Source organism: Nerophis ophidion, unplaced genomic scaffold (assembly GCF_033978795.1).
Source record: "Nerophis ophidion isolate RoL-2023_Sa unplaced genomic scaffold, RoL_Noph_v1.0 HiC_scaffold_30, whole genome shotgun sequence".
NCBI lineage: Eukaryota > Metazoa > Chordata > Actinopteri > Syngnathiformes > Syngnathidae > Nerophis > Nerophis ophidion.
This window is the reverse complement of record NW_026906952.1, coordinates 3,409,250-3,481,338: the sequence shown is the minus strand read 5'-3', so window position 1 is coordinate 3,481,338 and position 72,089 is coordinate 3,409,250. Positions and strand designations below refer to the sequence as shown.

Sequence of the window (72,089 nt, the reverse complement as noted above, 5' to 3'; positions counted from 1 at the left end):
TGTATTAGTGATTGTTGTAGGGTGAAAGTGTGGTAGTCATCATGTGTGATGGTATGGGGGTGTATTAGTGATTGTTGTAGGGTGAAAGTGTTGTAGTCAGCATGTGTGATGGTATGGGAATGTATTAGTGATTGTTGTAGGGTGAAAGTCTTCTAGGCAGCATGTGTGATGGTATGGGGGTGTATTAGTGATTGTTGTAGGGAGAAAGTGTTCTAGGCAGCATGTGTGATGGTATGGGGGTGTATTAGTGATTGTTGTAGGGTGAAAGTGTGGTAGTCAGCATGTGTGATGGTATGGGGGTGTATTAGTGATTGTTGTAGGGTGAATGTGTTGTAGTCAGCATGTGTGATGGTAGGGGGGTGTATTAGTGATTGTTGTAGGGTGAAAGTGTGGTAGTCAGCATGTGTGATGGTATGGGGGTGTATTAGGGATTGTTGTAGGGTGAAAGTGTGGTAGTCAGCATGTGTGATGGTATGGGGGTGTATTAGGGATTGTTGTAGGGTGAATGTGTTGTAGTCAGCATGTGTGATGGTAGGGGGGTGTATTAGTGATTGTTGTTGGGTGAATGTGTTGTAGTCAGCATGTGTGATGGTATGGGGGTGTATTAGTGATTGTTGTAGGGTGAAAGTGTTCTAGTCAGCATGTGTGATGGTATGGGGGTGTATTAGTGATTGTTGTAGGGTGAAAGTGTGGTAGTCAGCATGTGTGATGGTATGGGGGTGTATTAGTGATTGTTGTAGGGTGAAAGTGTTGTAGTCAGCATGTGTGATGGTATGGGGGTGTATTAGTGATTGTTGTAGGGTGAAAGTCTTCTAGGCAGCATGTGTGATGGTATGGGGGTGTATTAGTGATTGTTGTAGGGTGAAAGTGTTCTAGGCAGCATGTGTGATGGTATGGGGGTGTATTAGTGATTGTTGTAGGGTGAAAGTGTGGTAGTCAGCATGTGTGATGGTATGGGGGTGTATTAGTGATTGTTGTAGGGTGAAAGTGTGGTAGTCAGCATGTGTGATGGTATGGGGGTGTATTAGTGATTGTTGTAGGGTGAATGTGTGGTAGTCAGCATGTGTGATGGTATGGGGGTGTATTAGTGATTGTTGTAGGGTGAAAGTGTGGTAGTCAGCATGTGTGATGGTATGGGGGTGTATTAGTGATTGCTGTAGGGGGAAAGTGTGGTAGTCAGCATGTGTGATGGTATGGGGGTGTATTACGGATTGTTGTAGGGTGAATGTGTTGTAGTCAGCATGTGTGATGGTATGGGAATGTATTAGTGATTGTTGTAGGGTGAAAGTCTTCTAGGCAGCATGTGTGATGGTATGGGGGTGTATTCGTGATTGTTGTAGGGTGAAAGTGTTCTAGGCAGCATGTGTGATGGTATGGGGGTGTATTAGTGATTGTTGTAGGGTGAAAGTGTGGTAGTCAGCATGTGTGATGGTATGGGGGTGTATTAGTGATTGTTGTAGGGTGAATGTGTTGTAGTCAGCATGTGTGATGGTAGGGGGGTGTATTAGTGATTGTTGTAGGGTGAAAGTGTGGTAGTCAGCATGTGTGATGGTATGGGGGTGTATTAGGGATTGTTGTAGGGTGAAAGTGTGGTAGTCAGCATGTGTGATGGTATGGGGGTGTATTAGGGATTGTTGTAGGGTGAATGTGTTGTAGTCAGCATTTGTGATGGTAGGGGGGTGTATTAGTGATTGTTGTTGGGTGAATGTGTTGTAGTCATTATGTGTGATGGTATGGGGGTGTATTAGTGATTGTTGTAGGGTGAAAGTGTTCTAGTCAGCATGTGTGATGGTATGGGGGTGTATTAGTGATTGTTGTAGGGTGAAAGTGTGGTAGTCAGCATGTGTGATGGTATGGGGGTGTATTAGTGATTGTTGTAGGGTGAAAGTGTTGTAGTCAGCATGTGTGATGGTATGGGGGTGTATTAGTGATTGTTGTAGGGTGAAAGTCTTCTAGGCAGCATGTGTGATGGTATGGGGGTGTATTAGTGATTGTTGTAGGGTGAAAGTGTTCTAGGCAGCATGTGTGATGGTATGGGGGTGTATTAGTGATTGTTGTAGGGTGAAAGTGTGGTAGTCAGCATGTGTGATGGTATGGGGGTGTATTAGTGATTGTTGTAGGGTGAAAGTGTGGTAGTCAGCATGTGTGATGGTATGGGGGTGTATTAGTGATTGTTGTAGGGTGAATGTGTGGTAGTCAGCATGTGTGATGGTATGGGGGTGTATTAGTGATTGTTGTAGGGTGAAAGTGTGGTAGTCAGCATGTGTGATGGTATGGGGGTGTATTAGTGATTGCTGTTGGGGGAAAGTGTGGTAGTCAGCATGTGTGATGGTATGGGGGTGTATTAGGGATTGTTGTAGGGTGAATGTGTTGTAGTCAGCATGTGTGATGGTAGGGGGGTGTATTAGTGATTGTTGTAGGGTGAAAGTGTGGTAGTCAGCATGTGTGATGGTATGGGGGTGTATTAGGGATTGTTGTAGGGTGAAAGTGTGGTAGTCAGCATGTGTGATGGTATGGGGGTGTATTAGGGATTGTTGTAGGGTGAATGTGTTGTAGTCAGCATGTGTGATGGTAGGGGGGTGTATTAGTGATTGTTGTTGGGTGAATGTGTTGTAGTCAGCATATGTGATGGTAGGGGGGTGTATTAGTGATTGTTGTAGGGTGAAAGTGTGGTAGTCAGCATGTGTGATGGTATGGGGGTGTATTAGTGATTGTTGTAGGGTGAATGTGTTGTAGTCAGCATGTGTGATGGTAGGGGGGTGTATTAGTGATTGTTGTAGGGTGAAAGTGTGGTAGTCAGCATGTGTGATGGTATGGGGGTGTATTAGTGATTGTTGTAGGGTGAAAGTGTTATAGTCAGCATGTGTGATGGTATGGGGGTGTATTAGTGATTGTTGTAGGGTGAAAGTGTGGTAGTCAGCATGTGTGATGGTATGGGGGTGTATTAGTGATTGTTGTAGGGTAAAAGTGTGGTAGTCAGCATGTGTGATGGTATGGGGGTGTATTAGTGATTGTTGTAGGGTGAAAGTGTGGTAGGCAGCATGTGTGATGGTATGGGGGTGTATTAGTGATTGTTGTAGGGTGAAAGTGTGGTAGTCAGCATGTGTGATGGTATGGGGGTGTATTAGTGATTGTTGTAGGGTGAAAGTGTGGTAGTCAGCATGTGTGATGGTATGGGGTTGTATTAGTGATTGTTGTAGGGTGAATGTGTTGTAGTCAGCATGTGTGATGGTAGGGGGGTGTATTAGTGATTGTTGTTGGGTGAATGTGTTGTAGTCAGCATGTGTGATGGTAGAGGGGTGTATTAGTGATTGTTGTAGGGTGAAAGTGTGGTAGTCAGCATGTGTGATGGTATGGGGGTGTATTAGTGATTGTTGTAGGCTGAAAGTGTGGTAGTCAGCATGTGTGATGGTATGGGGGTGTATTAGTGATTGTTGTAGGGTGAAAGTGTGGTAGTCAGCATGTGTGATGGTCTGGGGGTGTATTAATGATTGTTGTAGGGTGAAAGTGTGGTAGTCAGCATGTGTGATGGTATGGGGGTGTATTAGTGATTGTTGTAGGGTGAAAGTGTGGTAGTCAGCATGTGTGATGGTATGGGGGTGTATTAGTGATTGTTGTAGGGTGAAAGTGTGGTAGTCAGCATGTGTGATGGTATGGGGGTGTATTAGTGATTGTTGTAGGCTGAAAGTGTGGTAGTCAGCATGTGTGATGGTATGGGGGTGTATTAGTGATTGTTGTAGGGTGAAAGTGTGGTAGTCAGCATGTGTGATGGTCTGGGGGTGTATTAATGATTGTTGTAGGGTGAAAGTGTGGTAGTCAGCATGTGTGATGGTATGGGGGTGTATTAGTGATTGTTGTAGGGTGAAAGTGTGGTAGTCAGCATGTGTGATGGTATGGGGGTGTATTAGTGATTGTTGTAGGGTGAAAGTGTGGTAGTCAGCATGTGTGATGGTATGGGGGTGTATTAGTGATTGTTGTAGGGTGAAAGTGTGGTAGGCAGCATGTGTGATGGTATGGGGGTGTATTAGTGATTGTTGTAGGGTGAAAGTGTGGTAGTCAGCATGTGTGATGGTATGGGGGTGTATTAGTGATTGTTGTAGGGTGAAAGTGTGGTAGTCAGCATGTGTGATGGTATGGGGGTGTATTAGTGATTGTTGTAGGGTGAAAGTGTGGTAGTCAGCATGTGTGATGGTATGGGGGTGTATTAGTGATTGTTGTAGGGTGAAAGTGTGGTAGTCAGCATGTGTGATGGTATGGGGGTGTATTAGTGATTGTTGTAGGGTGAAAGTGTGGTAGTCAGCATGTGTGATGGTATGGGGGTGTATTAGTGATTGTTGTAGGGTGAAAGTGTGGTAGTCAGCATGTGTGATGGTATGGGGGTGTATTAGTGATTGTTGTAGGCTGAAAGTGTGGTAGTCAGCATGTGTGATGGTATGGGGGTGTATTAGTGATTGTTTTAGGGTGAAAGTGTGGTAGTCAGCATGTGTGATGGTCTGGGGGTGTATTAATGATTGTTGTAGGGTGAAAGTGTGGTAGTCAGCATGTGTGATGGTATGGGGGTGTATTAGTGATTGTTGTAGGGTGAAAGTGTTCTAGGCAGCATGTGTGATGGTATGGGGGTGTATTAGTGATTGTTGTAGGGTGAAAGTGTGGTAGGCAGCATGTGTGATGGTATGGGGGTGTATTAGTGATTGTTGTAGGGTGAAAGTGTGGTAGTCAGCATGTGTGATGGTATGGGGGTGTATTAGTGATTGTTGTAGGGTGAAAGTGTGGTAGTCAGCATGTGTGATGGTATGGGGGTGTATTAGTGATTGTTGTAGGGTGAAAGTGTGGTAGTCAGCATGTGTGATGGTATGGGGGTGTATTAGTGATTGTTGTAGGGTGAAAGTGTGGTAGTCAGCATGTGTGATGGTATGGGGGTGTATTAGTGATTGTTGTAGGGTGAAAGTGTGGTAGTCAGCATGTGTGATGGTATGGGGGTGTATTAGTGATTGTTTTAGGGTGAATGTGTGGTAGTCAGCATGTGTGATGGTATGGGGGTGTATTAGTGATTGTTGTAGGGTGAAAGTGTGGTAGTCAGCATGTGTGATGGTATGGGGGTGTATTAGTGATTGTTGTAGGGTGAAAGTGTGGTAGTCAGCATGTGTGATGGTATGGGGGTGTATTAGTGATTGTTGTAGGGTGAATGTGTTGTAGTCAGCATGTGTGATGGTATGGGGGTGTATTAGGGATTGTTGTAGGGTGAATGTGTGGTAGTCAGCATGTGTGATGGTATGGGGGTGTATTAGTGATTGTTGTAGGGTGAAAGTGTGGTAGTCAGCATGTGTGATGGTATGGGGGTGTATTAGTGATTGTTGTAGGGTGAAAGTGTGGTAGTCAGCATGTGTGATGGTATGGGGGTGTATTAGGGATTGTTGTAGGGTGAATGTGTTGTAGTCAGCATGTGTGATGGTAGGGGGGTGTATTAGTGATTGTTGTAGGGTGAAAGTGTGGTAGTCAGCATGTGTGATGGTATGGGGGTGTATTAGTGATTGTTGTAGGGTGAATGTGTTGTAGTCAGCATGTGTGATGGTAGGGGGGTGTATTAGTGATTGTTGTAGGGTGAAAGTGTTCTAGTCAGCATGTGTGATGGTATGGGGGTGTATTAGTGATTGTTGTAGGGTGAAAGTTTGGTAGTCAGCATGTGTGATGGTATGGGGTGTATTAGTGATTGTTGTAGGGTGAAAGTGTGGTAGTCAGCATGTGTGATGGTATGGGGGTGTATTAGTGATTGTTGTAGGGTGAATGTGTTGTAGTCAGCATGTATGATGGTATGGGGGTGTATTAGGGATTGTTGTAGGGTGAATGTGTTGTAGTCAGCATGTGTGATGGTAGGGGGGTGTATTAGTGATTGTTGTAGGGTGAAAGTGTGGTAGTCAGCATGTGTGATGGTATGGGGGTGTATTAGTGATTGTTGTAGGGTGAAAGTGTGGTAGTCAGCATGTGTGATGGTATGGGGGTGTATTAGTGATTGTTGTAGGGTGAATGTGTGGTAGTCAGCATGTGTGATGGTATGGGGGTGTATTAGTGATTGTTGTAGGGTGAAAGTGTGGTAGTCAGCATGTGTGATGGTATGGGGGTGTATTAGTGATTGTTGTAGGGTGAAAGTGTGGTAGTCAGCATGTGTGATGGTATGGGGGGTGTATTAGGGATTGTTGTAGGGTGAATGTGTTGTAGTCAGCATGTGTGATGGTAGGGGGGTGTATTAGTGATTGTTGTTGGGTGAATGTGTTGTAGTCAGCATGTGTGATGGTAGGGGGTTGTATTAGTGATTGTTGTAGGGTGAAAGTGTGGTAGTCAGCATGTGTGATGGTATGGGGGTGTATTAGTGATTGTTGTAGGGTGAATGTGTTGTAGTCAGCATGTGTGATGGTAGGGGGGTGTATTAGTGATTGTTGTAGGGTGAAAGTGTTCTAGTCAGCATGTGTGATGGTATGGGGGTGTATTAGTGATTGTTGTAGGGTGAAAGTGTGGTAGTCAGCATGTGTGATGGTATGGGGGTGTATTAGTGATTGTTGTAGGGTGAAAGTGTGGTAGTCAGCATGTGTGATGGTATGGGGGTGTATTAGTGATTGTTGTAGGGTGAATGTGTTGTAGTCAGCATGTGTGATGGTATGGGGGTGTATTAGGGATTGTTGTAGGGTGAATGTGTTGTAGTCGGCATGTGTGATGGTAGGGGGGTGTATTAGTGATTGTTGTTGGGTGAATGTGTTGTAGTCAGCATGTGTGATGGTAGGGGGGTGTATTAGTGATTGTTGTAGGGTGAAAGTGTGGTAGTCAGCATGTGTGATGGTATGGGGGTGTATTAGTGATTGTTGTAGGGTGAATGTGTGGTAGTCAGCATGTGTGATGGTATGGGGGTGTATTAGTGATTGTTGTAGGGTGAAAGTGTGGTAGTCAGCATGTGTGATGGTATGGGGGTGTATTAGTGATTGTTGTAGGGTGAAAGTGTGGTAGTCAGCATGTGTGATGGTATGGGGGTGTATTAGTGATTGTTGTAGGCTGAAAGTGTGGTAGTCAGCATGTGTGATGGTATGGGGGTGTATTAGTGATTGTTGTAGGGTGAAAGTGTGGTAGTCAGCATGTGTGATGGTCTGGGGGTGTATTAATGATTGTTGTAGGGTGAAAGTGTGGTAGTCAGCATGTGTGATGGTATGGGGGTGTATTAGTGATTGTTGTAGGGTGAAAGTGTGGTAGTCAGCATGTGTGATGGTATGGGGGTGTATTAGTGATTGTTGTAGGGTGAAAGTGTGGTAGTCAGCATGTGTGATGGTATGGGGGTGTACTAGTGATTGTTGTAGGGTGAAAGTGTGGTAGGCAGCATGTGTGATGGTATGGGGGTGTATTAGTGATTGTTTTAGGGTGAAAGTGTGGTAGTCAGCATGTGTGATGGTATGGGGGTGTATTAGTGATTGTTGTAGGGTGAAAGTGTGGTAGTCAGCATGTGTGATGGTATGGGGGTGTATTAGTGATTGTTGTAGGGTGAAAGTGTGGTAGTCAGCATGTGTGATGGTATGGGGGTGTATTAGTGATTGTTGTAGGGTGAAAGTGTGGTAGTCAGCATGTGTGATGGTATGGGGGTGTATTAGTGATTGTTGTAGGCTGAAAGTGTGGTAGTCAGCATGTGTGATGGTATGGGGGTGTATTAGTGATTGTTGTAGGGTGAAAGTGTGGTAGTCAGCATATGTGATGGTCTGGGGGTGTATTAATGATTGTTGTAGGGTGAAAGTGTGGTAGTCAGCATGTGTGATGGTATGGGGGTGTATTAGTGATTGTTGTAGGGTGAAAGCGTGGTAGTCAGCATGTGTGATGGTATGGGGGTGTATTAGTGATTGTTGTAGGGTGAAAGTGTGGTAGGCAGCATGTGTGATGGTATGGGGGTGTATTAGTGATTGTTGTAGGGTGAAAGTGTGGTAGTCAGCATGTGTGATGGTATGGGGGTGTATTAGTGATTGTTGTAGGGTGAAAGTGTGGTAGTCAGCATGTGTGATGGTATGGGGGTGTATTAGTGATTGTTGTAGGGTGAAAGTGTGGTAGTCAGCATGTGTGATGGTATGGGGGTGTATTAGTGATTGTTGTAGGGTGAAAGTGTGGTAGTCAGCATGTGTGATGGTATGGGGGTGTATTAGTGATTGTTGTAGGGTGAATGTGTGGTAGTCAGCATGTGTGATGGTATGGGGGTGTATTAGTGATTGTTGTAGGGTGAAAGTGTGGTAGTCAGCATGTGTGATGGTATGGGGGTGTATTAGTGATTGTTGTAGGGTGAAAGTGTGGTAGTCAGCATGTGTGATGGTATGGGGGTGTATTAGTGATTGTTGTAGGGTGAATGTGTTGTAGTCAGCATGTGTGATGGTAGGGGGGTGTATTAGTGATTTTTGTAGGGTGAATGTGTTGTAGCCAGCATGTGTGATGGTAGGGGGGTGTATTAGTGATTGTTGTAGGGTGAAAGTGTGGTAGTCAGCATGTGTGATGGTATGGGGGTGTATTAGTGATTGTTGTAGGGTGAATGTGTTGTAGTCAGCATGTGTGATGGTATGGGGGTGTATTAGGGATTGTTGTAGGGTGAATGTGTTGTAGTCAGCATGTGTGATGGTAGGGGGGTGTATTAGTGATTGTTGTTGGGTGAATGTGTTGTAGTCAGCATGTGTGATGGTAGGGGGGTGTATTAGTGATTGTTGTAGGGTGAAAGTGTGGTAGTCAGCATGTGTGATGGTATGGGGGTGTATTAGTGATTGTTGTAGGGTGAATGTGTTGTAGTCATCATGTGTGATGGTAGGGGGGTGTATTAGTGATTGTTGTAGGGTGAAAGTGTTCTAGTCAGCATGTGTGATGGTATGGGGGTGTATTAGTGATTGTTGTAGGGTGAAAGTGTGGTAGTCAGCATGTGTGATGGTATGGGGGTGTATTAGTGATTGTTGTAGGGTGAAAGTGTGGTAGTCAGCATGTGTGATGGTATGGGGGTGTATTAGTGATTGTTGTAGGGTGAATGTGTTGTAGTCAGCATGTGTGATGGTATGGGGGTGTATTAGGGATTGTTGTAGGGTGAATGTGTTGTAGTCAGCATGTGTGATGGTAGGGGGGTGTATTAGTGATTGTTGTTGGGTGAATGTGTTGTAGTCAGCATGTGTGATGGTAGGGGGGTGTATTAGTGATTGTTGTAGGGTGAAAGTGTGGTAGTCAGCATGTGTGATGGTATGGGGGTGTATTAGTGATTGTTGTAGGGTGAATGTGTTGTAGTCAGCATGTGTGATGGTAGGGGGGTGTATTAGTGATTGTTGTAGGGTGAAAGTGTTCTAGTCAGCATGTGTGATGGTATGGGGGTGTATTAGTGATTGTTGTAGGGTGAAAGTGTGGTAGTCAGCATGTGTGATGGTATGGGGGTGTATTAGTGATTGTTGTAGGGTGAAAGTGTGGTAGTCAGCATGTGTGATGGTATGGGGGTGTATTAGGGATTGTTGTTGGGTGAATGTGTTGTAGTCAGCATGTGTGATGGTAGGGGGGTGTATTAGTGATTGTTGTAGGGTGAAAGTGTGGTAGTCAGCATGTGTGATGGTAGGGGGGTATATTAGTGATTGTTTTTGGGTGAATGTGTTGTAGTCAGCATGTGTGATGGTAGGGGGGTGTATTAGTGATTGTTGTAGGGTGAAAGTGTGGTAGTCAGCATGTGTGATGGTATGGGGGTGTATTAGTGATTGTTGTAGGGTGAATGTGTTGTAGTCAGCATGTGTGATGGTAGGGGGGTGTATTAGTGATTGTTGTAGGGTGAAAGTGAGGTAGTCAGCATGTGTGATGGTATGGGGGTGTATTAGTGATTGTTGTAGGGTGAAAGTGTGGTAGTCAGCATGTGTGATGGTATGGGGGTGTATTAGTGATTGTTTTAGGGTGAAAGTGTGGTAGTCAGCATGTGTGATGGCATGGGGGTGTATTAGTGATTGTTGTCGGGTGAAAGTGTGGTAGGCAGCATGTGTGATGGTATGGGGGTGTATTAGTGATTGTTGTAGGGTGAAAGTGTTGTAGTCAGCATGTGTGATGGTATGGGGGTGTATTAGTGATTGTTGTAGGGTGAAAGTCTTCTAGGCAGCATGTGTGATTGTATGGGGGTGTATTAGTGATTGTTGTAGGGTGAAAGTGTTCTAGCCAGCATGTGTGATGGTATGGGGGTGTATTAGTGATTGTTGTAGGGTGAAAGTGTGGTAGTCAGCATGTGTGATGGTATGGGGGTGTATTAGTGATTGTTGTAGGGTGAAAGTGTGGTAGTCAGCATGTGTGATGGTATGGGGGTGTATTAGTGATTGTTGTAGGGTGAAAGTGTGGTAGTCAGCATGTGTGATGGTATGGGGGTGTATTAGTGATTGTTGTAGGGTGAAAGTGTGGTAGTCTGCATGTGTGATGGTATGGGGGTGTATTAGGGATTGTTGTAGGGTGAAAGTGTGGTAGTCAGCATGTGTGATGGTATGGGGGTGTATTAGGGATTGTTGTAGGGTGAATGTGTTGTAGTCAGCATGTGTGATGGTAGGGGGGTGTATTAGTGATTGTTGTTGGGTGAATGTGTTGTAGTCAGCATGTGTGATGGTAGGGGGGTGTATTAGTGATTGTTGTAGGGTGAAAGTGTGGTAGTCAGCATGTGTGATGGTATGGGGGTGTATTAGTGATTGTTGTAGGGTGAATGTGTTGTAGTCAGCATGTGTGATGGTAGGGGGGTGTATTAGTGATTGTTGTAGGGTGAAAGTGTTCTAGTCAGCATGTCTGATGGTATGGGGGTGTATTAGTGATTGTTGTAGGGTGAAAGTGTGGTAGTCTGCATGTGTGATGGTATGGGGGTGTATTAGGGATTGTTGTAGGGTGAAAGTGTGGTAGTCAGCATGTGTGATGGTATGGGGGTGTATTAGTGATTGTTGTAGGGTGAAAGTGTGGTAGTCAGCATGTGTGATGGTATGGGGGTGTATTAGGGATTGTTGTAGGGTGAATGTGTTGTAGTCAGCATGTGTGATGGTAGGGGGGTGTATTAGTGATTGTTGTTGGGTGAATGTGTTGTAGTCAGCATGTGTGATGGTAGGGGGGTGTATTAGTGATTGTTGTAGGGTCAAAGTGTGGTAGTCAGCATGTGTGATGGTATGGGGGTGTATTAGTGATTGTTGTAGGGTGAATGTGTTGTAGTCAGCATGTGTGATGGTAGGGGGGTGTATTAGTGATTGTTGTAGGGTGAAAGTGTTCTAGTCAGCATGTCTGATGGTATGGGGGTGTATTAGTGGCCAAGGCATGGCTAACTTACACATCTGTGAAGGCACCATTAATGCTGAAAGGTACATACAACATATGTTAACATCCAAACAACGTTGTCATGGACGCCCCTGCTTATTTCAGCAAGACAATGCCAAGCCAGGTGTTACAACAGCGTGGCTCCATAGTAAAAGAGTGTGGGTTACTAGACTGGCCTGTCTGTAGTCCAGACATTGAAGGCTAAAATATGAGGCAGGAGACTGTTGAACAACTTAAGCTGTACATCAAGCAAGAATGGGAAAGAATTCCACTTCAAAAATGTGTCTCCTCAGTTACTGAGTGTTGTTCAAAGGAAAGGCCATGTAACACACTGGTAAAAATGCCTTGTTTGCAATGTGTTGCTGCCATTACATTCTAACTTCATGATTATTTGCAAAAAAGGAGAAAGTTTGTCAGTGTGAAGATGAAATATCTTGTCTTTGCAGTCTATTCAATTGAATATAAGTTGAAAAGGATTTGTTGTATTCTCTTTTTATTTACTATTTATAAGTTGAAAAGGATTTGTTGTATTCTCTTTTTATTTACTATTTATAAGTTGAAAATGATTTGTTGTATTCTCTTTTTATTTACTATTTATAAGTTGAAAAGGATTTGTTGTATTCTCTTTTTATTTACTATTTACACCAGCTGACTACTTCACTGCTTGTGTACTTTGTATAAAAAGGCTGTGCTGTCTACACCTCAAAGTGCAATTCGTGGTCATGAACCCTAATTACTGGCAATGCTGTCAGATTTTTAAAATGGAGGGATTCCTTAATAAACTTGTGATGTCTTGTCGGTCAAACTGAAAACACCTGCTGGCCGCACTTGGTCCGAGGGCCGGAGTTTGGACACCCCTGGCCTAACTGGACCTGCAAGTGTGGACAACGGCAAACAAGAAAGAAAGTGGAAGTGTTGTGTCGACTAAACCAAGACGGGACATGAGACAGGTCATGACAGTCAGTTTGGAAAGACGGGATCATTTGCTGAAAAACAAGGCCATTGACTCTGGTGGGGGGGGGGGGGGGGGCGGTCCACAATGGGTTAGGGTTAGGGTCCGAGGCACGATTGGGTTTCATGGAACATTGTGTTATATGTGAACATTGTGTTGTATATGAACATTGTGTTATATATGAACTTTTAATGGAACATTGTGTTGTATATGGACTTTTAATGGAACATTGTGTTATATATGAACTTTTAATGGAACATTGTGTTATATATGGACTTTTAATAGAAACATTGTGTTATATATGAACTTTTAATGGAACATTGTGTTATATATGGACTTTTAATGGAACATTGTGTTATATATGAACTTTTAATGGAACATTGTGTTATATATGGACTTTTAATGGAACATTGTGTTATATATGGACTTTTAATAGAAACATTGCGTTATATATGAATATTGTGTTATATATGGACTTTTAATGGAACATTGTGTTATATATGGACTTTTAATGGAACATTGTGTTATATATGGACTTTTAATGGAACATTGTGTTATATATGGACTTTTAATAGAAACATTGTGTTATATATGAACTTTTAATGGAACATTGTGTTATATATGAACATTGTGTTATATATGGACTTTTAATGGAACATTGTGTTATATATGGACTTTTAATAGAAACATTGTGTTATATATGAACTTTTAATGGAACATTGTGTTATATATGAACATTGTGTTATATATGGACTTTTAATGGAACATTGTGTTATATATGGACTTTTAATGGAACATTGTGTTATATATGGACTTTTAATAGAAACATTGTGTTATATATGAACATTGTGTTATATATGGACTTTTAATGGAACATTGTGTTAAAAATTGACTTTTAATGGAACATTGTGTTATACATGGACTTTTAATGGAACATTGTGTTATATATGGACTTTTAATGGAACATTGTGTTATATATGAAGATTGTGTTATATATGGACTTTTAATGGAACATTGTGTTATATATGGACTTTTAATGGAACATTGTGTAAAAAATGGACTTTTAATGGAACATTGTTTTATATATGAAGATTGTGTTATATATGGACTTTTAATGGAACATTGTGTTATATATGGACTTTTAATGGAACATTGTGTTATATATGAACTTTTAATGGAACATTGTGTTATATATGGACTTTTAATAGAAACATTGTGTTATATATGAAGATTGTGTTATATATGGACTTTTAATGGAACATTGTGTTATATATGGACTTTTAATGGAACATTGTGTTATATATGAAGATTGTGTTATATATGGACTTTTAATGGAACATTGTGTTATATATGGACTTTGAATGGAACATTGTGTTAAAAATTGACTTTTAATGGAACATTGTGTTATATATTGTGACCACTCGCACATGACTTTAAATTTGACTTTGCCATACTAGTGGGGGCCCTTAGGGAGATTTTACGGTGTTTTTGTTCACTTCTGTCTGGGAGTGCCAATTTTGGCACAGGTGTCGCTCAGGGCATGCTCGGGTGGTCTGGCTGGGGCGCCCGCGCCGGTGGCCTTTGCGGTCGCCACAGCGGCTGATCCAATATGGCCACTACCTGAACACGCCTTTGGCCTCTACATTTGAACCAGATGAGCTACAAATCCAAACATGGTGTCTATTTCGTGTTTTTTGACAATTAGAAATATGATGGAAAAATCATCTTTATGATTGGGTGTGTCTGGACACCTAATTAGCATATTTCCAAGATGGCGGCTGTGAACGACTCCTGCCGTCATCGTGTGGGTTGCGTGGACCACCCAGGAAATACATTGTGTTTTATTTAGGTTTGGCTCTTTTATTTTTTCAAATAAGAAAGCTTCTGTGCCGTTTAGGTTGCTTTTCAGCTCCTTCTCCGCTGCTCGTTCCGGTCGGCTTTTCAGCTGCCGTTGTCGTCGTCCTCGTCTGGGGCTCATTCTCGGATCGTTCTTGTTTCTTCTGGCACTGCTGTATCTGCTGCGGACACTCCACCTCTTCCTCCTTGATCTTTCCTCCTTCTCCCCTTTTATACACTGCGAGGAGATAGGCAGATTGTGAGCCACGCACCTGATCTTGATTGCTGCTGCGTCGCTCCCGGCACGCCCCGCCTCTTCGTTCCGCCTCATTCTCCGCCTCCTGGCCGCCATCTTGAGCAGGGCCACAGCATGTCCTGCCCCGCCGTCGGCCCGTCGGTTCTGCCTCTCCACAGTGGCTATGTAAAAATAATAATAATAATAATGGATTAGATTTATATCGCGCTTTTCTATTGTTAGATACTCAAAGCGCTCACAGTGAAGTGGGAACCCATCATTCATTCACACCTGGTGGTGGTAAGCTACATTTGTAACCACAGCTGCCTTGGAGTAGACTCTGCCAGTTTGCGCCTACGGCCCCTCCGACCACCACCAATCATTCATTCATCATTCATTCACCAGTGTGAGCGGCACCAGGGGCAAGGGTGAAGTGTCCTGCCCAAGGACACAACGGCAGCGATTTGGATGTCAATAGGTGGGAAGCGAACCTGCAATCCTCAGGTTTCTGGCACAGCCGCTCTACCCACTACGCCATGCCGCCCCCAAAAAATTAAGTGTTCCTTAATTTTTGATACTTTTGGCCAACTATTTTAGGTTTTTGGAGCATCAAAAACATACTGGAACGATCAGATTTACGATCATTTATTTATTAGAGCACTTTATTTCCATATTAACAACATAGCCACTGTCTACCCTAATGTATTGCACATAGATTTTAACACAGATAGAATGTAAAGCTACATATATATATTTAATTGTAACATTAGTAAAAGTAGAGAAAGTCAGTGTTACACCCCCCAACTTTATTTTCATGTAATGCATACTTCAGGGAAGCTATTATCAAACAATATGGCTTCCACATCATCTGATAGTAATAGTAGCAGCAGCAGCAGCATCAATTGGGACGTATGTTGTCTCTGCCAATTACAGTCTGATGACCCTTTACATACACCCAAAATTAAAAAGATCTCAAAGATTTCATTGAAATTGCGAATGCTATACCTTCATGTATAAATGTCGCAATTGATCCATTGAATGATGGTTCAGGTATGGCATCAACACTTGTATCAAATAAGGCCAAATACCACAAACGCTTCAGAAGCTACTGTTGTAGTTCTCGTGTTTAAAAGGGGCAGAAAGCACTAGGATCATGCTGTCTCCTTCTTATTATGTCTTAGAAAGCTTCGATCCAGTCATCCCCATACCAGTGGTATTCATTGTGTGATATGTGAACATTTCATATAAACATTAGAAATGAATCATGCATGTTGCACCAGAGTTGACTCATAACACTGCCCAAGTTTCTGTACGTCCAAATGTCTCCAGAGTAGCAAAACGCCCCTTGGAAATATGCAAAGTAGGGGTCTAGACACACCCATAAATAAAAATCAGCATTCTAACTAGGGCTGCGAATCTTCCGGTGTCCCACGATTCGATTTAATATCGATTCTTGGGGTCACGATTCGATTCAAAATCGATTTTTTTTTTTTTTATCAATTCAACAGTATTCTCAATTCAAAAACTATTTTTTTCACGATTTAAAAGGATTCTATATTCATTCAATACATAGATTTCAGCAGGATCTACCCCAGTCTGCTGACATGCAAGCAGAGTAGTAGATTTTTGTAAAAAGCTTTCATAATTGTAAAGGACAATGTTTTATCAACTGATTGCAATAATGTACATTTGTTTTAACTATTAAACAAACCAAAAATATGACTTATTTTATCTTTGTGAAAATATTGGACACAGTGTTGTTTTTATATTTATTTTTATAAATGTCTAACGATAATGTCAATTAGGATGCTGAAATTATAACTATTATTGATACTGTTGTTGATAATATTCACTTTTGTTTCACTACTTTTGGTTTGTTCTGTGTGGTGTTTGTGTCTCCTCTCAATTGCTCTGTTTATTGCAGTTCTGAGTGTTGCTGGCTCAGCTTTGCTTTTGGAATTGGATTGCGTTGTTATGGTATTGCTGAGTATTGTTTTGTTGGATTGATTTAAAAATATATTTTTGAAATTTTTTTAAAATGAGATTCGATTCTGAATCGCACAACGTGAGAATCGCGATTCAAATTCGGATCGATTTTTTTTCCCACACCCCTAATTCTAACATTTGTAATTGTCATAACACATGAAATACACCAAGTTTACATTTGTAGCTCATCTCTTTCAAATGTTAGAAACAAAGGCTATTACAGGTGGCGGCCATATTTGATTGGCCGCTGTGGCGACGCTTGGGGTCGCCGGCGCAACCGCCCTAGCTAGGTCATGTGAGTTTGCCCTGAGCTTCACCTGTGCCAAGTTTGGCGCTATTAGACAAGGGGTTATTGGTTCAATCCCCACCTTCTACCATCCTAGTCACGTCCGTTGTGTCCTTGGGCAAGACACTTCACCCTTGCTCCTGATGGGTCCTGGTGAGCACCTTGCATGGCAGCTCTCGCCATCAGTCTGTGAATGTGTGTGTGAATGGGCGAATGTGGAAATGCTGTCAAAGCGCTTTGGGTTCCTTTTAAAAAGGGGTAGAAAAGCGCTATACAAGTACTTACTTACTTACTTACTTACCATATGAACATTGTGTTATATATGGACTTTTAATGGAACATTGTGTTATATATGGACTTTTAATGGAACATTGTGTTATATATGAACATTGTGTTATATATGGACTTTTAATGGAACATTGTGTTATATATGAACATTGTGTTATATATGGACTTTTAATGGAACATTGTGTTATATATGAACTTTTAATGGAACATTGTGTTATATATGGACTTTTAATGGAACATTGTGTTATATATGAACATTGTGTTATATATGGATTTTTAATAGAAACATTGTGTTATATATGGACTTTTAATGGAACATTGTGTTGTATATGAACATTGTATTATATATGGACTTTTAATGGAACATTGTGTTATATATGAACATTGTGTTATATATGGATTTTTAATAGAAACATTGTGTTATATATGGACTTTTAATGGAACATTGTGTTATATATGAACATTGTATTATATATGGACTTTTAATGGAACATTGTGTTATATATGAACATTGTGTTTTATATGGACTTTTAATGGAACATTGTGTCATATATGGACTTTTAATGGAACATTGTGTTATATATGAACATTGTGTTATATATGGATTTTTAATAGAAACATTGTGTTATATATGGACTTTTAATGGAACATTGTGTTATATATGAAAATTGTGTTTTATATGGACTTTTAATGGAACATTGTGTTGTATGTATATGGACTTTTAATGCAACATTGTGTTGTATATGAACATTGTGTTATATATGGACTTTTAATGGAACATTGTGTTATACATGAACATTGTATTATATATGGACTTTTAATGGAACATTGTGTTATATATGGACTTTTAATAGAAACATTGTGTTGTATGTATATGGACTTTTAATGGAACATTGTGTTATATATGGACTTTTAGTGGAACATTGTGTTATTTATTAACTTTTAATGGAACATTGTGTTATAAATGGACTTTTAATGTAGCATTGTGTTATTTATGGAGTTTTAATGTAACATTGTGTTATTTATGGAGTTTTAATGTAACATTGTGTTATTTATGGAGTTTTGAGTGTTGAAGTTGATTTTGTTGGTCTCATGGCTGCAACGTTGTGTGCACCTCCAGCAATGACTGCAAGAACACACTGGAGCTGTCTGCACTTTGCCAGGTCAGAATCAGATGATCTTCTTTCACAAGTGGACATGAAAGATGACGTGTGTGTTTGGGTTTGATCCCAGGTCACCAGCGGCGGGGCCAATGGAACGACTCCCAACGCCACCCAGGAGCTCATCAGGCACACCAACGGACATTTGCCGCAGGTTCAACACTACAGGGGGTCTTCTTCTTTTCCACTGCAGAGGGACTTGGGCCCCGCTCAAATATTAACATTGATTTAGTTGTCGTACACTTGATTGAAATCATTCTATCTTACCACCTTGTCAAATGTGTTCATCACAAATTCTTTGAACACATAAACCTTAGGCTTAGGTCACTCAAATACTAATCAAGGAGACTGCATAAGAAGTCAAATAAATGTACAACATCTATAATTATGTAGTGCTGTAGTGCTTTTTTGATCAACAAAAGTGTCAGTAAGATTTAAATGCAAATTAATAGTCCTAATTAATAGTCCTAATTAATTTAGTCATAATTTGTGCACTGAAAAGACTTCATGATGACTTTTTCTCCAGACTTCTTCTGTTTGTTTGATCTTGTCATTACTGCCACAAGTGGTGGAAAAGTGTATTACAGTCGCAAAAGAGATATTTCTTGGCGGGAGATGTAATCCAAACACTCTTATTCCCACTGTCAGGTTGCCGTGGAGATGCCAAACGTAAAGCGAGTGAAGGCCAGGCGGGACTCCCAGTACCCCACCAAGAGAGATCACATGATCTGCAAATGTCTGACGCTCAGCATCACCTACGCTGCCACCATCGGCGGCCTCATTACCATCACCGGCACCTCCACCAACCTCATCTTCGCCGAGCAGTTCAACACGTACGTACTTTCATCTTCTTATGACTCGTCTTCGGGGGCTCGCGCGGGATCCGAGATCCTGCTAATCACATTTACTCTCAACGCTAATCCTTCATATTGCAGCCGGCCGGGACAAAGGTCAGCTTTGTATGCTTTGTGCTCAGTAATATGCAATGTCGGCACATTTGACATCTCACACTGCAAAATATTTGCAGACGTTACCCAGACGCCAAAGTCATCAACTTTGGCACCTGGTTCATCTTCAGTTTCCCCATCGCCATCATCATGCTGGTCCTCACCTGGCTGTGGCTTCACTTCCTCTTCCTGGGCTGCAAGTGAGTGTGAGAGTGTAGTGTAGTTGTGTGTCTGTGTGTGTGTGTGTGTCTGTCTGTGTGCGTGTGTGCACTAATGATGTCATCATTGTGTGTCCAGCTTCCAGGAAACATGCTCTCTGAGTAAGAAACGCAAATCTAAGAGAGAGATGATGTCAGAGAAGAGAATACAGGAGGAATATGAAAAGCTGGGACCCATCAGGTAATGTGCTTGCTGTATGTAATACAGGTGCGCATCTAACCTTTCAATCCGATTCCCATTCCTTTCTTTTCAATTTAGAATCAGTTCCTGATTCAAACCGATTCTTGCAATGTATTATTTAGTATAATAATAATCAAACCTTTTCAAAACAGGTTAAAAAAGCTATTTCTGGTTGCATGGAGTTGGCCTAAAAAGCTATTAAAAAAAAAAAATTATATATATATATATATATATATATATATATATATATATATATATATACATACAACCCCACGACCCCAAAAGGGTCAAGCGATAGAAAATGGATGGATTTTCTACCACTTGTCCCTGGATGGATATATATATATATATATATATATATATATATATATATATATATATATATATATATATATATATATATATATATATATATATATATATATATATATATATATATATATATATATATATATATATATATATATGTGTGTGTGTATTTTTTTAAATTGATATTTGAAAACTATAAATTAATTTAAAATTGGAATCAATAAGAAATGCATAATACAGGTGAATTCATTTTTTATGCACCCTTACTTAGTATGCACCTACTTAAAATTATTATTATTTATCTATTAATTTATTTTTTTTATTAGAATCACATTTTAAAAGCTGTTTTAGGCCTTCTCCATGCAACCAGATGGAGCATTTCCAACCTGCAAACTGTTTTGGAAACGTTTAATTTGAATTATTATTCCAAATAGTATATTGCAAGAATTGGTTGGAATTCAGTATTGATTTTGAATTCAAACATTAGAAATCACTATCCGATCGAATCGTCAGGTGCCCAAAGATTAGTTTTCACTGCATGTAATAACTGTCATAGTAGGGATGGTACAATATCAACATTTTTTTTTTTAAGTATTATATATATATATATATATATACATACACATATATATATATATATATATATATATATATATATATATATATGTATATATATATATATATATATATATAAAATTGCCAGAAAAGAAACTACACTCGCAAAGTTTTAGTTAAAGTTAAGTTAAGTTAAATTCAAGTAGGAATTATTGACACACACACACACACACACACACACACACACACACACACAATATGTGGTGAAATTTGTCCTCTGCATTTGACCCATCACTCTTGATCACCCCCTGGGAGGTGAGGGGAGCAGTGAGCAGCAGCGATGGCCGCGCTCGGGAATCATTTTTGGTGATTTAACCCCCAATTCTAAGCCTTGATGCTGAGTGCCAAGCAGGGAGGTATTGACTCTCATTTTTATAGTCTTTGGTATGACTCGGCCGGGGTTTGAACTCACAACCTACCCATCTCAGGGCAGTGAAGTGAATTATATTTATATAGCGCTTTTCTCAAGTGACTCAAAGCACTTTACTTAGTGACACCCAATATCTAAGTTACATTTAAACCAGAGTGGGTGGCACTGGGAGCAGGTGGGTAAAGTCTCTTGCCCAAGAACACAATGGCAGTGACTAAGATGGCACAAGCGGGAATCGAACCTGCAAACCTCAAGTTGCTGGCACGGCCACTCTACCAACCGAGCTATGCCGCCCCATAGCAGGCAGACACACTAACCACTAGACCACTGAGCAGGTAGTTGGATCTTGTCACACCTCTCCACTTTATCGTCAAGATTTACATCCCGAGTGAATAGGAAGGGATAGACTTCTTGTGTTGGAGAAATCGTGTGGAGGTGTTCATTATTTGAGGGTTCACCCTAACCCAATGCCAAGTTCACCCTAACCCAATGCCAAGTTCACCCTAACCCTAATGCCTAATGCTAATGAGTTGTTTTTTTAGTTTTTTTATTTATTTGTTTTTTTTCCCTTGGCCTCAGTCTGCACCTCCTCTCCAGGGCCCAGGCAAAGACCGATTTTTTAAATTTTATTTTAATCTTCTATTTCCCCCCCCCCCCTTTGTTTACCTTTATCTCATCTTTTTTGTAAGGGGCGCTGGAAGCCGGCAGACCCGTCAGCGATCCTGTTCTGTCTCCCTGTAATTTTTGTCTAAACTTGAATGGGATTGTGCTGAAAATTTTAATTTTCCTGAAGGAACTCTCCTGACGGAATAAATAAAGTACTATCTATCTAATCTAAAGTTCACCCTAACCCAATGCCAAGTTCACCCCATCCCTATGCCAAGTTCACCCTAACCCAATGCCAAGTTCACCCTAACCCTAATGCCAAGTTCACCCTAACCCAATGCCAAGTTCACCCTAACCCAATGCCAAGTTCACCCTAACCCTAATGCCCTAATGCCTAATGCTAATGAGTTGTTGTTTTTTTTTTTTTGTTGTTTTTTTTTTTTTTCCCTTGGCCTCAGTCTGCACCTTCTCTCCAGGGCCCAGGCAAAGACCGATTTTTTAAATTTTATTTTAATCTTCTATTTTTTTCTCCCCCCCTTTGTTTACCTTTATCTCATCTTTTTTGTAAGGGGCGCTGGAAGCCGGCAGACCCGTCAGCGATCCTGTTCTGTCTCCCTGTAATTTTTGTATAAACTTGAATGGGATTGTGCTGAAAATTTTAATTTTCCTGAAGGAACTCTCCTGACGGAATAAATAAAGTACTATCTATCTAATCTAAAGTTCACCCTAACCCAATGCCAAGTTCACCCCAACCCTATGCCAAGTTCACCCTAACCCAATGCCAAGTTCACCCCAACCCAATGCCAAGTTTACCCCAACCCAATGCCAAGTTTACTCCAACCCAATGCCAAGTTCACCCCAACCCAATGCCAAGTTCACCCCAACCCTATGCCAAGTTCACCCCAACCCAATGCCAAGTTCACCCCAACCCAATGCCAAGTTCACCCCAACCCAATGCCAAGTTCACCCTAACCCTAATGCCAAGTTCACCCTAACCCTAATGCCAAGTTCACCCTAACCCTAATGCCAAGTTCACCCTAACCCAATGCCAAGTTCACCCTAACCCTATGCCAAGTTCACCCTAACCCTATGCCAAGTTCACCCTAACCCAATGCCAAGTTCACCCTAACCCAATGCCAAGTTCACCCCAACCCAATGCCAAGTTCACCCCAACCCTATGCCAAGTTCACCCCAACCCAATGCCAAGTTCACCCCAACCCAATGCCAAGTTCACCCCAACCCAATGCCAAGTTCACCCTAACCCTAATGCCAAGTTCACCCTAACCCTAATGCCAAGTTCACCCTAACCCTAATGCCAAGTTCACCCTAACCCAATGCCAAGTTCACCCTAACCCTATGCCAAGTTCACCCTAACCCTATGCCAAGTTCACCCTAACCCAATGCCAAGTTCACCCTAACCCAATGCCAAGTTCACCCTAATCCGAAGCCAAGTCCATCAATCTCAGCTGCTTATCCCAAAGAGTAGATAGTAATCAACAATGTTTCTTCTAACTGTGTGTGTTTGGCAGTTACCCAGAGGTGGTCACCGGGGTTTTTTTCATCCTGATGACTCTGCTGTGGTTCACAAGAGAGCCAGGATTTGTTCCCGGCTGGACGTCTCTTTTTGAGAAGCAAGTACACAGCAGTTTCTTAGAGCCACAAAAGCAACGGCTGATTGTCTTCTCTGTGAATTTAGAAAAGGTTACCGGACCGATGCAACGGTGTCTGTCCTCCTGGGCTTCCTGCTCTTCCTCATTCCCGCCAGGCGACCCTTCTCCTCGTCCTCCTCCGGCTCCAGAGACCCCGGTAGAAGCGCATCACCTTCTAGCTCCATGCAGGTGTACTAATCAGGTCCCACAGGTACGCTGTCGGATCCACTGGCTCCCATGATCACCTGGAAGGACTTCCAGAGACTGATGCCGTGGGAGATCGTCATCCTGGTGGGCGGCGGCTACGCCCTGGCTGCCGGCTGCAAGGTGTCACATTCCCAGCAGTCCGCCACAAGGTCTTTTTTCTCCTGACGCTCAATGGATTCTTGCCGCAGGTGTCGGGCTTGTCGGTGTGGATCGGCCGCCAGCTGGAGCCCATGAGCGGACTCCCGCCCTGGGCCGTCACCCTGCTGGCCTGCCTGCTGGTGTCGGCGGTCACCGAGTTTGCGTCCAACCCGGCGACCCTGACCGTCTTCTTGCCCATCCTGTCTGCGCTGGTTTGTCTTGTCTTTCAAAATAACCACAACCCAAGTCATAGGAAACAAGAGCAAACTGCTGAAAAAGTAATAATGAATCAAAATCAATGTTCTTATGAATTATTGATTATATGCCACTATTTTACATTTGGGGGGAAAATATTACATATTTTGGTTTATTTGCCATAAAAAGCAGGGTTTTCTTGAACAAAAAAGGCATAAAACAAAAGCTGATACACACAGACTGGAGAATTATTATTGTTATTATGACTTATTCTTCGCACGTTTTGACCCCCGACAATTGGAGTGGCATTTTTTTGAACCGTCATTGATGATTTAAAATCAACGTTGTTATGAATTATTGACCTGTTGAAGGATCTAATTACTGAATTTCATGTCAAATATTACACTTTGTTCAATTTTGGTGGAACATTTGACATATTTTGTATGTTTGCCATAAAAAACTAAGTTTGTAATGACAAAAAGGGCATAAAAACAACAACAAAGCAACATTTAAAAAATAATAAAAACGTTGTTATGTTTGCTACTGGGGAAGGAGACGGCACAGCGAAGGACTGTCAAGTTCAACAGGTTTATTTGTAGACTTGATGATTACGTGGAGTGTGTATGCTACTATGTGTTTGCACGGAAGACGATGTGTGGAATTTATCATATGTAGATACCGTAAGGTTTGTTGAGGTGCGTGTTGGCTGAAAAGGGTGTCCAAATCACAGAGGGAGCAAGCCAGAGGGAGTCCAAAGTCCAAGCGAGGTCAGAGGCAGGAGAGCGGGTCCAAAGTCCAGAAACAAAGTCGAGAATCCGGGAAGGCAAAATGGGTCCAGAAGAGAAACAGCGGTGGTGACACGACAAAAAGTAGTTAACGTTCCGACATCGAGGAGTCAGCGTCGGCCATCTTTCTACTGCCCTCCTTCATTAGCACCAGGTGTGGCCTGCGGAGAGGGGGCGTGGTCCGCTTGATGAGTGTGTGGGAGTCTCTGGGGTTTGCAGTGGATCTTCTGCATGCACTTGCAGCAGCAGCAAGCCCAGCGTGTGTGCGTGACACAACAAACGTAGCATTGAAGAATACATGTGAAGTTGATGTACAGATTTAGATGTTGAAAATTAAAACAGAAAAATACATCTTTTATTTTTAATTCTTTTATGAGTCCTTTTGGATCCTCAAGAGTTTTAGTTGTTATTTTTTTTTTAACTGTCATTGCTCAAAACATTATGATGAAATAAAATCAATGTTGTTATGAATTATTGATCTATTAAAGGCTACAATTACTTCACATGAAATATTCAACTTTCCTTTTTTGGGGGGGGGGGGGGGGGGGGTGCTACATATTTTGTATTTGCACCCCAAAAAATGTTTGAAAAGACACAAGACATTAAAAAATCAACTTTATGTAGACAGATAGATGAGCGAAACTGTAAAAATGTCCCCCGCATGCTCTGATTATTTTAACGTGGCCCTCAGTGGAAAAGATATGCTCTGTTGCAACAGACTTAAGTGTCCTGGAAGTACTGCCTTCCAGTTCGGCCTTGAATAATGATTGAGAGTGCATGAGAAAGTAGCAGCAAACATTGAGTTCTCACTGCATGTTTTCCACTTTCCACAGTCAGAGACCCTGCACATCAACCCCCTCCACACTTTAATCCCCTCCACTATGTGCGTGTCATTCGGGGTCATGCTTCCAGTGGGGAACCCCCCTAACGCCATCGTCTTCAGCTACGGACACCTGCAGATCAGCGACATGGTAGGACTTGCACTCTCTTGCACCTGCAGCATCTTATGTAAGCCCCGCCCCTCACATCACCCCCCAAGGACAGACTGGCTGTCATCCTGCTTTTTACAGCTGTGCAGCTCCTAGTTACATCTTGAAAGAACATCTGCTACCCACTTGTTTGTGCAAACACATTCAAGGAAAACATTTCAAGAGATTCATAGATGACAACATTGCATTTGTGTCCAAATACTGGACTCTTGTGTTCAGCACATTTGAACCATGCATGCTAGTAAAAACCTGTAAACAATCAGGATTCATCCAAATTCCAAAATGCGAATGATCTGATTTAAAAAAAAAAAAAATCATTTGACAGCCCAAGTGTATTTTTATACGAAAGCCAAAAGCAGTGAAGTAGTCAGCTTGTGTAAATGTTAAATAAAAAGAGAATACAACAAATCCTTTTCAACTTATATTCAATTGAATAGACTGCAAAGACAAGATATTTCATGGTATTTATTATTTTTTTTGTAAATAATCATGAAGTTAGAATGTAATGGCAGCAACACATTGCAAAAAAGGCATTTTTACCAGTGTGTTAGGATTCGGGTTAGGGTTAGGGTTTAACCCTAACCCTAACCCTAAAACCCTGGCCTTTCCTTTGAACAACACTCAGTAACTGAGGAGACACATTTTTGAAGTGGAATTCTTTCCCATTCTTGCTTGATGTACAGCTTAAGTTGTTCAACAGTCTCCTGATTTACTATGAAGCCACGTGGCTTGGCATTGGCTTGCTTAAATAAGCAGGGGCGTCCATGATAACGTGGCTTGAATGGCAACATATGTTGTATGTACCTTTCAACAGGAATGGTGCCTTCACAGATGTGTAAGTTAGCCATGCCTTGGCCACTAATACACCCCCATACCATCACACATGCTGACTACCACACTTTCACCCTACAACAATCACTAATACACCCCCATACCATCACACATGCTGACTACCACACATTCACCCTACAACAATCACTAATACACCCCCATACCATCACACATGCTGACTACCACACTTTCACCCTACAACAATCACTAATACACCCCCATACCATCACACATGCTGACTACCACACATTCACCCTACAACAATCACTAATACACCCCCATACCATCACACATGCTGACTACCACACATTCACCCTACAACAATCACTAATACACCCCCATACCATCACACATGCTGACTACCACACTTTCTCCCTACAACAATCACTAATACACCCCCATACCATCACAGATGCTGACTACCACACATTCACCCTACAACAATCACTAATACACCCCCATACCATCACACATGCTGACTACCACACTTTCACCCTACAACAATCACTAATACACCCCCATACCATCACACATGCTGACTACCACACATTCACCCTACAACAATCACTAATACACCCCCATACCATCACACATGCTGACTACCACACATTCACCCTACAACAATCACTAATACACCCCCATACCATCACACATGCTGACTACAACACTTTCACCCTACAACAATCACTAATACACCCCCATACCATCACACATGCTGACTACCACACTTTCACCCTACAACAATCACTAATACACCCCCATACCATCACACATGCTGACTACCACACTTTCACCCTACAACAATCACTAATACACCCCCATACCATCACACATGCTGACTACCACACTTTCACCCTACAACAATCACTAATACACCCCCATACCATCACACATGCTGACTACCACACTTTCACCCTACAACAATCACTAATACACCCCCATACCATCACACATGCTGACTACCACACTTTCACCCTACAACAATCACTAATACACCCCCATACCATCACACATGCTGCCTAGAACACTTTCACCCTACAAAAATCACTAATACACCCCCATACCATCACACATGCTGACTACCACACATTCACCCTACAACAATCACTAATACACCCCCATACCATCACACATGCTGACTACCACACTTTCACCCTACAACAATCACTAATACACCCCCATACCATCACACATGCTGACTACCACACATTCACCCTACAACAATCACTAATACACCCCCATACCATCACACATGCTGCCTACAACACTTTCACCCTACAACAATCACTAATACACCCCCATACCATCACACATGCTGCCTAGAACACTTTCACCCTACAAAAATCACTAATACACCCCCATACCATCACACATGCTGACTACCACACTTTCACCCTACAACAATCACTAATACACCCCCATACCATCACACATGCTGACTACCACACTTTCACCCTACAACAATCACTAATACACCCCCATACCATCACACATGCTGACTACCACACTTTCACCCTACAACAATCACTAATACACCCCCATACCATCACACATGCTGACTACCACACTTTCACCCTACAACAATCACTAATACACCCCCATACCATCACACATGCTGCCTACAACACTTTCACCCTACAACAATCACTAATACACCCCCATACCATCACACATGCTGCCTAGAACACTTTCACCCTACAAAAATCACTAATACACCCCCATACCATCACACATGCTGACTACCACACATTCACCCTACAACAATCACTAATACACCCCCATACCAGCACACATGCTGACTACCACACTTTCACCCTACAACAATCACTAATACACCCCCATACCATCACACATGCTGACTACCACACATTCACCCTACAACAATCACTAATACACCCCCATACCATCACACATGCTGACTACCACACTTTCACCCTACAACAATCACTAATACACCCCCATACCATCACACATGCTGACTACAACACTTTCACCCTACAACAATCACTAATACACCCCCATACCATCACACATGCTGACTACCACACTTTCACCCTACAACAATCACTAATACACCCCCATACCATCACACATGCTGCCTAGAACACTTTCACCCTACAACAATCACTAATACACCCCCATACCATCACACATGCTGACTACCACACTTTCACCCTACAACAATCACTAATACACCCCCATACCATCACACATGCTGACTACCACACTTTCACCCTACAACAATCACTAATACACCCCCATACCATCACACATGCTGACTACCACACTTTCACCCTACAACAATCACTAATACACCCCCATACCATCCCACATGCTGACTACCACACTTTCAACCTACAACAATCACTAATACACCCCCATACCATCACACATGCTGACTACAACACTTTCACCCTACAACAATCACTAATACACCCCCATACCATCACACATGCTGACTACCACACTTTCACCCTACAACAATCACTAATACACCCCCATACCATCACACATGCTGCCTACAACACTTTCACCCTACAACAATCACTAATACACCCCCATACCATCACACATGCTGCCTAGAACACTTTCACCCTACAAAAATCACTAATACACCCCCATACCATCACACATGCTGACTACCACACATTCACCCTACAACAATCACTAATACACCCCCATACCATCACACATGCTGACTACCACACTTTCACCCTACAACAATCACTAATACACCCCCATACCATCACACATGCTGACTACCACACATTCACCCTACAACAATCACTAATACACCCCCATACCATCACACATGCTGACTACCACACTTTCACCCTACAACAATCACTAATACACCCCCATACCATCACACATGCTGACTACCACACTTTCACCCTACAACAATCACTAATACACCCCCATACCATCACACATGCTGACTACCACACTTTCACCCTACAACAATCACTAATACACCCCCATACCATCACACATGCTGACTACCACACTTTCACCCTACAACAATCACTAATACACCCCCATACCATCACACATGCTGCCTACAACACTTTCACCCTACAACAATCACTAATACACCCCCATACCATCACACATGCTGACTACCACACTTTCACCCTACAACAATCACTAATACACCCCCATACCATCACACATGCTGCCTAGAACACTTTCACCCTACAACAATCACTAATACACCCCCATACCATCACACATGCTGCCTAGAACACTTTCACCCTACAACAATCACTAATACACCCCCATACCATCACACATGCTGACTACCACACTTTCACCCTACAACAATCACTAATACACCCCCATACCATCACACATGCTGCCTAGAACACTTTCACCCTACAACAATCACTAATACACCCCCATACCATCACACATGCTGACTACCACACTTTCACCCTACAACAATCACTAATACACCCCCATACCATCACACATGCTGACTACCACACTTTCACCCTACAACAATCACTAATACACCCCCATACCATCACACATGCTGACTACCACACATTCACCCTACAACAATCACTAATACACCCCCATACCATCACACATGCTGACTACCACACTTTCACCCTACAACAATCACTAATACACCCCCATACCATCCCACATGCTGACTACCACACTTTCAACCTACAACAATCACTAATACACCCCCATACCATCACACATGCTGACTACAACACTTTCACCCTACAACAATCACTAATACACCCCCATACCATCACACATGCTGACTACCACACATTCACCCTACAACAATCACTAATACACCCCCATACCATCCCACATGCTGACTACCACACATTCACCCTACAACAATCACTAATACACCCCCATACCATCACACATGCTGACTACCACACTTTCACCCTACAACAATCACTAATACACCCCCATACCATCCCACATGCTGACTACCACACTTTCAACCTACAACAATCACTAATACACCCCCATACCATCACACATGCTGACTACAACACTTTCACCCTACAACAATCACTAATACACCCCCATACCATCACACATGCTGACTACCACACATTCACCCTACAACAATCACTAATACACCCCCATACCATCCCACATGCTGACTACCACACTTTCAACCTACAACAATCACTAATACACCCCCATACCATCACACATGCTGACTACAACACTTTCACCCTACAACAATCACTAATACACCCCCATACCATCACACATGCTGACTACCACACTTTCACCCTACAACAATCACTAATACACCCCCATACCATCCCACATGCTGACTACCACACTTTCAACCTACAACAATCACTAATACACCCCCATACCATCACACATGCTGACTACAACACTTTCACCCTACAACAATCACTAATACACCCCCATACCATCACACATGCTGACTACCACACATTCACCCTACAACAATCACTAATACACCCCCATACCATCACACATGCTGACTACCACACTTTCACCCTAGAACAGTCCCCATGGTTCTTTTCCTCTTTGGTCCGGAGTCCACTACATCCACAGTTTCCGAAAACAATTTGAAATGTGGACTCATCAGAACACAAAACATTTTTCCACTTTGCATCAGTCCATCTTAGATGAGCTCGGGCCCAGTGAAGCGGTTCTGGGTGTTGTTGATAAATGGATTTGGCTTTGCATAGTAGAGTTTTAACTTGCACTTACAGATGTAGCGACCAACTGTAGTTACTGACAGTGGTTTACTCAAGTGTTCCTGAGCCCATGTGGTGATATCCTTTACACACTGATGTGGCTTTTTGATGCAGTAGCGCCTGAGGGATGGAAGGTGTGTAATATCATGGCTTACGTGCAGTGATTTCCAGTTGGAACGTTGTGTTTCGTCTTTGCAGTCTATTCAATTGAATACAAGTTGAAAAGGATTTGCAAATCTTTGTTTTTATTTATACAACGTGACAACTTCACTGCTTGTGGGGTTTGTATATATATATATATATATATATATATATATATATATATATATAAAAATGTATGTATAAATGTGTGTATATATACATATAATAATGTGTGTACATGTGTATATATACATATGTATGTACGTATACATGTATGTATATACAAATAAAATATCAATGTGTGTGTATATGTACAAATATATATATATGTATGTATGTATATGCATGTATATATATATATATATATATACATGTGTGTTTGTGTGTTTATATATGTGTATGAATGTGTTTCTATACATATGTATGTTTGTATAGACAAATGTTTATATCTGCATGTATATATAATATATGTATGACTGTAGATGTGTACACAAGTATGTATGTATATACTGTATACGTATACTTATATATATATATGTATATATATATAGTAATATATATATGTATGTATGTATATATATATATATATATACACACATACATATATATATTACTATATATATATATATATATATATATATATATACACACATACATATATATATTACTATATATATATATATATATATATATATATATATATATATATATATATATATATATATATATATATATATATATATATATAGATAGATATATAGTACTTTATTTATTCCATCAGGAGAGTTCCTTCAGGAAAATTACAATTTTCAGCACAATCCCATTCAAGATCAGACAAACATTACAGGGAGACAGAACAGGATCGCTGACAGGTCTGCCGGCTTCCAGCGCCCCTTACAAAAAAGATGACATACAGGTAAACAAGGGGGGGGGGAGAAAAGAATAGAAGATTAAAATAAAATTTAAAAAATCGGTGTTAGCCTGGGCCCTGGAGTGGGGGTGCAGACTGAGGCCAAAGGAAAAAAACAACAACTCATAGCCATAGAACACATCCCTCTTCCATGTGTGTAAGAGGGAAACATCAAACATCAAAGAAGACTGAGGACATTAAAGACATTAAAGCAGCAGATACAAGCAGACACTTCTACATACAGCTATGAATAAAAAGTAAAATAAACATATACACTGTGGTGCTGCGGTGTTCCACGCCATCATCCGCTGGGGAGGAGGGAGCATGGCCAGAGACAGAAGCAGACCCAACAAAGAAACCAAGTCAGCCGACTCCACTCTCGGCCAGTGTCCAGTCCGCATGGATGAGCGAGGATACGTCCAAGGAAACTGAGGTGTCCGACACCTGCTCACCCAGCCAAGACACCGCGAAGCCTCTCCGTCCCAGCGCTCAGTGCTAGCTCCGCTGTCCTGTCCCCTCATCCGCATCTCCTCCAGTCCCTCCAAACAGACTCCGGTGTGGCAGAGACCCTGCAGCTGGTCTCCATGGCCAAAAGGCTCCCGGGAGGCAGATCCTGAAGTCCACAAAAAAAGCACCACAGAGGTCAAGAAAGTGCCACCCCTTGTCACACAGTCCCAAAGGGTCCCGGACCAAAATGCAAAAAAATATAATAAGACATGAAAACGAGGGAAACACAAAAGGATGATACAAGAGCACAGAGCTCCTGCCTACAGCAGCCACTACAGCAGCGCCATCTTGGAAAAAAAATAATAATAATTGTATATATATATATATATATATATATATATATATATACATATATACATATATGTGTGTGTGTGTGTGTGTGTGTGTGTGTGTGTGTGTGTGTGTGTGTGTGTGTGTGTGTGTGTGTGTGTGTGTGTGTGTAAATTGTTAGAATATCATACAGGAACATTGTGTTACTTGAATGAGTTTTAGTGGAATCTCCTCACTGGTCTTTTGCAGTGTTGTAATGGTTAAGCTGATCACAGAGAGCATGACAACAACCGACACGCCGTGATTCATCTGTGTGTACACATCATTCATGCATTCATCTGCGTGTATACATCATTCATGCATTCATCCGCGTGTGTACATCATTCATGCATTCATCTGCGTGTGTACATCATTCATGCATTCATCTGCGTGTGTACATCATCTCATGCATTCATCTGCGTGTATACATCATTCATGCATTCATCTGTGTGTATACATCATTCATGCATTCATCTGTGTGTATTCATCATTCATGCATTCATCTGTGTGTATACATCATTCATGCATTCATCTGCGTGTATACATCATTTATGCATTCATCTGCGTGTATTCATCATTCATGCATTCATCTGCGTGTATACATCATTCATGCATTCATCTGTGTGTATTCATCATTCATGCATTCATCTACGTGTATACATCATTCATGCATTCATCTGTGTGTATACATCATTCATGCGTTCATCTGCGTGTATTCATCATTCATGCGTTCATCCGTGTGTATACATCATTCATGCATTCATCTGTGTGTATTCATCATTCATGCATTCATCTGCGTGTATTCATCATTCATGCATTCATCTGCGTATATACATCATTCATGCATTCATCTGCGTGTATTCATCATTCATGCATTCATCTGCGTGTATACATCATTCATGCATTCATCTGTGTGTATTCATCATTCATGCATTCATCTGCGTGGGTACATCATTCATGCATTCATCTGCGTGTATACATCAGTCATGCAATCTGCTGAATCACATGAGTTAACTTGTTATTTTTGACAGCACAGACAAACCCAAATATATGAAATATGTGTCTGATGACGGTTGTGGTCCTGGACTGGGACACGCTACTCAGTCTTATATTCATTGTTCCTCTGTGAATCTATGCCCCGTCTTCCTATGTTCCGCAGGTGAAAGCAGGATTCGGGGTGAACCTGATTGGTGTGGCGGTGGTGATGTTAGCCATCACCACGTGGGGGGTGCCACTCTTTCATTTGACCCACTTCCCAGCCTGGGCCGTGGCCAGCAACGTGACCAGCGGCTTATAGCAGCCTTTCTACCAAAGGAATGGAAGTAATGTGAACTCTACTAGAATGATACTTTTGTGGGGACAAATTACTATTTTCATCATTCTTACTTGCCCTGTGACGCATCCCATTTCAGTAAAGCCTGCTGTACTTTCAATGCATGCAAGCATCAATGTTTATGCGGATATATACTTTGAATGCATGCAAGCATCAATGTTTATGCAGATATATACTTTGAATGCATGCAAGCATCAATGTTTATGCAGATATATACTTTCAACGCATGCAAGCATCAATGTTTATGCAGATATATACTTTGAATGCATGCAAGCATTAATGTTTATGCAGATATATACTTTGAATGCATGCAAGCATCAATGTTTATGCAGATATATACTTTCAATGCATGCTAGCATCAATGTTTATGCAGATATATACTTTGAATGCATGCAAGCATTAATGTTTATGCAGATATATACTTTGAATGCATGCAAGCATCAATGTTTATGCAGATAAAAACGCTCGACAATATCTCATGCTGCTACAAAGTTCTCACACTGTATACATATCAGCAATTATCTTCAACCGTGCCTTTATATGAATAGAACAGCTCCAGAAAACACTTAATGTAAGCGTGTTCTTCTTTGTGTGCTTTTATGGACATAAGGACTTTTGATGGAATGACGGACATCAATGTGGACTAAAAAGTGTGTCCCAGTTGAATAATAAGACTGGTTGCCTTGGTGATGAGTGATATTGGGAAGCATGTTAGGATCATTCATGTTCAGATCTGCTGCTAAAAGTATGAACACTGTACTGCACAAAAGTCTACAAGCTGTTGAATATTTCCTTACAGTTAGACAATGACCTGTGTGGATTTTATGGCTTTTACCCTAGCATAGTTACAATCAAGAGGATGCCTTCATTTTAGTGTGTGTAATTTATTCATGCCTACTTTTTGTAAATACATACAGGCTTGTGCTGAAGTCTGAAGCTTTTTGGCCAGTTAGGAAGACCAAATGTGTACAAGAATAAACTCCCGGAAGCCAAACTGTTTTTTTTTCTTCTATTTATTGAAAAAAATCCGGCCTGGGTCAGTCCCTGCTTTCTGTTTCATCCTGGACTCGAACCGAGGTCGACCACAAACGCAATAAGGGTGCTAGCTACTGAGCTAAAAGCCAGGGCTACCACCCCAGCAGCCAGCACTGTTCTAAAAGGGGAATAATGTCTACCATTCACAAATATTTTGTACAAGAACTCATATGTTTTTCTTTTTTGATGCATTCTAACTCCTAAATAAACGCTAGCAAGTCAGCAAGAAGAGAGAGCTGGAAGAAAGCCTCCATAAATGTTTTCATGCAGCAATGAAGGATGATCTACAAGTTTTAGAAGATGTGTGCTAAACAGATCCAGCTTCAGTGAAACACTAAGCATAGGGGTGTAACAGTACACAAAAATTTGGGTTCGGTACCTACCTCGGTTTAGAGGTCACGGTTCGGTTCATTTTCGGTACAGTAAGAAAACAACAAAATATAAATTTTTGGGGTTATTTATTTACCAATTTTGTAAACAATGGCTTTATCCTTTTAACATTGGGAACACTATAATAATTCTGCCCACGTTAATCCACATTAAACTGCCTCAAGTTGTTGCTCAGAATAAATACAATGACAAAACTTTTCTTCTACATATAAAAAGTGCAACATTAAACAATTTCAGGTCAACTCATCATGCTTCATTTATTACAGCATTTGGGAAGCCTGTAGTTGACTTTTATTAAGTAAATGTTATATTTTTATCAACCCTGCCATTCAAAACTTTTGTCCGTAAAACACACACACCACAAAATGAGCTAACGTTACGCTAAAAGCTAATTAGCCTTCACCTCAAGCCAGAACTGCGAGCGAGCTGAGCTGCAGTTTAAGTTTCTAGAAGGTCAATGGGCTCATAGTGATGTTAGTAGTAGTTGACTGGGAGGTGTTTATTATCATTTGGGGAGAGTACGCTGACTTATGCTCACCTGCTAAACACCTATCTGCTCGACGCTGAAGCAACGACTATATGCACTCTGAATACGCACTGCTGATTGGCTGTTACCGCTATACATGTAACCAATCAGATGGTTGTGTGGGTGGGACAATGCTGAGTGCTGAGACAGAGGCAGAAACTCGTTCGGTACACCCCCGTACCAAACCGACACCCCCATACCGAAACGGTTCAATACAAATACACGTACCGTTACACCGCTAACTAAGCATCACGTAGCATTTTTATTACTGTATGTAGTATTGTTAAGTGCTAAACAAGAAATACAAACTATCAACATAATCAAACTATCAATCACTGGGATGCAGACTGATGGGATGTTTTTAACATCCCGTTTAGATGAATAATTCATCAAGTTGCAAGTTGGTGTGATATATGTACATGTTTAAAGTGTGCCATGCTAGGTGAGGTTTTTTCCTTGGACTCAGTCTGGACCCCCCCTGAGGGCCTGGCCTTAGAATTTTGGAACATAGTTTATCTTCAATTTCGACTCTTTAAAATTCAAAATTCAACGGAAAAATATGAAGAAAAAAACTAGCTAATTCGAATCTTTTTGAAAAAAAATTAAGAATTTATGGAACATCATTAGTAATTTTTCCTGATTAAGATTAATTTTAAAATTTTGATGACATGTTTTAAATAGGTTAAAATCCAATCTGCACTTTGTTAGAATATATAACAAATTGGACCAAGCTATATTTTTTAACAAAGACAAATCATTATTTCTTCTAGATTTTCCAGAACAAAAATGTTAAAAGAAATTCAAAATACTTTGAAATAAGATTTCAATTTGATTCTACAGATTTTCTAGATTTGCCAGAATAATTTTTTTGAATTTCATTCATAATAAGTTTGAAGAAATATTTCAGAATATTCTTCATCGAATAAACAGAAGCTAAAATGAAGAATTAAATTAAAATGTATTTATTATTCTTCACAATAAAAAAAAATAATTTACTTGAACATTGATTTAAATTGTCAGGAAAGAAGAGGAAGGAATTTAAAAGGTAAAAAGGTATATGTGTTTAAAAATCCAAAAATCATTTTTAAGGTTGCATTTTTCCTCTAAAATTGTCTTTCAGAAAGTTATAAGAAGCAAAGTACAAAAAAATTAATGAATTTCTTTAAACAAGTGAAGACCAAGTCTTTAAAATATTTTCTTGGATTTTCAAATTCTATTTGAGTTTTGTCTCCCTTAGAAATAAAAATGTCGACCAGCTTGCTAGTAAATAAATACAATTTAAAAAATAGAGGCAGCTCACTGGTAAGTGCTGCTATTTGAGCTATTTTTAGAACAGGCCAGCGGGCGACTCATCTGGTCCTCACGGGCTACACCCTTTTCTCACCTTTTTAAGGAGCGCCCTAAGTGGCTAAGCCGTTGTGGGTCTCGTCTTGTTCCCCCTCTAACGTATGTCTGCTCTTAGCGGGACTTGTTCCCCCTCTAACGTATGTCTGCTCTTAGCGGGACTTGTTCCCCCTCTAACGTATGTCTGCTCTTAGCGGGACTTGTTCCCCCTCTAACGTATGTCTGCTCTTAGCGGGACTGGGCCGAAAATGACATTTGCTTTTACTTGTGCAATGACAACAAAGATCTATCCTGTCCTATCCTAACTAATCACAATCCTCCCAAAGTGTTTGAAAAAATGCTGTAAAAGAGCGTCTTTTCGTCTTTCTGGCCATCTATGGGTCTAAGTTGGATGTCACACTTGACCTGATTGTGGGTTCTTGTCTACAACCTGATTGTGGGTTCTTGTCTACAACCTGATTGTGGGTTCTTGTCTACAACCTGATTGTGGGTTCTTGTCTACTACCTGATTGTGGGTTCTTGTCTACAACCTCATTGTGGGTTCTTGTCTACAACCTGATTGTGGGTTCTTGTCTACTACCTGATTGTGGGTTCTTGTCTACAACCTGATTGTGGGTTCTTGTCTACAACCTCATTGTGGGTTCTTGTCTACAACCTGATTGTGGGTTCATGTCTACAACCTGATTGTGGGTTCTTGTCTACTACCTGATTGTGGGTTCTTGTCTACTACCTGATTGTGGGTTCTTGTCTACAACCTGATTGTGGGGTCTTGTCTACTACCTGATTGTGGGTTCTTGTCTACTACCTGATTGTGGGTTCTTGTCTACTACCTGATTGTGGGTTCTTGTCTACAACCTGATTGTGGGATCTTGTCTACTACCTGATTGTGGGTTCTTGTCTACAACCTGATTTTGAGTTTATGTCTACAACCTGATTGTGGGTTCTTGTCTACAACCTGATTGTGGGTTCTTGTCTACAACCTGATTTTGGGTTTATGTCTACAACCTGATTGTGGGTTCTTGTCTACAACCTGATTGTGGGTTCTTGTCTACAACCTGATTGTGGGTTTATGTCTACAGCCTGATTGTGGGTTCTTGTCTACAACCTGATTGTGGGTTCTTGTCTACAACCTGATTGTGGGTTCTTGTCTACTACCTGATTGTGGGTTTATGTGTACAACCTGATTGTGGGTTCTTGTCTACAACCTGATTGTGGGTTCTTGTCTACTACCTGATTGTGGGTTTATGTGTACAACCTGATTGTGGGTTTATGTGTACAACCTGATTGTGGGTTCTTGTCTACAACCTGATTTTGGGTTTATGTCTACAACCTTCTACTATCCAGGTGAGAGGCATGATTCACTTTCACTAACTCAGAGGCCATGCGGCAGCTCATAGCAGCATAAGCTAGTTAGCTCTGTGATCATGGCACAGCTAAAAGTAGTTCCTCGGCATTAGCGCCTATAATAACAGTATCGCCAATACTGGGTTAATAGTCACGTCACAAGATGTAATTGAGTATTTTTGATGTTTTGTAGAGGAATAGTCAACTCCAATTTGCTGCATTGTTAGCCACCTTGTATTTGCCCTATTTTAGCAGTTAGAATGCATAAAAAAGAAAAACATTTCTGTTCTTGTCTTACATGAGAATTGTGAATAATCCCGCATGAAAGACAAAGATGTATTAGAAGCTCTTACACTTACGAAGTCAACATTCACTTCACAGTAGGAAATGAGCATGACTCACTTTTAAGCCATAAAAGGGGATGTGCCAGCAACCTGAGGGTTCCTGGTTCGATCCCCACCTACAACTAACCTCATCACGTCCGTTGTGTCCTGAGCAAGACACTTCACCCTTGCTCCTGATGGGTGCTGGTAAGGGCCTTGCATGGCAGCTCCCGCCATCAGCGTGTGTGTGTGTGTGTGTGTGTGTGTGTGTGTGTGTGTGTGTGTGTGTGTGTGTGTGTGTGTGAATGGGTAAATGTGGAAGTAGTGAGAAAGCACTTTGAGCACTTTGAAGGTAGAAAAGTGCGACAGAAGTATAACCCATTTACCATAAAACGTCCCCAATCACATCCTAGCCCACAAATACAATGTCGCCCCCCGCTGTCTAAAGGCAGAAGTGCACTTCACTGTGTCCAAAGTGAACTTTAACACCAGACATAAGCGGTAAAATATGGATGGATGGACTTTAGACCAGTGTTCTCCAACCACTGTGCCGCGGCACACTAGTGTAATGTGAGATGTTGAAGTGTGCCATGGGAAATTATGTTATTTCACCTAATTGGGTTCAAAATATTCCTTGCAAAGCAGTAATTATCGTCTGTGCTGTCAAGAGCTCGGCAGAGTCCCTGTGCGAAACTCTTCCCTATCAGGAGGTGGCAGCAGGTAGCTAATTGCTTTGTAGACGTCAGTAAAATGATTTGTCGTGATCACAATATGCAGGTCAAAAGGTATTTAATGCTTAAACCAAAAATAAACAAAAGGTATTGAAGCTTAGTGATGTCTATGAAAACCAAACAAAAACTGAACAGGCTGCAAAGTAAACAAAAACAGAATGCTGGATGACAGCAAAGACTTACATCGCGTGGAGCAGACGGCGTCCACAATGTACATTTGTACATGACGTGACAATAAACAACAAAATAGGAGCACCAGACAAGAAGTAAAATACTACACAAAGGAAAACAGCATAATCAATCAATCAATCAATGTTTATTTATATAGCCCCAAATCACAAATGTCTCAAAGGACTGCACAAATCATTACGACTACAACATCCTTGGAAGAACCCACAAAAGGGCAAGGAAAACTCACACCCAGTGGGCAGGGAGAATTCACATCCAGTGGGACGCCAGTGACAATGCTGACTATGAGAAACCTTGGAGAGGACCTCAGATGTGGGCAACCCCCCCCCCCCCCCCCCACCCCTCTAGGGGACCGAAAGCAATGGATGTCGAGCGGGTCTAACATGATACTGTGAAAGTTCTAAAGTGTAAAAAGTGACAATAAGTCAGGGTGTGATGTGACAGGTGGTGACAGTACACTACTTTCAGACAATAAGTCAGTGTGTGATGTGACAGGTGGTGACAGTACACTACTTTCAGACAATAAGTCAGTGTGTGATGTGACAGGTGGTGACAGTACACTACTTTCAGACAATAAGTCATTGTGTGATGTGACAGGTGGTGACAGTACACTACTTTCAGACAATAAGTCAGTGTGTGATGTGACAGGTGGTGACAGTACACTACTTTCAGACAATAAGTCAGGGTGTGATGTGACAGGTGGTGACAGTACACTACTTTCAGACAATAAGTCAGGGTGTGATGTGACAGGTGGTGACAGTACACTACTTTCAGACAATAAGTCAGGGTGTGATGTGACAGGTGGTGACAGTACACTACTTTCAGACAATAAGTCATTGTGTGATGTGACAGGTGGTGACAGTACACTACTTTCAGACAATAAGTCAGGGTGTGATGTGACAGGTGGTGACAGTACACTACTTTCAGACAATAAGTCAGGGTGTGATGTGACAGGTGGTGACAGTACACTACTTTCAGACAATAAGTCAGGGTGTGATGTGACAGGTGGTGACAGTACACTACTTTCAGACAATAAGTCAGTGTGTGATTTGACAGGTGGTGACAGTACACCTACTTTCAGACAAGATCTATAACCATGCATGCTTGGAATTTTTATCCAACAATTGCAACAACAACTTTTTACTGTCAATATGGGCTGCTGAGTTTCATTTGTGTATGTTTTCTGCTGGTGGTCTGTGTGCCTTGGGATTTTTTCAATGAAAAAATGTGCCTCAGCTCAGAAAAGGTTGAAAAACGATATTTTCAACCATTACGGCAGGATGAAGATAAAAAAATAAATACAAAACACCCCATTTCCAATGTGACTATATTGTAACTATTTAGAAATACATCTCATGAATACACCACTCTGATTACAAGTTCTTAAGGCCCCAAATATGTCAAAAAAACTTGCTGCTGTTGTGTTTGACATGATGTTTACTGTATGCTTAGGAGGCCTGGCCCCTGGTGATGTTTACTGTATGCTTAGGAGGCCTGGCCCCTGGTGATGTTTACTGTATGCTTAGGAGGCCTGGCCCCTGGTGATGTTTACTGTATGCTTAGGAGGCCTGGCCCCTGGTGATGTTTACTGTATGCTTAGGAGGCCTGGCCCCTGGTGATGTTTACTGTATGCTTAGGAGGCCTGGCCCCTGGTGATGTTTACTGTATGCTTAGGAGGCCTGGCCCCTGGTGATGTTTACTGTATGCTTAGGAGGCCTGGCCCCTGGTGATGTTTACTGTATGCTTACGAGGCCTGGCCCCTGGTGATGTTTACTGTATGCTTACGAGGCCTGGTCCCTGGTGATGTTTACTGTATGCTTAGGAGGCCTGGCCCCTGGTGATGTTTACTGTATGCTTAGGAGGCCTGGGCCCTGGTGATGTTTACTGTATGCTTAGGAGGCCTGGCCCCTGGTGATGTTTACTGTATGCTTAGGAGGCCTGGCCCCTGGTGATGTTTACTGTATGCTTAGGAGGCCTGGCCCCTGGTGATGTTTACTGTATGCTTAGGAGGCCTGGCCCCTGGTGATGTTTACTGTATGCTTACGAGGCCTGGTCCCTGGTGATGTTTACTGTATGCTTAGGAGGCCTGGCCCCTGGTGATGTTTACTGTATGCTTAGGAGGCCTGGCCCCTGGTGATGTTTACTGTATGCTTACGAGGCCTGGTCCCTGGTGATGTTTACTGTATGCTTAGGAGGCCTGGCCCCTGGTGATGTTTACTGTATGCTTAGGAGGCCTGGCCCCTGGTGATGTTTACTGTATGCTTAGGAGGCCTGGCACCTGGTGATGTTTACTGTATGCTTAGGAGGCCTGGCCCCTGGTGATGTTTACTGTATGCTTAGGAGGCCTGGCACCTGGTGATGTTTACTGTATGCTTAGGAGGCCTGGCCCCTGGTGATGTTTACTGTATGCTTAGGAGGCCTGGCCCCTGGTGATGTTTACTGTATGCTTAGGAGGCCTGGCCCCTGGTGATGTTTACTGTATGCTTAGGAGGCCTGGCCCCTGGTGATGTTTACTGTATGCTTACGAGGCCTGGTCCCTGGTGATGTTTACTGTATGCTTAGGAGGCCTGGCCCCTGGTGATGTTTACTGTATGCTTAGGAGGCCTGGCCCCTGGTGATGTTTACTGTATGCTTAGGAGGCCTGGCCCCTGGTGATGTTTACTGTATGCTTACGAGGCCTGGCCCCTGGTGATGTTTACTGTATGCTTAGGAGGCCTGGCCCCTGGTGATGTTTACTGTATGCTTAGGAGGCCTGGCCCCTGGTGATGTTTACTGTATGCTTAGGAGGCCTGGCCCCTGGTGATGTTTACTGTATGCTTAGGAGGCCTGGCCCCTGGTGATGTTTACTGTATGCTTAGGAGGCCTGGCCCCTGGTGATGTTTACTGTATGCTTAGGAGGCCTGGCCCCTGGTGATGTTTACTGTATGCTTACGAGGCCTGGCCCCTGGTGATGTTTACTGTATGCTTACGAGGCCTGGTCCCTGGTGATGTTTACTGTATGCTTAGGAGGCCTGGCCCCTGGTGATGTTTACTGTATGCTTAGGAGGCCTGGCCCCTGGTGATGTTTACTGTATGCTTAGGAGGCCTGGCACCTGGTGATGTTTACTGTATGCTTAGGAGGCCTGGCCCCTGGTGATGTTTACTGTATGCTTAGGAGGCCTGGCCCCTGGTGATGTTTACTGTATGCTTAGGAGGCCTGGCCCCTGGTGATGTTTACTGTATGCTTAGGAGGCCTGGCCCCTGGTGATGTTTACTGTATGCTTACGAGGCCTGGTCCCTGGTGATGTTTACTGTATGCTTAGGAGGCCTGGCCCCTGGTGATGTTTACTGTATGCTTAGGAGGCCTGGCCCCTGGTGATGTTTACTGTATGCTTACGAGGCCTGGTCCCTGGTGATGTTTACTGTATGCTTAGGAGGCCTGGCCCCTGGTGATGTTTACTGTATGCTTAGGAGGCCTGGCCCCTGGTGATGTTTACTGTATGCTTAGGAGGCCTGGCACCTGGTGATGTTTACTGTATGCTTAGGAGGCCTGGCCCCTGGTGATGTTTACTGTATGCTTAGGAGGCCTGGCCCCTGGTGATGTTTACTGTATGCTTAGGAGGCCTGGCCCCTGGTGATGTTTACTGTATGCTTAGGAGGCCTGGCCCCTGGTGATGTTTACTGTATGCTTACGAGGCCTGGTCCCTGGTGATGTTTACTGTATGCTTACGAGGCCTGGTCCCTGGTGATGTTTACTGTATGCTTAGGAGGCCTGGCCCCTGGTGATGTTTACTGTATGCTTAGGAGGCCTGGCCCCTGGTGATGTTTACTGTATGCTTAGGAGGCCTGGCCCCTGGTGATGTTTACTGTATGCTTAGGAGGCCTGGCACCTGGTGATGTTTACTGTATGCTTAGGAGGCCTGGCCCCTGGTGATGTTTACTGTATGCTTAGGAGGCCTGGCCCCTGGTGATGTTTACTGTATGCTTAGGAGGCCTGGCCCCTGGTGATGTTTACTGTATGCTTAGGAGGCCTGGCCCCTGGTGATGTTTACTGTATGCTTAGGAGGCCTGGCCCCTGGTGATGTTTACTGTATGCTTAGGAGGCCTGGCCCCTGGTGATGTTTACTGTATGCTTAGGAGGCCTGGCCCCTGGTGATGTTTACTGTATGCTTAGGAGGCCTGGCCCCTGGTGATGTTTACTGTATGCTTAGGAGGCCTGGCCCCTGGTGATGTTTACTGTATGCTTAGGAGGCCTGGCCCCTGGGGCCTTCAGCAGGAGTGAAGCCCTCTGTCTCCATCTTCCGCTTGTATTTCAGGAAGTCTCTTCTTTTGCTGAAGTATTTCACCTGTAAAGAGAGGAAGGGAAGACAAGAAAGTGCCATTGTTGTCTTCAACTACAAGTAAGCAGTCTTTACCCACTGAGCTTCAACTTCAACTACAAGTAAGCAGTCTTCACCCACTGAGCTTCAACTTCAACTACAAGTAAGCAGTCTTTACCCACTGAGCTGGGCATTTAGCCTCAAATTCTTCTTGGAAGTTGTGGCATGTTGATGCGTTGTCCTTGTTGTCATCAAGACACTTCCACAAGTAATCCCTGGCTTCCCAGCAGGCTTTTCTCTCGGCTGAGTTGGGGGCTGCCATGGACACTTGGACTGTGGAAGCAATTGAAATAGGGAAGGTTTCAAAAAGCAACTTTGTTTTGATTGATTGAAACTTTAACTAGTAGATTACAGTACAGTACAGTACATATTCCCTACAATTGACCACTAAATGGTAACACCCCAATAAGTTGTTCATGGGGTCCATGTTAATCAATTCTCGCAACATGTTGACATCTGGCTTTGCACAGTGAATGAAATATTGATGTTTATCTCCTTTTCCTTTGGCACAACTTACAAAATAGTGATCTCTACAGTGTGTATTAGCAAATAGTGATCTCTACAGTATGTAGTAGCAAATAGTGATCCTACAGTATGTATTAGCAAATAGTGATCCCTACAGTATGTATTAGCAAATAGTGATCCTACAGTATGTATTAGCAAATAGTGATCCTACAGTATGTATTAGCAAATAGTTATCTCTACAGTATGTATTAGCAAATAGTGATCCTACAGTATGTATTAGCAAATAGTGATCCCTACAGTATGTATTAGCAAATAGTGATCCTACAGTATGTATTAGCAAATAGTGATCTCTACAGTATGTATTAGCAAATAGTGATCCCTACAGTATGTATTAGCAAATAGTGATCCCTACAGTATGTATTAGCAAATAGTGATCTCTACAGTATGTATTAGCAAATAGTGATCTCTACAGTATGTATTAGCAAATAATGATCTCTACAGTATGTATTAGCAAATAGTGATCTCTACAGTATGTATTAGCAAATACTGATCCATACAGTATGTATTAGCAAATAATGATCTCTACAGTATGTATTAGCAAATAGTGATCTCTACAGTATGTATTAGCAAATAGTGATCTCTACAGTATGTATTAGCAAATACTGATCCATACAGTATGTATTAGCAAATAGTGATCCATACAGTATGTATTAGCAAATAGTGATCCATACAGTATGTATTAGCAAATAGTGATATCTACAGTATGTATTAGCAAATAGTGATCCCTACAGTATGTATTAGCAAATAGTGATCCATACAGTATGTATTAGCAAATAGTGATCCCTACAGTATGTATTAGCAAATAGTGATCTCTACAGTATGTATTAGCAAATAGTGATCCCTACAGTATGTATTAGCAAATAGTGATCCATACAGTATGTATTAGCAAATAGTGATCCATACAGTATGTATTAGCAAATAGTGATCCATACAGTATGTATTAGCAAATAGTGATCCATACAGTATGTATTAGCAAATAGTGATCCCTACAGTATGTATTAGCAAATAGTGATCCATACAGTATGTATTAGCAAATAGTGATCCCTACAGTATGTATTAGCAAATAGTCATCTCTACAGTATGTATTAGCAAATAGTGATCCATACAGTATGTATTAGCAAATAATGATCTCTACAGTATGTATTAGCAAATAGTGATCCCTACAGTATATATTAGCAAATAGTGATCTCTACAGTGTGTATTAGCAAATAGTGATCCATATTAAAAGCATTGAACATGGTGCACTCACAATGTTGACAGTAGTAGCATGTTGTATTAGCACTCACCATGATTTGATGAAGGTGTATAAACAAGTTTATAAACTTATTGGGGTGTTACCATTTAGTGGTCGATTGTACAGAATATGTACTGTACTTTGTCATCTACTAATAAAAGTATCAATCAATGTTAGCAATCTGAAACTCACCGTGGTAATAAAACCTGGATGATGAATTCCCCAGCGGTCACTTTAGTTTGAAGATTGTCGATGCATGAAGTTATTTCTTTGGCGCTGACGGTGATGTTTTCATCTTGGAAGTGGCGGCGTCCGTCAAGTGGAGGTCGCACCTTGATGACGTGGCGGCGCACGTAAGTCAAGTGGAGGTCGCACCTTGATGACGTAGCGGCGTACGTGAGTCAAGTGAAGGGCAGGTCTCGGAATGGTCGCACGTTGATGACGTAGCGGCGTCAGTCAAGTGAAGGGCGGTGTCAGGCTAAAATGACTTCCCTCCTACAAAAACTCTAACTCTAAAATGACTTCCCTCCTACAAAAACTCTAACCCTAAAATGACTTCCCTCCTACAAAAACTCTAACTCTAAAATGACTTCCCTCCTACAAAAACTCTAACCCTAAGATGACTTCCCTCCTACAAAAACTCTAACCCTAAAATGACTTCCCCTCCTACAAAAACTCTGATTGATATTGATTATTTGATATATTTTATTTTAAATATGCAAAAAAACAACAAAAAAACCAAACAAGAGCAAGCATGATCCAATACAGTGCTATAGCCTTAACGGCTATTATAACAAAATGAAAACAATGGAGAATAAAAAAAAACAAAAAAAAACAAATGAGCATTTGACTCTAATAACACAAAGCTGCCATGCAGGCTGTTTTTCTCTGTCATTGCTCAAAAATAATAATGAATCAAACACACACACACATATATATATATATATATATATATATATATATATGTATATATATATGTATATATATATATATATATATATATATATATATATATGTGTATACCTATTGACATCCAATTCGCTGCCGTTGTGTCCTTGGGCAGGACACTTCAACCTTTGCCCCCGGTGCCGCTCACACTGGTGAATGAATGATGAATGAATGATTGGTGGTGGTCGGAGGGGTCGTAGGTGCAAACTGGCAGCCCCGCTTCCGTCAGTATGCATATTAAATACATGTTTAGTGTAGGAATATTTATTACATGTTTAGTGTATAAATATTAAATATATATTTTAGTGTATAAATATTAAATACGTGTTTAGTGTATGAATATTAAATACATGTTTAGTGTATGAATATAAGTGTATGAGAAACCTAACTTATGTAAAAAAAATAGAATAAAATACAAATAAAATACAAATAAGGAAAAAGGCCGATAGAGCTGGCCGATAAAACGATAAATATTTATCGCAAAACATCAATTAAAAAATAATTATTTCGAAAAAATTTCCAAAAGGCTGAGCCGTTAAACTATGTCAATATATAGCATGACACATAGATAGAAAAACAGAAAAAAATGGAAAAAAAACGATACGGCTGGGCAATTAAACGATGTCACTATTTATTGCATAGGACAACAAATCGAAATCAAATTTAAAAAAAAGCAAATTGAAAAAAAAAACCATAGGGCTGGGCTGTAAAACAATATAATATATATAATGATAGACACATAACTGATGTTAAAAAAATAGGAAAATGGCCACTGGCCGATAAAACTAGACACATAAGTTACACACAAGAGGACCAGAGTTATACAGAGGGAAGGTGCGCCCTCCTGTGGACTTCTGCTGCAACTGCACACATAAAGAAATTCATTACTTCCAAGTGTGCCTTATTTAGAGAATAATACATGTTTACTGTATGAATATTAAATATATGATTAATATATAATTAAATATACGTTTAGCATATGATTATTAAATACATGTTCAGTGTATTAATATTAAATACATGTTTAATATTAAATACATGTATACTGTATGAATATTTAATATATAATTAGTTTATAATAAATATGTTTAGTGTATTAATATTAAATACATGTTTAGTGTATTAATATTAAATACATGTTCAGTGTATAAATATTAAACAGATGTTTAGTGTATGAATATTAAATACATGTTTGGTATATTAATATTAAATACATGTTTAGTGTATGAATATTAAATACATGTTTGGCGTATAAATGAAATATATGTTTAGTGTATAATTATTTAATACATGTTTGGTGGATGAATATCAAATTCCTGTTTAGTGTATGAATGACCAGATTTATGAAGCCGGAATGTGCGCCCTCCAGTGGACTTCTGCAGCAATTGCGCACAAATAAATTATTTCAGAGTGCGCCTTATTTTAGAGAATAATAAATAAATGTTTACTGTATTAATATTAAAAAACATGGTTAGTATATGAAAATTAAATATGTGTTTATTATATTATTATTAAATACATGTTCAGTGTATTAATATTAAATACATGTTTAGTGTATACATATTAAATACATGTTTAGTATATGATTATCAAATACATGTTCAGTGTATTAACATTAAATATATGATTAGTATATAATTAAATATATATTTAGTATATGATTATTAAATACATGTTTAGTGTATAAATATTAAATACATGTTTAGTGTATTAATATTAAATACATGTTTAGTGTATAAATATTAAATACATGTTTAGTGTATGTATATTAAATATATATATATGTTTAGTGTATGAATAATACATTTTTAGTGTATAAATAATAAATAAATGTTTACTGTACGAATATTAAATATATGATTAGTATATAATTAAATATATATTTAGTATATGATTATTAAATACATGTTTGGTGTATGAATATTAAATACATGTTTAGTGTATGAATATTAAATACATGTTTAGTGTATACATATAAAATACATATTTAGTGTATAAATATTAAATACATGTTTAGTGTATGAATATTAAATACATGTTTAGTGTATAAATATTAAATACATATTTAGTGTATGAATATTAAATACATGTTTACTGTATGAATATTAAATATATGATTAGTAGGGCTGTGAATCTTTGGGTGTCCCACGATTCGATTCAATATCGATTATTGGGGTCACAATTCGATTATATATTGATTTTTTTCAATTCGATTCAATTCTCGAGTCAAAAACGATATTTTTACAATTAAAAAGAATTGTGTTCATTCAATACATAGATTTCAGCAGGATCTACACCAGTCTGCTGACATGCTAGCAGAGTAGTAGATTTTTGTAAAAAGCTTTTATAATTGTAAAGGATGTTTTATCAACTGGTTGCAATAATGTCAATTTGTTTTAACTATTAAAGGAAGCAAAAATGTGACTTATTTTATCTTTGTGAAAACATTGGACACAGTGTGTTGTCCAGCTTATGAGATGCCATGCAAGTGTAAGCCATGAATTGATTAACGTGGACACCGACTTAAACAAGTTGAAAAACTTATTGGGGTGTTACCATTTAGTGGTCAATTGTAGGGAATATGTACTGTACTGTGCAATCTACTAATACAAGTATTAATCAATCAATCAAAGCCACTGTGACACTATTGTTCTTTTTGATTATTATTATAAATGTCTAATGATAATGTCAATGAGGGATTTTCAATCACTGCTATGCTGAAATCATAACTAATATTGATACTGTTAATCATTTTTGTTTCACTACTTTTGGTTTGTTCTGTGTGGTGTTTGTGTCTCCTCTCAATTGCTCTGTTTATTGCAGTTCTGAGTGTTGCTGGCTCAGCTTTGCTTTTGGAATTGGATTGTATTGTTATGGTATTGCTGTGTAGTGTTTTGTTGGATTGATTAAAAAAAAAAAAAAAGTTAAATAAAAAACAAAACAAAAAAACGATTTTTTAAAAATGAGAATCGATTCTGAATCGTACAACGTAAAAAATTCGATTCGTATTCAAATCAATTTTTTCCCCGAACCCCTAATGATTAGTACATAATTAAATATATGTTTATTATATGATTATTAAATACATATTTAGTGTATAAATATTAAATACATGTTTAGTGTATAAATATTAAATACATGTTTAGTGTATTAATATTAAATAAATGTTTATTGTATGATTATTAAATACATGTTAAGTGTATGAATATTAAACACATGTTTAGTTTATAAATGTTAAATACATGTTTAGCGTATAATTAAAAATATGTTTAGTGTATAATTATTTTATACATGTTTAGTGTATGAATATTAAATACATGTTTAGTGTATTAGTATTAAATATATGTTTAGTGTATTAGTATTAAATATATGTTTAGTGTACAAATAGTAAAAATAAGTTTGTGTATAAATATTAATAACTATGTTTAGTGTATAAATATTAAATACATGTTTAGTGTATGAATAATAAATACACTTTTAGTGTATAATTATTAAATACATATTTAGTGTATTGATATTAAATACATGTTTGGTGGATGAATATTAAATACATGTTTAGTGTATAAATATTAAATACATGTTTAGTGTATAAATATTAAACACCAGTTTACTGCATGAATATTAGATACATGTTTAGTGTATAAATAGTAAATACATGTTTGGCGTATAAGTGAAATATATGTTTAGTGTATAATTATCTAATACATGTTTGGTGGATGAATATCCAATTCCTGTTTAGTGTATGAATGACCAGATTTATGAAGAGGGAATGTGCGCCCTCCAGTGGACTTCTGCAGCAATTGCACACAAATAATTGATTGATTGAAACTTGTATTAGTAGATTGCACAGTACAGTACATATTCCCTACAATTGACCACTAAATGCTAACACCTCAATAAGTTTTTCAACTTGTTTAAGTCGGGGTCCACGTTAATCAATTCATGGTAAAAATTTAATTGTTTCCCAGTGCGCCTTATTTAGAGAATAATAAATACATGTTTACTGTATGTATATTAAAAAATATGATTAGTATATGAATATTAAATATGTGTTTAGTATATGATTATTAAATACATGTTCAGTGTATTCATATTAAATACATGTTTAGTATACAAATATTAAATACATGTTTAGTGTATGAATATTACATATATAATTAGTATAATATTAAATATGTGTTTAGTATATGATTATTAAATACATGTTTAGTGTATGAATAATACATATTTAGTGTATGCATGATAAATACATGTTTTGTACCACTAGTGGTACATACACTGTGGTTTGTGTACATACACTGTGGTTAGTGTACATACACTGTGGTTAGTGTACATACACTGTGGTTTGTGTACATACAATGTGGTTTGTGTACATACACTGTGGTTAGTGTACATACACTGTGGTTTGTGTACATACACTGTGGTTTGTGTACATACACTGTGGTTAGTGTACATACACTGTGGTTTGTGTACATACAATGTGGTTTGTGTACATACACTGTGGTTAGTGTACATACACTGTGGTTTGTGTACATACAATGTGGTTTGTGTACATACACTGTGGTTAGTGTACATACACTGTGGTTTGTGTACATACACTGTGGTTTGTGTACATACACTGTGGTTAGTGTACATACACTGTGGTTTGTGTACATACAATGTGGTTTGTGTACATACACTGTGGTTAGTGTACATACACTGTGGTTTGTGTACATACAATGTGGTTTGTGTACATACACTGTGGTTTGTGTACATACACTGTGGTTTGTGTATATACACTGTGGTTTGTGTACATACACTGTGGTTTGTGTACATACACTGTGGTTAGTGTACATACACTGTGGTTTGTGTATATACACTGTGGTTTGTGTATATACACTGTGGTTTGTGTACATACAATGTGGTTTGTGTACATACACTGTGGTTTGTGTACATACACTGTGGTTTGTGTACATACAATGTGGTTTGTTTACATACACTGTGGTTTGTGTACATACACTGTGGTTTGTGTACATACACTGTGGTTTGTGTACATACACTGTGGTTAGTGTACATACACTGTGGTTTGTTTACATACACTGTGGTTTGTGTAAATACACTGTGGTTTGTGTACATACACTGTGGTTTGTGTACATACACTGTGGTTTGTGTACATACAATGTGGTTTGTGTACATACAATGTGGTTTGTGTACATACACTGTGGTTAGTGTACATACACTGTGGTTTGTGTACATACAATGTGGTTTGTGTACATACATTGTGGTTTGTGTACATACACTGTGGTTTGTGTATATACAGTGTGGTTTGTGTACATACACTGTGGTTTGTGTACATACACTGTGGTTTGTGTACATACAATGTGGTTTGTGTACATACACTGTGGTTTGTGTACATACACTGTGGTTTGTGTACATACAATGTGGTTTGTTTACATACACTGTGGTTTGTGTACATACACTGTGGTTTGTGTACATACACTGTGGTTTGTGTACATACACTGTGGTTAGTGTACATACACTGTGGTTTGTGTACATACACTGTGGTTTGTTTACATACACTGTGGTTTGTGTAAATACACTGTGGTTTGTGTACATACACTGTGGTTTGTGTACATACACTGTGGTTTGTGTACATACACTGTGGTTTGTGTACATACAATGTGGTTTGTTTACATACACTGTGGTTTGTGTACATACACTGTGGTTTGTGTACATACACTGTGGTTTGTGTACATACACTGTGGTTAGTGTACATACACTGTGGTTTGTTTACATACACTGTGGTTTGTGTAAATACACTGTGGTTTGTGTACATACACTGTGGTTTGTGTACATACACTGTGTTTTGTGTACATACACTGTGGTTTGTGTACATACACTGTGGTTAGTGTACATACACTGTGGTTTGTGTACATACAATGTGGTTTGTGTACATACACTGTGGTTTGTGTACATACACTGTGGTTTGTGTAAATACACTGTGGTTTGTGTACATACACTGTGGTTTGTGTACATACACTGTGGTTTGTGTACATACACTGTGGTTTGTGTACATACACTGTGGTTTGTGTACATACAATGTGGTTTGTGTACATACACTGTGGTTTGTGTATATACACTGTGGTTTGTGTACATACACTGTGGTTTGTGTACATACACTGTGGTTAGTGTACATACACTGTGGTTTGTGTACATACACTGTGGTTTGTGTATATACACTGTGGTTTGTATACATACAATGTGGTTTGTGTACATACACTGTGGTTTGTGTACATACACTGTGGTTTGTGTACATACAATGTGGTTTGTTTACATACACTGTGGTTTGTGTACATACACTGTGGTTTGTGTACATACACTGTGGTTTGTGTACATACACTGTGGTTAGTGTACATACACTGTGGTTTGTGTACATACACTGTGGTTTGTGTACATACACTGTGGTTTGTGTACATACACTGTGTTTTGTGTACATACACTGTGGTTTGTGTACATACAATGTGGTTTGTGTACATACACTGTGTTTTGTGTACATACACTGTGGTATGTGTACATACAATGTGGTTTGTGTACATACACTGTGGTTTGTGTACATACACTGTGGTTTGTGTACATACACTGTGGTTTGTGTACATACAATGTGGTTTGTGTACATACACTGTGGTTTGTGTACATACACTGTGGTTTGTGTACATACACTGTGGTTTGTGTACATACACTGTGGTTTGTGTAAATACACTGTGGTTTGTGTACATACAATGTGGTTTGTGTACATACAATGTGGTTTGTGTACATACACTGTGGTTTGTGTACATACACTGTGGTTTGTGTAAATACACTGTGGTTTGTGTACATACACTGTGGTTTGTGTACATACACTGTGGTTTGTGTACATACACTGTGGTTTGTGTACATACACTGTGGTTTGTGTACATACACTGTGGTTTGTGTACATACACTGTGGTTTGTGTACATACACTGTGGTTTGTGTAAATACACTGTGGTTTGTGTACATACAATGTGGTTTGTGTACATACAATGTGGTTTGTGTACATACACTGTGGTTTGTGTACATACACTGTGGTTTGTGTACATACACTGTGTTTTGTGTACATACACTGTGGTTTGTGTACATACACTGTGGTTTGTGTACATACACTGTGGTTTGTGTACATACACTGTGGTTTGTGTAAATACACTGTGGTTTGTGTACATACAATGTGGTTTGTGTACATACAATGTGGTTTGTGTACATACACTGTGGTTTGTGTACATACACTGTGGTTTGTGTACATACACTGTGGTTTGTGTACATACACTGTGGTTTGTGTACATACACTGTGGTTTGTGTACATACAATGTGGTTTGTGTACATACACTGTGGTTTGTGTACATACACTGTGGTACGTCAATCAATCCATCAATCAATGTTTTTTTATACAGCCCTAAACCACAAGTGCCTCAAAGGGCTGCACAAACCACAACGACATCCTCGGTAGGGCCCATATAAGGGCAAGGAAAAACTCACCCCAGTGGGACGTCGACCATGATGACTATGAGAAACCTTGGAGAGGACCACATATGTGGGCATAAAGTCATCTGCCGAGTGGGTGGAGCTACTGGAAGGGGTCCCTTGTTGGGTTAGCGATGCTACTGTACTAAACAAAAATGATGGATCGTTTTTATTAAGGCGGATGAGATTTGAGTAATATTTAGTTTTAGCTAAGGTAAGCATGCGTTTATAAGTTATTAAACTATCACTCCATGCTTGATGGTGCACCTCAAGTTTAGTCGCGCGCCATTTGTGTTCCAGCTTTCTACATAATCATTTCTGAGCTTTAGTTTCTTCTGTAAACCATGGCGTACGCCTTTTTGGAGCCTTTTTTAACTTTAGCGGTGCTATATTATCAATGGTTTGGCGCAGGCCGTCGTTAAAGTTGTTAGTGAGGTTATCAATAGAGCAAATCCTTTTAAACCCATATTCAGTTGAATATGCTACAAAGACAACATATTTGATGTTCAAACTCATAAACTTTTTTTTTTTGCAAATAATAATTAACTTAGAATTTTATGGCTGCAACATGTGCCAAAGTAGTTGGGAAAGGGCATGTTCACCGCTCTGTTACATCACCTTTTCTTTTAACAACACTCAATAAACGTTTGGGAACTGAGGAAAATAATTGTTGAAGCTTCGAAAGTGGAATTCTTTCCCATTCTTGTTTTATGTAGAGCTTCAGTCCTTCAACAGTCCGGGGTCTCCGCTGTTGTATTTTATGCTTCATAATGCGCCACACATTTTCCATGGGAGACAGGTCTGGACTGCAGGCGGGCCAGGAAAGTACCCGCACTCTTTTACTACGAAGCCACGCTGTTGTAACACATGCTGAATGTGGCTTGGCATTGTCTTGCTGAAATAAGCAGGGGCGTCCATGAAAAAGATGGCACTTAGATGGCAGCATATGTTGTTCCAAAACTTGTATGTACCTTTCAGCATTAATGGTGCCTTCACAGATGTGTAAGTTACCCATGCCTCGGGCACTAATGCACCCCCATACCATCACACATGCTGGCTTTTACACTTTGCATCAATAACAGTCTGGATGGTTCGCTTCCCCTTTGGTCCGGATGACACAATCTGGAATATTTCCAAAAACAATTTGAAATGTGGACTCGTCAGACCACAGAACACTTTTCCACTTTGCATCAGTCCATCTTAGATGATCTCGGGCCCAGAGAAGCCGGCAGCGTTTCTGGATGTTGTTGATAAATGTAGCGACCAACTGTATTTAGTGACAGTGGTTTTCTGAAGTCTTCCTGAGTCCATGTGGTGATATCCTTTAGAGATTGATGTTGGTTTTTGATACAGTGCCGTCTGAGGGATGGAAGGTCATGGTCATTCAATGTTGGTTTCTGGCCATGCCGCTTACGTGGAGTGATTTCTCCAGATTCTCTGAACCTTTTGATGATATTATTGACTGTAGAAGTTGAAATCCCTAAATTTCTTGCAATTGCACTTTGAGAAACGTTGTTTTTAAACTGTTTGACTATTTGCTCACGCAGTTGTGGACAAAGGGGTGTACCTCGTATATATATGTGTGTATATATATATATATATATATATATATATATATATATATATATATATATATATATATATTGTCTCTCTTTAGTAGTACTACTGTACTTTGGTAGTTCTCCAGTCCACGTTGTTACATGGTTTACTTTCACGCCACTGAACAAAAAGAAAAACTGTAAAGAATGTTGGTCTTCTATTTGTATTTGGTAGTTTTAAAAGTCTGTCGTCCAGTCAGCACTTTTGTCTCCGAATTAAAATGAGTTTCTGACTGTTTTTGATAAAAAAATAATTTAAAAAATAGTCTTCTTTTTATTATTACACCAACAAAAATAACTTTTTTTCTTTGCTTTGGTTGACAAATAACAAACAAGGTGAATTTTTTTTGTTCCTTTTTCTTTGTATTTTCACTGCAGGACAAGAACTCCCAAGATGAAGATTGAAGAAAAAACACATTTGAATAGTAATACTAGTAATAATAGTAACACTACGCTAATGGGGAAAGTCATAGCGTGGATCAGGTGGTGGAGTAACTCAAGGGTTCCAGGTTCGATCCCCGCTTCTGCCATCCGAGTCAGTGCCGATGTGTCCTTGGGCAAGGCACCTGCTTTCCCTTCACTTATTAACAGTAATCATAGTAATAAGTACTTGAGGGTAGAAAATGACTTCTGTGTACAATAAAAACAAAGGAATACTTGTATATGCATGTTGAGAATAATACATGAATGAATGCTTCATTTCAAAGAATAAATAAAAATAAAAGTAATAAGTAACAGAATGTGTGACCATTAAATATCTGAATGTAAATAAATGTTGATATGAAATGAAAAGAGAATGTTATCACTAAATGTATGTTTAATTTACATGTTGTCCTTTAACGTTACGTAACAAATGGGTGAATGTACTGCAATTTAATAATGAGTGTTATTTTCAGCAAAGTACTTGTGTTGTACTTTGATGTACTCCTACTTCCAAGTGACTTTGTCAAGTACTAGTAAAGGAAGAGATGATGCAGTACTTGAAGTCTTTACTTTTGTCCCGAGATGAAGATCAACTTCATGAAGACTCCTTATCAATGTCAACATGACCAAAGTAGGCGTGGCCACCAAGAAAGAAGGAAGGGGGGCGGAGCCTCTTTCATTTTGTGATGTTAAGTTGGCCCTGTGATGAGGGGGCCACTTGTCCAGGGTGTACCCCGCCTTCCGCCTGATTGTAGCTGAGATAGGCACCAGCACCCCCCGCGACCCCAAAGGGAATAAGCGGTAGAAAATGGATGGATGAATGAAGTTCCTGGTAAAAGCTGTTATACATTATATGCCTTGAGCTCTTACTTTGAAGGCCCTAAGAGCGGAAGTGGTGACACGATGAGTGGAGCGGAGATGTTTATTTATGTCGCCTATACTGTATAAAAGTACAAAATAACAAACACCGAGGGAGGCTCCAGTTTTACACGAGGACCACTTTATTTCCTTTCTTTCAAAAACCTCCGCTCCACTCAACCTCTTACCACTTCTGCTCTCAGCGACTTCAAAATAAGAGCGCGAGGCAAATACTGTACAACAGCTTATAACAGGTACTTAACATCACAAAGAGGCAAGCCCATAAAATAGGTTGCATTATTTTGTGGTTTTATACAGTATAGGCGACATATATAAACCATATGTTACATTTTTTTGTTGTTGTTTTGTGTGTTGTGAGGCTCTGTATATTTGGGGGGACAGGTTAATATGTTTTTGTTTTTGTTTTAACTGCCTGTATTGTTTTTGCACTTATCCTGTTATTGTGTTGAAAGGAGGACGTTTCTTTTTGTCGGAGGGGAGGTATGTAACCTATTTTTATGGCCTTGCCTCTTTGTGATGTTAAGTTCCTGTTAGAAGCTCTTCTACAGTGTATGCCTTGGAGTCTTATTTTGAAGGCCCGAGGAGCGGAAGTGCTGACAGGTTGAGTGGAGCGGAGGTTTTTGAAAGAAAGTAAATAAAGTGGTTCTAAATAAAGTGTAAAACTGCAGCCTCCCTCTTTGTTATTTTGTACTTTTATACAGTATAGGCGACATATATAAACTCTCGCTTACAATAACAAAGACACAGGCTCTAGTTTTACACAAGGACCACTTTATTTCAAACTTTTTTTTTTTTAAATGTTTATTTACAAATTCCAACAATAACAAACAGATGAGAAACAATAATCAAAATAGTCCAAAAACAGTATAAAACATTACAAAAAATATTAAAACAGTCCAAACCACGCCAGGGGGTTGTAAATTCAAAGTAACAAAAATAGAATACAAAAAAAATATATATATATATAATAACCAAGTGCAAATTAATTAAGCCATAGGCTCATTCAGATTTATTAAATAACTTAAATTTGGAACACAGTGTCATTTTTTTCAACTTTATTTCAAACCTTTTATTTTTTTATTTATACATTTCCACAATTACAAACAGTAAGTCCAACAACAATATAAAACATTACAAAACATTATAAAAAACAGTCCAAACAGCGCCAGGGCGTTGTAAATTCAAAATAACAAAAATAGAATACAAAGAAATTAATACATAATAAACAAAGTACAAAGCCATAGGCTCATTCAGATTAATCAAATAACTTAAATTTGGAACACAGCATCATCGTTTTCAACTTTATTTCAAACCTTTCTCTGCCTGCGTCACACAAGTGACGTCACTGTTGAGAGCCATATAGCACACCGTGATTGGTGGATTCCTTCAGCTCCGCCCACAACGCTGTCAAGCACCATTCACATCAAACTCTCACTAACATTCAACTTTCATATTAGCGTGGGAGCCGCAAAATAAGATCTGGCGTGTCTGAGACCCTGGTCTAATATATATATAGATGTGTCAGAAGTGCTACTGACACTTTGCTCATGTTTGCTTTTCCTGTCTTTGAAATCACTTCCTGTCCTGCTGCTCTTATTTTCTCACTGTTTCCTGTTTGCTCTCTGTCTTTTGTGGCACCTTTACTCTCTGCTCCGTGTCTGCACACCTGTTCCTCGTTTAATTAGTTGTATTTAGTTCCACCTGAGTCCCTCCTTCACTGCTTCATCATTATTCTTTTTTTGACGGATGTGGATCGGACGGGTTTTATTCGCAGTGAGTAATACTTTGCTCTTTTACACTGGCGTTCTATTGTTTGTCTTGATGCTTCTACCGTGTGCTTTATTGCTACTTGAAAATTGTTTGATTCGCACTGCACATGCACATGTGTTAGGAACACAACATGTAGAAACACACATTTAGTGACAAACATGCACATGTTAGGAACACAACATGTAGAAACAAAACACATTTAGTGACAAACATGCACATGTGTTAGGAACACAACATGTAGAAACACACATTTAGTGACAAACATGCACATGTGTTAGGAACACATGTAGAAACAAAACACATTTATTAGTCAGGGACAAACATGCACATGTGTTAGGAACACAACATGTAGAAATGCACATGTGTTAGGAACACAACATGTAGAAACACACATTTAGTGGCAAACATGCACATGTGTTAGGAACACAACATGTAGAAACAAGACACATTTAGTTGCTGACAAGCTGTCAGTCACCATGGCTCTCAACTGCTGGCTAAGAGAGTCAAGGTGTGGCTGAGTGTTTGCTACAGGTGAACACACCTGCCCTCACTGATTAGTGTTTGCTACAGGTGAACACACCTGCCCTCACTGATTTGGTCCAACTATGGTTGTCAAAAGCTGGGTGTTTAGGACATTTCAAAGTTGGATCCCCAAGCTCAAAAGTCCGCTGTGAATACTTTTACACTTGTGAAGCTTTGTTTAAGGTGTATTTACATAAAGTTGTCAGCTCTCCATGCATCACCAAACATCTGCAGAGATGTTGGTGCTGGCTTTCTTCTTGTTGTTGTTGTTGTTGTTGTTCACCTTTGACATTTTGGTGTTTAAATAAATGTTAAAGTGTTAAACTGCATGTTTTGCCGTCCTTGGTTTGAAAGTCCAGTTTACAATGCTTACATGACCTTCACCCAAGGCGGGGTGTGATAGTTGCTGCTTTTTGGTGTGTGTGTGCGCTTTATAGATTTTAATATTTATTAGTAGGGGTGTGGGGAAAAAATCAATTTGAATTAGAATCACGATTCTCATATTGTGCGATTCAGAATCAATTCTCATTTTAAGAAAAATCGACAAAAAAAATAAAAAATATATATTTTTTTAATTAATCAACCCAACAAACCACTGCACAGCAACACCATAACAATGCAATCTAATTCCAAAGCTGAGCCAGCAACACTCAGAACTGCAATAAACAGAACAATTGAGGAGACACAAACACCACACAGAACAAACCAAAAGTAGTGAAACAAAAATGATTAACAGTATCAATATTCGTTATGATTTCAGCATAGTGATTAAAAATCCCTCATTGACATTATCATTAGACATTTATAAAAATAATAAAAAACAATAGTGTCACAGTGGCTTACACTTGCATGGCATCTCATAAGCTGGACAACACACTGTGTCCAATGTTTTCACAAAGATAAAATAAGTCATATTTTTGGTACGTTTAACAGTTCAAACAAATTTACATTATTGCAATCAGTTGATAAAACATTGTCCTTTACAATTATAAAAGCTTTTAAAAAAACATCTACTACTCTGCTAGCATGTCAGCAAACTGGGGTAGATCCTGCTGAAATCTATGTATTGAATGAATACACAATCCTTTTCAATTGGGAAAATATTGTTGTGAATTGAGAATCGCGTTGAATAGAAAAAATCGAATTATAATCAAATTGCGACCCCAAGAATCGATATCTAATCGTGGGACACCCAAAGATTCGCAGCCCTATTTATTAGTATACTGTATGTCCTATACAAAGTCAATATTTTTTTGGTTTATTTTGTGGACTGCGTGGTTGGTAGAGTGACCGTGCCAGCAACCAGTGGATTCCTCCAATCCACTTTATTTACCGTATATAGCACGTTTAAACAAAATGTTTCCAAAGTGCGGCACAACAATATTACAAACAACATTCGAATACTATCTTAAGCTCCACCAATGACTAAATAAAAATAAAAATTAATAATAATAAATATATACATAGAATAGAATGTACTTTATTGATCCTTGGGGGAAATTCAACACCACAGTTCGCTCACAATGATATATATATTATATATATATATATATATAATATTATCATCATAGTTTGTGAGCGAACTGTGGTGTTGAATATCCCCCAAGGATCAATAAAGTACATTCTATTCTATGTATGTATTTTCCCACTAAAGGAATAAATGTTTTGCTATGTCCTCATTTTCAATACAATGCAACTGTAAAAAATGTTCATAACATTGGAGGCTAGCAATTTGTGTTTTGTGGTAGTGTGCTTACAATTATGCTTCATAAAACTTTCTGAATTGTAAACTTAAAGGATTATATTTTTTGACCACACAACTCACGTAGTGTTAAAAGCCAAAGAATAAAAATGGGTCTTAAGACGAGACTTTAAACACTCCACATCGGGAGCAGTTTGAGTATGGAGGGGCACAGTGTTCCACAGCTTAGGGCCGACCACAGAGAAGGTCCTGTCTCTCCTAGTTTTAATTCCTGGTTCAATTCCCACCTTCTATTGACCTCGTCTTGTACGTTGTGTCCTTGAGCAAGACGTTTCACTCTTGTTCCTGACGGTCGTCGACAAGGCTAATGTTGGTTTGGCGTTGGTAGTCTGAGGCCAATGTTCAAGTACAGATAATTGTCACACACTAGGTGTGGCAAAATTATCTGCATTTGACTCATCACCCTGGATCACTTCCTGGGAGGTGAGGGGAGCAGTGAGCAGCAGTGGTGGCTGAGCTCGGGAATAAATTTCGGTGATTAAACCCCCAATTACAACCCTTGATTCTGAGTGCCAAGCAGGGAGGTAATGGCTCCTATTTTTATAGTCTTTGGTATGACTCAGGCGGGGTTTGAACTCAAAACCTACCCATCTCAGGGCGGACTAATTGGTTTGGCGTTGGTCGTGTGCGACGCCAATGTTTATGTATGTAGTGTTTTATGCTCTTTTACAGGCCTGACATGTATGTATTGTTTATGCTCGTATACAGGCCCGGCATGTATGTATTATTCATGGTCATTTACAGGCCCGACATGTATGTATTGTTTATGGTCATTTACATGCCCGACATGTATGTATTGTTTATGGTCATTTACATGCCCGACATGTATGTATTGTTTATGGTCATTTATAGGCCCCGGCATGAATGAATGTGTGTATTGTTTATGCTCATTTACATGCTTGACATGTATTGTTGATGCTCATTGACAGGCTTGACATGTTTGTATGTCATGTCAAGCATGTCAATAAGCATTAACAACACATACATGCATGTGGAGCTTGTCAATGAGCATTAACGATACATACGTGTGGAGCATGTCAATGAGCATTTATAATACATACGTGTGGAGCATGTCAATGAGCATTTATAATACATACGTGTGGAGCTTGTCAATGAGCATTTATAATACATGTGTGGAGCCTGTCAATGAGCATTTCTAATACATGTGTGGAGCCTGTCAATGAGCATTTATAATACATACGTGTGGAGCATGTCAATGAGCATTTATAATACATACGTGTGGAGCTTGTCAATGAGCATTTATAATACATACGTGTGGAGCATGTCAATGAGCATTAACAATACATAGGCTCCATATGTATATGTTTTGGAGTGTTTATTTTTGTCCTGAGATAAAGATAAATTTCATGAAGGCATCTTGTGAATGTCAACATAGATAGATAGTACTTTATTGATTCCTTCAGGAAAATTAAAATTCCATCAGCAGTGTACAGAGTTGAGATCAATTTAAATAAAAGTAAATAATGGGGGTTTAAATGGAAACACAATAGAGAAATATTACAATAAGAATAAAAAATAAAAAGCAACAATGGGGGGGGGAAAAATATATATATATATAACAGTAAAATAAGAATATAACAAGACAAAGTAGGCAGTAGTGACCATGTTATGAAAACGTAATGCACATGACCAAAGTAGGGTTAGGGTTAGAGAAAGAAAGAAAGAAGGGTGGGCGTAGCATTTTCATTTTGTGATGTTAAGTTGGTCCTGTGATGAGGTGGTGACTTGTCCAGGGTGTACACCGCCTTCCGGCCTGATTGTAGCTGAGATAGGTATCCGTGACCCCAAAGGAAATAAGTGGTAGGAAATGGATGGATGAATGAAGGTGGGGCTGAGTGTTTGTTACAGGTGAACACACCTGCTCTCACTGATTTGGCCCAACTATGGTTGTCAAAAGCTGGGTGTTGGGACATTTCAAAGTTGTGATCTCCAAGCTGAAAAGTACGCTGTGAATATTTTTGCACTTGTGATACTTTATGTAAGATGTATTTACAAAAGGTTCTTAGCTCTCCATGCATCACCAAACATCTGCAGAGATGTTTGTGCTGGCTTTCTTGTTGTTGTTGTTCATCTTTTGACATTTAGGGGTTTAAATAAATGTTGTGCCATCCTTGGTTTGAAAGTCTGGTTTACAATAGTTACATTACCTTCACCCGAGGCGGGGGGGTGATAGTTGCTGCTTGTGTGTGTGGCCGGCCGGCCAATGTTGCATGTATTGTGTATCTGGGGAAATAAGAGGTTGGCATCACTAACATAGCCCTGTGCTGGTTTACGTCCTCAACAACGGAACCTTCTCTGTGAACAGAGCCAAACATTCCTCCCGCTGTGCTAACTTCACCTGTGGGTTCCCTAGAGCTCAATACTGGGTTCCATCCTGTTCTCCATCTACATGCTCTTCCTCAGCCAAGTCATTCGTCGCCATAAAATTTCCTTTCATTTCTACACTGATGATACTAAATCTATCTTCCACTCAAGACAGACGATACAGCTGGACTGGACCATTTGAAGGACTGCTTGCAGGACATAAAAGAGTGGATGTCAAAACTTCCTGCAGCTCAATGACAGAGTGAAATTCTTCTGTTCGGGAACTCCAACCCCCCAACTGTGCACAATAGCCAAGATCAAGTCCGTCCTCTCCCCCAGTGACTTCCGGAGGGTCGTGTTAATGCTCATCTTCTGCAGACTGGACTAATGGAATGCCCTCTATGCTGGGGTCACTGACAAGACCATATATAGCATGCAGTTGGTACAAAATGCTGGTGACAGGAACAAAAATGAGGGAACACATTTCTCCCATCCTCTCCTCCCTTCACTGGCTCCTGGTGAAGCAGAGTGAAATTTAAGATCCTTACGTATGTCTTCAAAGCGCTCCGTGGTCTTGCCCCAGCTTACATCAAACATCTCCTGGACCAACCTATCAGCTCCAGGCTTGCTTGTTGCCTCAGATCTGACAACCAGATGACCTTGAAGGTCCCACAGTCAAACCAAGTGACAAAGAGAGACCGTGCATTTTCAATGATGGTACCTGGCCTATGGAATACGCTCCCCCTGAAAGTCAAGTCCGCCACCACTCTGGACACTTTTAGAGCACAGCTTAAAACTCACCTCTTTGCCGCAAATGACTTGATTTGTGTTCGTGTGTCTTAAATGTGTGTTCTAAATTCCTTTCTGTCCTTGTTTTTTTTTTTGTTTCTCTACTCAGGATGCACCCCAGGCTGATGTAATGGTTCCTTGTGTGGGTGCAATAATTGAAAATAACTAATTTTTTTTTTTTTCTTCAAGGTCAATTTTGTGGAGTCTGGTCTACAATACAAGGTCCATGTGTATATATATATATATATATATATATATATATATATATATATATATATATATATATATATATATATATATATATATATATATATATATATATATATATATATATATATATATATATATATATATATATATATATATATATATATATATATATATATATATATATATATATATATATTTTTTTTTTTTTTTTTTTTTTTAATCTTCAAGGTCAATTTTGGGGGTCTAGTCATCTACAATACAACGTCAAAATGTATTTAATTTGTCATGGTTTTTGTTATCTACAAGGTCAATTTTAAGGAGTCTGTTCATCTACAGTGCAAGGTAAATTTGTATTTTATTTGTCAAGGTTTTTAACTACAAGGTCAGTATGTATTTAACTTGTGTCACTGTTTTTGTTTCCTCATGGTTTGATATCTACAATACAAGGTCGATATGTATTTTGTGTCCTCATGGTTTTTAACTATAAGGTCAATTTTGGGGGGGAAGGGGAGTCTGACGAATAAAATACATATTTACCTTGTATTGTAGATGACCAGGCTCCCCTTCCCCCCCAAAATTGACCTTGTAGTTAACAAAAACCATGAGAACACCCTGGACAAGTCACCACCTCATCCAAGGACCAACTTAACATCACAAAATGAAAATGCTACGCCCACCCTTCTGTCTTTCTCTAACCCTACTTTGGTCATGTGCAATACGTTTTCATAACATGGTCACTACTGCCTACTTTGTCTTGTTATATTCTTATTTTACTGTTATATATATATATATTTTTTTTTTCCCATTGTTGCTTTTTATTTTTTATTCTTATTGTAATTCTCTATTGTGTTTCCATTTAAACCCCCATTATTTACTTTTATTTAAATTGATCTCAACTCTGTACACTGCTGCTGGAATTTTAATTTTCCTGAAGGAAACAATAAGGTACTATCTATCTATGTTGACATTCACGAGATGCCTTCATGAAATTTATCTTTATCTCAGGACAAAAATAAACACTCCAAAACATATACATATGGAGCCTATGTATTGTTAATGCTCATTGACATGCTCCACACGTATGTATTATAAATGCTCATTGACATGTTCCACACGTATGTATTGTTAATGCTCATTGACATGCTCCACACGTATGAATGTATGTATCGTTAATGCTCATTGACAAGCTCCACATGCATGTATGTGTTGTTAATGCTTATTGACATGCTTGACATGACATACAAACATGTCAAGCCTGTCAATGAGCATCAACAATACATGTCAAGCATGTAAATGAGCATAAACAATACACACATTCATTCATGCCGGGGCCTATAAATGACCATAAACAATACATACATGTCGGGCATGTAAATGACCATGAATAATACATACATGCCGCGCCTGTAAATGACCAACAATAATACATACATGCCGGGCCTGTAAATGACCATGAATAATACATACAGGCCGGGCCTGTATACGAGCATAAACAATACATACATGTCGGGCCTGTAAAAGAGCATAAAACACTACATTGGCGTCGCACACGACCAACGCCAAACCAATTAGTCCGCCCTGAGATGGGTAGGTTTTGAGTTCAAACCCCGCCTGAGTCATACCAAAGACTATAAAAATGGGAGCCATTACCTCCCTGCTTGGCACTCAGAATCAAGGCTTGTAATTGGGGGTTTAATCACCGAAATGTATTCCCGAGCTCAGCCACCGCTGCTGCTGCTCACTGCTCCCCTCACCTCCCAGGAAGTGATCCAGGGAGATGAGTCAAATGCAGATAATTTTGCCACACCTAGTGTGTGACAATTATTGGTACTTGAACATTGGCCTCAGACTACCAACGCCAAACCAACATTAGCCTTGTCGACGACCGTCAGGAACAAGAGTGAAACGTCTTGCTCAAGGACACAACGTACAGGACGAGGTCACTAGAAGGAATTGAACCAGGAATTAAAAGTAGGGGAGACAGGACCTTCTCTGTGGTCGGCCCTAAGCTGTGGAACACTGTGCCCCTCCATACTCAAACTGCTCCCGATGTGGAGTGTTTTAAGTCTCGTCTTAAGACCCATTTTTATTCTTTGGCTTTTAACACTACGTGAGTTGTGTGGTCAAAAAATATAATCCTTTAAGTTTACAATTCAGAAAGTTTTATGAAGCATAATTGTAAGCACACTACCACAAAACACAAATTGCTATGAGGACATAGCAAAACATTTATTCCTTTAGTGGGAAAATATATACATAGAATAGAATGTACTTTATTGATCCTTGGGGGATATTCAACACCACAGTTTGCTCACAAACTATGATAATATATATATATATATATATATATATATATATATATATATATATATATATATATATATATATATATAAATAATTGTGAGCGAACTGTGGTGTTGAATTTCCCCCAAGGATCAATAAAGTACATTCTATTCTATGTATATATTATTAATTTTTATTTTTATTCAGTCATTGGTGGAGCTTAAGATAGTATTCGAATGTTGTTTGTAATATTGTTGTGCCGCACTTTGGAAACATTTTGTTTAAATGTGCTATATATGGTAAATAAAGTGGATTGGAGGAATCCACAGGTTGCTGGCACGGTCACTCTACCTACCGCGCAGTCCGCAAAATAAACCAAAAGGACATTGACTTTGTATAGGACATATACTAATAAATAGGGCTGCGAATCTTTGGGTGTCCCACGATTCAATCTCGATTCTTAGGGTCGCAATTCAATTATTTCTATTCAACGCGATTCTCAATTCACAACAATATTTTTCCAATTCAAAAGGATTGTGTATTCATTCAATACATAGATTTCAGCAGGATCTACCCCAGTCTGCTGACATGCTAGCAGAGCAGTAGATTTAAAAAAAAAAAAAAAAAGCTTTTATAATTGTAAAGGACAATTTTTTATCAACTGATTGCAATAATGTAAATTTGTTTGAACTGTTTAACGTACCAAAAATATGACTTATCTTTGTGAAAACATTGGACACAGTGTGTTGTCCAGCTTATGAGATGCCATGCAAGTGTAAGCCACTGTGACACTATTGTTCTTTTTTATTATTTTTATAAATGTCTAATGATAATGTCAATGAGGGATTTTTAATCACTGCTATGCTGAAATCATAATATTGATACTGTTAATCATTTTTGTTTCACTACTTTTGGTTTGTTCTGTGTGGTGTTTGTGTCTCCTCTCAATTGTTCTGTTTATTGCAGTTCTGAGTGTTGCTGGCTCAGCTTTGGAATTAGATTGCATTGTTATGGTGTTGCTGTGCAGTGGTTTGTTGGGTTGATTAATTTAAAAAATATATTTTTCTTTTTTTAGTCGATTTTTCTAAAAATGAGAATTGATTCTAAATCACACAATATGAGAATCGTGATTCTAATTCGAATTGATTTTTTCCCCACACCCCTAATAATAAATATTAAAATCTATAAAGCGCACACACACACCAAAAAGCAGCAACTATCACACCCCGCCTTGGGTGAAGGTCATGTAAGCATTGTAAACTGGACTTTCAAACCAAGGACGGCAAAACATGCAGTTTAACACTTTAACATTTATTTAAACCCAAAATGTCAAAGGTGAACAACAACAAGAAGAAAGCCAGCACCAACATCTCTGCAGATGTTTGGTGATGTATGGAGAGCTGACAACTTTATGTAAATACACCTTAAACAAAGCATCACAAGTGTAAAAGTATTCAGTGTACTTTTGAGCTTGGGGATCACAACTTTGAAATGTCCTTCTAAACACCCAGCTTTTGACAACCATAGTTGGGCCAAATCAGTGAGGGCAGGTGTGTTCACCTGTAGCAAACACTAATCAGTGAGGGCAGGTGTGTTTACCTGTAGCAAACACTAATCAGTGAGGGTAGGTGTGTTCACCTGTAGCAAACACTAATCAGTGAGGGCAGGTGTGTTTACCTGTAGCAAACACTAATCAGTGAGGGCAGGTGTGTTCACCTGTAGCAAACACTAATAAGTGAGGGCAGGTGTGTTCACCTGTAGCAAACACTAATAAGTGAGGGCAGGTGTGTTCACCTGTAGCAAACTCAGCCACACCTTGACTCTCTTAGCCAGCAGTTGAGAGCCATGGTGACTGACAGCTTGTCAGCAATTAAATGTGTCTTGTTTCTACATGTTGTGTTCCTAACATGTGCATGTTTGTCACTGACTAATAAATGTGTGTTTCTACATGTTGTGTTCCTAACATGTGCATGTTTGTCACTGACTAATAAATGTGTGTTTCTACATGTTGTGTTCCTAACATGTGCATGTTTGTCACTAAATGTGTGTTTCTACATGTTGTGTTCCTAACACATGTGCATGTTTGTCACTAAATGTGTGTTTCTACATGTTGTGTTCCTAACACATGTGCATGTTTGTCACTAAATGTGTGTTTCTACATGTTGTGTTCCTAACATGTGCATGTTTGTCACTAAATGTGTGTTTCTACATGTTGTGTTCCTAACACATGTGCATGTTTGTCACTAAATGTGTGTTTCTACATGTTGTGTTCCTAACACATGTGCATGTTTGTCACTAAATGTGTGTTTCTACATGTTGTGTTCCTAACACGTGCATGTTTGTCACTAAATGTGTGTTTCTACATGTTGTGTTCCTAACACATGTGCATGTTTGTCACTAAATGTGTGTTGTGTTCCTAACACATGTGCACGTGAGAGAATTTAAGGGGATACCTTTAGTCAAAAGTGATTTATGACCCCTCATAAATCAATGATTTATGAGGGGTCAAGGTCAAAGGTCAATGATTTATGAGGGGTCAAGTTCAAAGGTTAATGATTTATGAGGGGTCAAGGTTAAAGGTCAAAGTCAAAGGTCAGGGTCAAATGTCAAGGTCAAGTGGGTGTGGCTTACCCGGAAGAGGGTGGAGTTAAGACCTGCGGTGAGAGTGGTTAAACCAGGAAGAGGGTGGAGTTTTAAACAGAAAGAGGGCAGAGTTAAGACCTGTGGTGGGAGTGGTTAAACCAGGAAGAGGGTGGAGTTAAGACCTGACGAGGGAACAAAGGAGGGTTCAGTTTTTTAAGAAAGCAATGTCATCTGAGCAGCATGTGACCATATATTTGATAGTTTAAATGTTTACGATCGTTTGAAACAACTTCCAGATTTCGATGTATTGATGGCTGGGAATGTTACGTGTGGAGATGTGGACACGCACGCACTTCACACACGCACACACACACACACACACACACACACGTAGAGGAGGGGTACAAAAGGGCGGTGTAAGGCTTAGTCATTATTTGGAGCTTTATACATTAGCGTAAAGACTTTGTTCGATTCGGTCATGATTAGTGAAACGCCTGCGTCGATTTATAAAAATAATAAAACTTACATTGACGCTCCGCAAAAAAGTCGAGTGTTTCTAAATCGTATTCAGATGCCGCCGACCGAGTCTTTGCGTGAGAAATGGGACTTGGAAGCGTACGGGATGGAGGGATCTTTTGGATTTGTATTCAGATACGAAATGGGGGATATCTGCTTATTTCAGCTAAAAGAAAGAAGAGACTGAAGCCCTTTCTCGATATTTTCATCGTTATCTACCGTGGATTGGGAAGTTTTAAGACTGACAATGCCCGATTTCCTGTGGCGTGATCCTTCACCGGTGGATAAACGCGTAAAAGGAAGCTTGTTTACTTACCCGACGATGGATGAGTTGAATGAGAGAAGAATTCTGTTCAGCGCTACCTGGGAGACGAAATCTTCAGCCTCGGGTCGTTGGTTTTTACGTGCCAGTCTCCGTGCTCCAAAAATCACCGGTACCTATCCGGCTCAGTGGACCGAGCCCGATGTATTTTCCCTGGAGTCTTTCAACGATGAATGCGGGGTGTTTACACCGTTGATGGTCGTACCCATCGTGGCATGGCGAGAGCGAATGGCGTCGATGAAGGAGAAAATAAACGACTTGTTCCGAAGCAGTCGACAATGGAAAAGCATGCTGACGACGAGAAGAAAGTTGTCCTTTGAGACCACACCCCCGACGGAGGACGAAAAGACCTCCCCCGCTTCAGTTTCAACCAATAACCTTCAAGGAAACACCCCCTCCTCCGACTCGTCCAATACCCTTTGAAAATCATAGCGTTAGTTTGATTGGTCGAGACTTTTTTTTCGACCCTCCCTATAAAAACAACCCCACCCTGCAATTTTTTTTTTTCGACCAGACCATATTGGCTCCCTTTTTTGAACGCACGGATCTCAAACAAGAAAATGGCAAACAAGACCATCAGACGCGTAAAGACCCGTCTTATACCACAGGACGATTTCAAACCATCCGTAAACACGACTGATGAAGCAAACATGGCCGAGATCTTTAACCCTCCTGAAACGACGGCTGGATCGGAGGTGGTGAGCGACGATGAGACGTGTCGCTTCGGCAGATGTTTCTGCAGATGGGGGATGAAAACCGACAACGCTACGCAGTCTTTGCCAGATGACGATAGGAAGGAGGAGGAAAAGGAGAATGACCTGATCATCATAACACCTCCGCCGTCCCCGCCACCACCCCCGTCACCATCCCCGTCACTCTTGGACCCCCCGTTGCACATCGATGATGAAACCGATGGGGGGAAGTGGTTGCTTTTCACCAGCACGGTGAAAACGGCCGTGTTTCATCTCCTCAACGAGGCCATCCGCCAGTTCAGGCAGAGCGAATGTTACGGTTGTCGGGTGAACCATCCGAGCCAGAGAAACCACCCGTGCCTGGAACCCTATGAAGAGGACTTTCTCCTGTACAACTACGACGGACTCATCAAGACTCTGCGTACGTCTAAATTCATTCAAGCCATTCAACGCTTGCTGATGCTTCGTCGCATCGAGGCTGAGGATTCAAGGGTCGAATCCTACGCCGACTCTCTGCTGTCTCAACTGAAATCTGAGAGAAATGTCTGGTGGGCCATAGATGACGTGTACAACGAGTTGGTACGGGGTGATGAAACGATTTTGAGACATCTGGATATGGTGACAGAGTGTTGGAATAATTACAAAAAAGATGGGTAATTATTGGAGAAAACTTGTAAACTCTATCGAGAACCACGCTGTTATTTACCCGTTGATTGACACGATGGAAGCGTATGTTCTAAAACGAGACAAACCTCAAAAACTACAAATTATTCTTGATTATGCCCGCTCTAAGCCTACCTGGGAAGCTACCTGGAAATCCGTTGTCTCTCATGCTTTTTACTTTGACATTTTTGAAACAATTTTGAAGGAATGGTCTAAAGAAAAGTCTTTTCAACCTTCTCCTTATCACGTGTTCATTTTATATGCTCTGTTTGTTGATATGTCGATGTATCGTC

At 40.0% G+C, this 72,089-nt stretch overlaps 2 protein-coding genes across 2 annotated transcripts; one reads left to right on the top strand and one right to left on the bottom strand.

Annotated features, from left to right (window-relative positions):
* Nucleotides 1–18,001: 18,001 nt before the first annotated feature.
* Nucleotides 18,002–35,008, top strand: slc13a4 (solute carrier family 13 member 4; the record flags this gene model as incomplete). Its single annotated transcript, XM_061892273.1, has 12 exons — nucleotides 18,002–18,044; nucleotides 18,115–18,195; nucleotides 18,690–18,874; nucleotides 18,977–18,991; nucleotides 19,069–19,188; nucleotides 19,286–19,387; nucleotides 22,817–22,918; nucleotides 22,984–23,093; nucleotides 23,148–23,263; nucleotides 23,332–23,493; nucleotides 25,095–25,232; nucleotides 33,826–35,008. Coding segments are annotated over 12 exons (1,312 nt in total), but the record flags the coding sequence as incomplete, so codon positions are not given.
* A 4,725-nt stretch (nucleotides 35,009–39,733) lies between these two features.
* LOC133546508 (cytochrome c oxidase assembly factor 6 homolog) lies at nucleotides 39,734–46,365 on the bottom strand. Its single transcript, XM_061892280.1, has 3 exons — nucleotides 46,191–46,365; nucleotides 44,358–44,512; nucleotides 39,734–44,206 (listed from the first exon to the last, which is right to left on the bottom strand). Exons 2-3 carry the CDS (start codon nucleotides 44,499–44,501, stop codon nucleotides 44,105–44,107), a joined length of 246 nt encoding a protein of 81 aa, XP_061748264.1. The 5' UTR covers nucleotides 44,502–44,512; nucleotides 46,191–46,365; the 3' UTR covers nucleotides 39,734–44,104.
* Between the last annotated feature and the right edge of the window lie 25,724 nt (nucleotides 46,366–72,089).

What these genes read in the sequence shown, in the direction of transcription:
- LOC133546508 (XM_061892280.1), bottom strand. Translation starts at nt 44,501, where the DNA reads ATGGCAGCCCCCAACTCAGCCGAGAGAAAAGCCTGCTGGGAAGCCAGG. An exon ending in CTAAATGCCCAGCTCAGTGG is followed by an intron (nt 44,207 to 44,357) that starts GTAAAGACTGCT and finishes CTCTCTTTACAG; the next exon opens with GTGAAATACTTCAGCAAAAG.